The 66,306-nt window shown below is 49.5% G+C and overlaps 1 protein-coding gene and 2 pseudogenes across 1 annotated transcript; 1 reads left to right on the forward strand and 2 right to left on the reverse strand.

The window, feature by feature from the left end:
- Nucleotides 1-16,951: 16,951 nt before the first annotated feature.
- LOC134047446 (olfactory receptor 14C36-like) lies at nt 16,952-17,883 on the forward strand (annotated as a pseudogene).
- A 9,308-nt stretch (nt 17,884-27,191) lies between these two features.
- Nucleotides 27,192-28,127, reverse strand: LOC134047241 (olfactory receptor 14J1-like). The gene has a single exon (XM_062498260.1). It carries the CDS (start codon nt 28,122-28,124, stop codon nt 27,192-27,194), a length of 933 nt encoding a protein of 310 aa, XP_062354244.1. The 5' UTR covers nt 28,125-28,127.
- Nucleotides 28,128-47,672: 19,545 nt separating this feature from the next.
- LOC134047349 (olfactory receptor 14C36-like) lies at nt 47,673-48,604 on the reverse strand (annotated as a pseudogene).
- Between the last annotated feature and the right edge of the window lie 17,702 nt (nt 48,605-66,306).

A 66,306-nucleotide genomic window follows, 5' to 3' on the forward strand; every position in this document is an offset into this window, starting at 1 on the left:
GAAAAGGTGCCTGCAGCCAAAAAACACTGGAACTGAGTTACTGTTCTGTTTGTGGGTAATTTCATAGCTGTTGTTGTTCTTGTTTGTCTTGTTAGATATACTAGTAAAGAACTGTTATTCCTACCCCCATATCTTTGCCTGAGAGGTCTCTTAATTCCAAAATTATAATAATCGGAAGAATCACATTTTCTTTCAGTCCAAGGGGAAGCTTCTGTTTTCCTTGGCAAACACCTGTCCTTCAAACCAAGACAGGGGGGAGCAGCCAAAACACTTTGTGTCTGCTTTGGGGACACAGGGTCCAAGGAACTGTGGTGGCAGAGGGTGACCTGGGCTGGTGGCAGGTGAAGTCCCATTGCATGACATCCCAGAGTGGCACAGGACAAAGTTAAAAGCACCCACAACCCCACTGATGAAGTCTTTCTGATGCTGCACATCCTATAGGAAAAGCTGCTGTTACACAATCCATTGAGATTTATTACTTCCATTTGCAGTACTTTAGGTTCAAGTTTCAAACTGCAATGCTTTTACCCTCGAGACACAGTCATGCACAATTCATTTTTCAATTTCCTCTTTCTTCAACCACAATTTAAAATAACTTAATATTGGAATTGAATCCCAAAATCATTTAAAGAAGGATGTTGAGGTCAGTAAGATGGATCCATGCCATCAAAACTTTTATGAAGCAAATAATTCAGTTGTCTTTTAAAAAATATCAGTTACCACTTAATTGAAAGTTGCAGAAGATTTTTCACTACACTTTGGGCTTTTTTCTCTTCTTTTTTGCTTTTTTTTGTTTCTTTCCTTTTTTTCCTATTTTTTTAAACAGAGAACACATCCTTAGAAAGGAATGTACAGCAAAATGAGATGCATTTCTGATAAACAGTGAAAATGTAGGCTCCTCCTCTGTTTACTTTTGTCTGAATACCCTGATGAAAAAAATGTAGCAGATAGCTGCATAGGGGTAAAGTGGTTGCATTGCACTAAACTGGAGTTTAGCACTGGTGACATCCTGATCCAGTCACAAGTTGCAGAATTCTTTTGCAGATCTGGAGCCATGTGTTTGCAGGCACAGCACCTCCAGTGCTGACACACCAGTGCATGAGAATAACTCTTATTCCTTCAGAGAATTTGGGCTCTGCCCAAGAACGAGGTGCTACAGTCCTTTGCTCCTGGTTCCTGTGTGGAGCAGCTCCTTCCCTCTGGCTGAGCTGCTCAGGCAGAGCCCGGCAGCTCCTGGCCCTGCAGGGCTGAGGCTTTTCCCCCTTGCTGGGCACAGACTGATGGAGCAGCACAACTGAAAATGGGGACACACAGAGGGACCAGGAGCAGCTGCTTTTGTCCACCTGGAGCTCCAAGGCCCAAACTCTGAGCAGACAGGGCTGGAAGAGATTCACAGGCTCCCTGTTTGCTGGGCTGCCCCACTTGTGCCCAGCCCAGCTCTGTGTGGGGCAGAGGGAGAACCAGGGGCAGCTCCCTCCCAGCTCCCAGCCCTGGGATCCCTCTGGCCCCAGGGCTTGGGGCACTGTCAGCACCCTCTCCTCCAGCTACCACTTCTGCTGGCACTGACAGCAACACCCAAACTGTGGCTGATCCCGAGGGAGCAGCAGCAGTGCCTGGATCTGATCCCTGGCTCTGGGGCAAGGCTGGACAAATGACACCCACAGCAGCAGCAGCAGCAGCAGCAGCAGCAGCACATGGACCTGACTTTCACACAGCCTCTGGCACTCTTCCCTCCCATGTGCAGTGGTGTCACAGCAGCCTTAGTGCCAGCAGGGACTGGAGATGGCAGTGCTGGGATCCTGGAGGTTGTGCAAGAAACAGAGGTGGGGACTCCCTCTCCATTTGCAGCTTCCAGATGGAAAAGGCTGCTGTGACCAGGTGGCTCCAAGGGCAGACAAAGGAGGGGCTGGAGCCCTTGATCTGTGCCAGGTCCACAGTCCTGGGCAGCAGCCACCGAGCACAGGGGGAACAGAGGGAACAGCAAGAGGGACAAAACCAGTCAAGGTCAGAGACAGGGAAGAGTCAGACCTGGGAGAAGGAACAGCTGCTTCATTGCACTATCAGAGAAAGCTCTTGACTGGTTCAAAGTGCTGAAAGGCGTGAAGGGCAGACAGGTGACACCAAATATTGCTCCTGTTTTCACAGCCTCCCCTCTCAGTGTCCCAGAAGGAACTGGATGAACTGTATCCTTCTCTCCAAGTCATTTAATTCAGCATGAGCAGCTTAGCACCAGGAGCTAAAGGAGCTGAAGCTTTAGGCCACAAGAGCTGACCAAGAGGGAACTTTTGGATCCTGGGTTTAGGAGGGCCAGCAGCTGGGACATGTCCCAAGGAGGCCAAGCCAGCTTCTCTGGAAGGCCCCGTGCCCTTCCTGGTATGGCTGTGTTGGCAGCCCTGGGGACTCCTTCGGCTTCCCTGAGTCCACAGAGCAGGGCAGTGTTTGCTGATGGTTAGAGCTGTTCCTAAAAATCCTGTTGGGCTGCCTTAGACACTTGGGGCAAGGGATTCCTTCCAACCTGGGCCACTTTGGGTGGGCTGAGTGTGTCCCCAGGGCAGGTGTCAATGTGTGCAAGGGTCCTTTGTTACACAGTGCAGCATGGTCTCTTACAAGGAGTCTCCTGTCCTTGTGGCAGGAGCCCTCAAGACCAGAGTGCAGGACTTGCTGTCCTGCAGCCTTCCTGAGGCTTCTCTGTCGTGGGTGTCTTCAAGGCACAGCTGTATGACTTGTTTCCTCACAGCTTTCCCGAGGCATCTCTCTAGAAGGTGCCCTCGAGGCCAGACTCTGCCATGGCAGGCAGATTTCTCAGCCTGTTCAATGTTTGCAGAAGGAAAACAAAGAAAGGCCCTGGAGTTTCCCCAGCACAACAGCCTGAAGTGCTGGAGCAGTTCCAGCCAATGCAGGATGGTGAGTAGCACAGCTGGACCACAGGATTAATGCTGCTGCCAGATTGGCCCCAACCCATCCCATCCCATCCCATCCCGTCCCGTCCCATCCTGTCCCGTTCCATCCCGTCCCGTCCCACCCACTGTGGACATGGCCAGGGACAGGACAGAAGAGGGGCTGGGCAGACACCCCGCAGCAGTCATGCTCCATCCCCTGGGGCATCCCAGGCATGTCCCTGCCTGGGGAGGACAGGGCTCGGCTGCATTCTCTGGTCTCTCCTGCAGCCCCTCAGCTCTGGCTTCACTCACTCTTTCCCAGATGAAGCCATGGACAGGACACAAGAGCAGGATCCCACCCATGGCCACTTCCGCAGAACACTGAAGGTACCTGCAGCCATCCCCACCTGGGCTGGGCCTGATGTCACTGCTCAGCCCAGCACAGTGCTTGGAGCATTGCAAGGAACTTGCCTCTCTTCCCTATGCTTTGTTCTCCTACAGAGGTTCCAAAACTTCCTACACATTTGACGTAGAAAGACCAGAACCACAGCAACAGAGGGCACAGCTGAGCCTGATTCCAGGCTGACTGAGCTCCAGGCATAGCCAGATGACAGCCCAGATTCACCTGAGTGTTCAGAGGACTCTGACACTGCAAGGAATGATGACTGGGCAAAGGCTGACATAGCAGTGACTGAGGACGTGGCTGTCACAAACAATGACACCGGAGAGACTCAGGGCATCACAAATACTGACACCACTCCCACTCTGAGCCAGGAACTCGTGGGGAACTATTTCAAGGACCACTGTGTTTCTTCCCAGCCAAACGTAAGCAGACTGGGGACAGAGTTTGAGGCCTCACAGGATTGTGTGTGCACTCACACCACGGTCACTAGGCCCCCTCAGTCTCTGAGGCCAGCACAGTGTGGTGGGGAGGGAAGCACTTTTTGGGGGAAGCTGGGGAGTGCCTCCCATGGACAGTGCTCCAAGTCTTCCCCACCCCCTCCAGGTGCCAGCCATGGTGAAAAGCATTCACCAGAGTCTCGTGTCCCATGCCACTGTGGGTGTCAGGCTGCGCACTGACATTTGGAGGCTGGCTGGAGAACACCCTGATGACATGGTGCTGACCCTCCTGCGCTGTGCCCCAGCGTGTGACAGGTATGGGGCCCACGTACCTTGAGAGCTCAGGGCTTACCATCCTTTAGGGCCCATGGCCCTGTACAGCCTGTCCAATGGGGTCTGCCAGACAGGCACAGAGCTCCAGGACCCTCAGGCCCCTCTGTTTCCTGAGCCTGCTGCCATGCTCCCTCCCTCCCCCTCAGGGCATTGGGGCTCTGTCACCTGGGCCCCACAGCTGTACAGGGCATGGTCCTGTGACTGAGACCCCCTGACACAGAGCTGTGATCCCACAGAGCTGCTGCAAGGATGTGGAGAGCCATAGGCTCGTCAGGACCAACAGTGGAGAAGGTGCTGCCCACACTGCTCTGTGTGATGGAGGATTGGCCTCCACACAGTATGTGCACCTCTGATGGAGACAACAAAGACGTGTTTGCCCTGGCTGTGAGTTTCTGGAACTGGCCTCTTCTGGCTCCATGGTCACCTCTCCAGCAGTTATCCATCCTCTCCATGCCTCAGGCACTGGGCTGAAACCTGGGCTAGAGACAGGCTCAGGGGCACCGGGCCCACTGCTCCCACTGCATCTCCCCTCGGGCCCTGCCCCATGGACACCTTGACCCATGGACACCTCAACACTGAGCGCTGTCTCCGGCTGCTTCTTTTGCAGGCAACTCTGGTGATCTGGCTAATTGTGCCTCAGTGCCAGAAGGCAATGATCCTTTATTCCTCCCACCTGTTTGTGGCTCTGCTCTTCCACGTGGTCATCACCACACAGCAGATGCCAGAGGAAGTTGATAACTTCTGGACAGCGTGCCGGGAGGAACACCGCCTTCCCAGCCATCCCAACAGGTCCCAGTCCTCCTGTCCTTCCCATGCCCTTGTGGCCAGTGCCAATGCTTCCAGTGTGATCTGGACTTTGCTCTGCACACAGGTTTGAAGTGCAGGCCATGAAGGCTCTGCTCTTCTGTCTGCACTATAACCCTGAGGTTATGGCCATGGAGCGCAAGCATGGCTGGAACACGCTGCTCTGTGCTGACACCCAGCACTATGCCGTGGGTCTGCTGGCCAGGTGAGACCCCCATTTCCCCTCTGCCCCCGACATTTGTGCTCTGTGCCTGGGGTGCCCCACACAGTCTCTGTGCTCATGGGCCAGAGGTCCTTGTCACCAAGGGACCACCAAGCAGAATGGAAAATGCTGGGAGAGGAGGTGCCTAAAAGGGACAGCCTCCCAAAATGCCCACATCACCTCCAGGGATGCTGGGCGAAGACTGGATCTCTGTGAGTCAGTCCTGAGAGAGGTTTGCCTGCCCACTTCAGTGTCTTGTTGCCTTTTCCCTCTGCCAGGGGGATGCGCCGTGCCTCCCTCTCATTATGTTCTGGGATTGCACGCTGCCTGCTTGGAAGGCTTAGCAGGGAAGAGCCACGCTGGGATCTGCCTTTCCTGGCATTCATTGTGGAGGTGAGCCTGATGGCCAGCGCTGCCTCACTGAGCTGCCTCCCAGCTCTCTGTCCTTGTCACCACAGCTGCCTGGGACGGTGCCTGTGCCCTGTGCTTCTGTCTGTGCCCAGACCTGTGTGGTTCCGGGCTCCTGCTGGCCAGGACCTCTGTCACTGGAGTGTGCCTTTCAGGTCCTGGACTGCTGGGATTTGGCTAAATGTGCTGACAGCACCCTTGAGATCATGTCAAGGTATGTGCAGAGCAAATGCAGGGAGAAGCATCGCCTGGTGCTCAGAGGCCTTGTGGTGCTCAGCAAGGATCCCTCGATGGTGAGAAGGGGACAGCGGCTGAAGCTGCACTGGGGAAAGCAGCCCCTTGGGCTGGCTGGGCTTCGGGAGCTGAGGCAGATGCTCCCAGCTCTCCTGCCTCACCTCCCCGAGTTCTTCAGGACAGGCCTTTGGCCTCTGGGCCCTGCGGCAGCAGGGTGGGGTTGCAGTGCCAGGGCGGTGTTGGTGGTGCTGTCGTTCATGGCTTCACTGCATGGCCTCATATTCCATACAGGCCAGAAAAATGTGTAGCCTGTCTCGAAGCCTTTTGGAGCTGCTGGGTGATGCAGATGGAGAGGTGGTTGGCATGAACCTCCACGTGTTCACAAATGTGCTCCAAGACAAAGACATCCTGACATCCAGCACCACCGGTCTGAAGATGGCCCAGGCACTCCTGGCCCTCTTTGACAACGTAAGGCTCTGTGTCCTCAGCCATGGGCACTGGCTGCTGCCCAGAAACTTGGTGGCCTGTGGATTATTTGGGCCATTGTTGGGGGGGCTGGAGTAGTTGGCACTGAGGTATTTTCCTTTCCTCCAGGACAACAGCCACGTGCAGCTGCTCTTCCTTGACCTCCTCTGCAAGGTGAAGGGACTGGTAGTAGACGAGGGAAAAAAGCCCCTTAAGTCAACTGTGTGCCAGAGCCTACTCCCACTTTTATTCCACTGCCATGATGAAAATTAGCGTGTGGCACAGGTGAGGACTCGTGGACTGCTGGTTCATCCCTGGGAGGGGACTCAGCTGCCTCCTGCCCTGGCACCTCCCGGGCTGCAGCCTCCTCCAGGTCTTGACACAGGGACGTGGGTCCTGTGCCCTGAACTGCACTGCCATCTCCACATCTCTGCTGCTCTCCAGGCTTCTCGGGAAATGCTGCATTGTGCAACCAATTTCTTGAAGAGGAGGAGTCTTGAGCAGCTGCTGAAGAAGGAGCAGCTGTGGAAGTTGGCCGAGTGCCAGGTAAGGACAGCCTGGAAGCCCCAGGCTCAGGCTGGAGAAGCCCCCTGAGCGCGGTGGTCACTGTGTGGGGCTGGCAGCTGTGGCCGTGCCCAGTGCTGCACCCAGGGACGGCACAGGCTCTTCTTCAGGCTCCCGTGGCCCCGAGTCGGGTGCTGATGGAGCCCCGGCCCAGCCGGGCTGCAGGGCAGCACCAGAGCTCCCCAGGCAGCACCCAGCCCTCTGCCCCTGCAGAGCCCAGCGCCTCAGGGCTGGGCAGGCAGGGGAGGCCCTGCCAAAGGGGCAGAGCCCGCCCCAACCCTTCCCTCCCTGCCTCTGCTCTCCCCAGCTGGCAGAGGACAGGAGCCGAGCAGCCGAGCATCTGCGCCAGGCCCTGCCGTACCTGCAGAGCCCCCAGGAGCCCCTGCGAGAGGCGGCCATCAGGTTCATCGGTGAGCCCGGGGTCCCTCCCCACCCACCACGGCTCAGCCCCAGCCCCAGCTGCTGCCCTGGCAGCGCCATCCAGGCCCGGCGCCATGGAGCCCCGGCTGCCCTCGGGGCTGCTGCCGCCCTCTCCCAGCCGTGCCCTTCCTTGGGTGTCAGGAGGTGGCGAGGGCCCAGGCTGAGCCCTGCCGGGCCTGGAGGGCGAGTGGCCACAGGGCTGGCAGCGCCGCTGGCAGGGAGCTGTGCCACTGGGACAGTGACAGGCTCTGTGTTCCCAGGGCTCACCGGGCGGAGCTTGAGGGGGCAGAAGGAAGAGCCCCAGGTGCTCAGGGAGTGAGTGAGGGCAGCGGGCTGTCAGCGGGGCTGGTGGGGGGAGCTGCAATCCCTGGGCAGGGAGCTGCAATCCCTGCCCGGCTGTGGAGGTTTTCACTCCCTGTGTGGATGAATGGTGGTGTGGATGGAGCACACAGAGATTTCAGGGATGCCTGCAGGTGGATTTGTGGCCAGCACCTTGCAGCTGATCCCCTTGGCCCCTCCTCTGTATTGGCCATGGGAAACGCTAGGTGGGATGGCCCTGTCAGGAAGGTCTCCTTAGATTTCCACTGATCTGAGCTCTGACTGTGGGTCTGTTAATCTCTCTTCCAGTCTTTCAAGCTCTCAGGAGAGATGACAGCCCTTCCCAGACAAACATAACTCAAGACCTATTCAGTGGAAGAGCTGCAGAACCATGCTCATCTGCTGGCTCAGAAGTACCAGCATCCCTTTAAGCTCTCCAGATGCCACGGAAGATGAGGCTACCTTGAGACCAGAAGAGACCAGCTGGAGCTCCAGGCACAGCTGAGCCTGTTGAAGTTCATGTGGCTTCAGCCCTCTCCCTGCTTGTAGATAGCTCTCTCCCTCCAGCCTTCAGACACTGGCCATCCTTCCCTCCACTATTCCTCCCTTTTGACTGTTCCCTCCCTCCATCCCTCACACTGTGCCCATCCCTTTTTTCTCTTCCACCTCATTCCTCCCTTTTGACTGCTCCCTCCCTCCAGCCCTCAGACTGTGCCCATCCTTTTTCCCCCTCCAGCTCATCCCTTTGCTTTGCCTTCCATCAATAAAGTTTGGCTTCTTCACTTTGCCTGTATCTCTGTGGAGCTCAAGCAGTGCAAATCCAAGCCCTGGGACACACAGGCCCTTCCTTCCATTTTCTTCCATGCCATGTTTTGTGCAGAGATGCAGAGGAACAAGGGCAGATCAGGCTGGAAAGGTCTCAGTGGTTCAGGTCCAGTTCCACAACACTGTGGAGTAAAGGCCTTGCTGAGCATCCTGGAGCCCCTGGGTTTTAGAAGAGCCACTCCACCTGAATATGCTCTGAACCCAACTGGGAGGGATTCCATGGCAAGCATCCACAGAGGGCAAAGGAGCTTGGAATGCTGGAAGTTTTCAACAACAGCTTCCTGAAAGCACAGCAGTGCTCCATCCCTGCCCAGGTAAGGAAGAGGGCAGAACAAGAGACCATCAGGGCTTCACAGGGAGCCTGGGTGTGCCAAAGGGCAAATGAAGCAGCAGCGCAGTGCCTGAGACTCAGATGCATGACCGTGCCAGTGTCCAGAGTGTTGTCAGGCAGCGCTGGGTCCTGGGTGCGGTTCTGGTCCCCACAACGGAGAAATAGCAGCCCCTGCCCCAGACCCAGTCAGAAAGCCAAGAAAGTGAGAGCAGAAGGAGGGCACCCTTCCAGTCTCTCTTGGGCATGGCTGCAAAAGAGCCCCTGCTTCTTCTTCCTCCACCTGTGATTGGGGTGTGCTGATGGCAGAGCCAGCCAGACTGTGCTCTGTGTGCCAAAGCCTGTTGAGAGTGGGCAGGAAAAGTGCTGTGTGCACAGAGCAGAATCCTGTAAAGTGCTGGTAAGAGCATCCTGCGGGAGCAGGGCTCTAGTCTCTGGCCCGGAACAGCCTGGTCTTACTGCCATGACCACAGGCAGGAGATGAGGCATGTGAAGAGGCAGTGGGCAGCTTGTATTTGTAGAGGGCTGGGACTGCAGATCTGAACCTCCACCTGGAAACACACTTGGGGGAACACGAGCTAGAGCCAGAGTGCCTGTCCTGCAGCCCTGAGGGCTCTTGGCCAGCACAGGGCATGTACCACCTGCCAGGGACAGCTCTCAGCCTGCCTGGCAGCTCCCCATGGACTGTGGGGAGGAGTTGGAGGTGGAAGGAGCCACCCCCATCAGGGCAGATTCCTCCTGCTCTGGACATGGTACTACATGGCCAGGGCTGCTCTCAGCTCTGTCCTCAAGGCAAGGCAAAGGGGCTGTCAGGTGTGTCTGTGTCCCTGAGACTCCTGCACTGTCCCACAGGGCATCAGCAGATGTTCCTCAGATCTCCCTCACAAAGTGCCTCCTCCTTACCCTGCTCTGCCTACAGACAGCAGCAGCAGCACCTTGGCTTGCAGCATCTCAGTTTGTCTGAGCTGCCCTTCAGGCCCTGCTGCCAGGTAGATGGCCCTGGGCAGTGCCCTGTGCTGGGAAGGGTCTGCAGGGCAGAGCTGAGCCCCCAGGGCTGGGCTGGGCTCTGGGAGCACTGGCAGGGACAAGCCTTGGATAGAGAGAAACAGCTCCCAGTAGGCACAACTCCAGGGAGCAGAGAGCCAGACTAAAGCTGGATATCACTCCATGTCCAGATGTACAGGGAAAAAGAGGATGGTTTAGAGAAAATAATTTTTTAACTGGAGTCTTCAAAAAGTCCACTTAATTTCTCAGGCATGTTTATGTTCAGCCTCCCTGAAATAGAGGGAGTTGTAAGCAGGAAATGGTACCGGTGGGAACCATCACGTCTGACTGCACAGGAGCACTGGGAAACCTGTATTCCCTCTGGGCTCCACAGTGTTCAGCCTGAGAGTTATGCTGTAGATGACGACGTAACTCAGCGGCAAAAACCTAAACTAAAAATAAAAAATGTTTAGTAAGGTGTCCTAGTTTGAAAGACAGGTGTTTGCCAAGGAAAGCAGAAGCTTCCCTTTGAACTGAAAAAAAATGTGATTCTTCCGATTATTATAATTTTGGAATTAAGAGACCTCTCAGGCAAAGATACGGGGGTAAGAATAACAGTTCTTTACTAGTATATCTAACAAGACAAACAAGAACAACAACAGCTATGAAATTAGCCACAAACAGAACAGTAACTCAGTCCCAGTCCCTCTCTGGCTGCAGGCACCTCCTCCCTGAGCTGCAGTTCCCGGTGCTGGGGGCAGGCAGGTCCCGCAGAGCTGCAGGAGGGCTGGGGGTGGTGGCAGCGCTGTACCAGGGGGAGAGAGAGATGGAGAGAGAGCCCTCCGCTCACGGTGTGGGTCCTGGTGCTCAGCAGAGTGCTGGATGGTGGTAGATCACAGCGAGAAGACAGCAGTGCAGGGTCCGATAGCAGTGAGGATGGTTTCCTGACGCTGGGATGGCAGGGATGGGGCTGAGGCGGCGATCGTCCTTCTCGGCTGAACTCCACGGGGGATAATGGGGCAAGCCGGAGCCTTCCGCTTCCTCTTCTGGATGTTTGAATCTCGCGGGGTTCCCTCTTCCCTCTCTCTCTCCACCAACCCCCCCCCCCACCCCTTGTCACCAGGGCCCAGTCAACAGGTATCTTAGCATGACAATGGGGAAAATTCCACAGAGGGAAAAGGCAAAGAACCAACCCCCAACATTATCCACCCCGAATTTTCCCCTACCATCATGCTACATCAAATTAAAATCTTCAAATTACAGACATCCATACAGTTACAGATACAGGCGCAGTATCATAGGTAGTTCACCCTAAAACAAGGTCTCCTTGGGGTATGCATCGGGTCTTTCCATCCCTTTGTATCATCTACCAGGTACAACCTGGCCCTTGAGCAAAAACCACCCCACAAATTGGATTGTCTTTGCTGGAGGCAGGGTTCACCCAAACAGTTTTTCCTAGCATACCTCTCATATGCACCACTGGAACCTTGTCCCCATCTGGTGTTGTCAAGGGCTCAGACTGGGCAGGGCCTGCTCGATTAGTGGAACCTCGGGTGATCACTAACCATGTGGCTTTTGGTAGATTCATCTCCCAGTTCTTGAAAGTCCCCTCACCCAGTGCCTTCAAGGTGGTTTTAAGCAGCCCATTGCACCGTTCCACTTTCCCAGCCGCTGGTGAGTGATAAGGAATGTGGTACACCCACTCGATGCCGTGTTCTCTGGCCCAGGTGTTTATGAGGCTGTTCTTGAAATAAGTCCCATTGTCTGACTCAATTCTCTCATGGGTACCATGTCTCCAAAGGACTTGTTTTTCCAGGCCCAGGATGGTGTTGCGGGCAGTGGCATGAGGCACAGGGTAGGTCTCCAACCATCCAGTGGTGGCTTCCACCATGGTTAGCACATAGTGCTTGCCTTGGAGTGTCTGAGGCATTGTGATGTAGTCAATCTGCCAGGCCTCCCCATACTTATATTTGGACCACCGCCCCCCATACCAGAGGGGCTTCACTTCCTTGGCTTGCTTGATGGCAGCACACGTCTCACAGTCATGGATAACCTGGGAAATGCTGTCCATGGTGAGATCCACCCCTCAGTCTCGTGCCCACTTATAGGTAGCATCTCTGCCTTTGATGACCTGAAGCATCGTGGGCCCATCGAGCCAGGAACAATTCTCTCTTGTGTTGCCAGTCTAAGTCTATCTGTGACACCTCTATCCTTGTAGCCTGAACTACTTGATCATTGTGTCGGTGCTCCTCATTAGCCCAACTCTTGGGGACATGGGCATCTACATGACGGACCTTTACGGGTAGCTTCTCTACCCGACTGGCAATGTCTTTCCACTCATCAGCAGCCCAGAGTGGTTTTCCCCTACGTTGCCAGTTAGCTTTTTTCCATCTTTCCAGCCAGCCCCACAGAGCATTGGCTACCATCCATGAATCAGTGTAAAGGTAAAGCTTTGGCCACTTCTCTCTTTCAGCAATGTCCAGGGCCATCTGAACGGCTTTGAGTTCAGCAAGTTGACTTGATCCACCTTCTCCTTGAGTAGCTTGTGCAACCTGTCATGTGGGGCTCCATACGGCTGCTTTCCACTTCTGGTTCATCCCCACGATGCGACAGGAACCATCGTGAAAAGAGCATAGCGAGTTTCATCTGCTGGCAGTTGGTTGTATGGCGGGGCATTATCAGCCCGGGTCACTTGTTCTTGCTCCTCTTCATCAGCAAGACCAAAATTTTCACCTTCTGGCCAGTTTGTAATTATTTCCAAAATCCCAGGGCGATTAGGGCTTCCGATACGGGCACGCTGTGTGATGAGGGCGATCCACTTGCTCCATGTGGCATCGGTGGCATGGTGGGTAGAGGGGACCTCCTCTTTAAACATCCACCCCAGCACTGGTAGTCGGGGTGCCAGGAGGAGCTGTGCTTCTGTGCCAATCACCTCTGAGACAGCTTGAACTCCTTCATAGGCAGCCAAGATCTCCTTCTCTGTTGGGGTGTAGTCGGCTTCAGACCCTCTGTAACTTCGGCTCCAGAATCTCAGAGGTCGGCCTCGGGTCTCACCAGGTACCTTCTGCCAAAGGCTCCAGGACAAGCCCTTGTTCCCGGCTGAAGAGTAGAGCAAATTCTTCACCTCTGGTCCCGTCCTGTCTGGGCCGAGGGCTACAGCATGAGCGATCTCCTGCTTGATCTGGGCAAAGGCTTGCTGCTGCTCAGGGCCCCAGTGGAATTCGTTCTTCTTCCAGGTGACCAGGTAGAGAGGGCTCACGATCTGGCTGTACTCAGGAATATGCATTCTCCAAAAGCCTATGGCACCTAGGAAAGCTTGTGTTTCCTTCTTGTTGGTTGGTGGAGACATCGCGGTGATCTTATTGAAGACCTCAGTGGGGATTTGGCGCCGCCCGTCTTGCCACTTTACTCCCAGGAACTGGATCTCTCGGGCAGGACCTTTGACTTTGCTCCTCTTGATGGCGTAACCGGCTCCCAGCAGAATCTGGATGATCTTCTCTCCTTCCTCAAATACTTCCATTGCCGTGTTCCCCCACACAATGATGTCATCGATGTATTGCAGATGTTCTGGAGCTTCACCCTTTTCCAGTGCAGCCTGGATCAGTCCATGGCAGACGGTGGGGCTGTATTTCCACCCCTGGGACAGTAGGTTCCAGGTGTACTGCACGCCCCTCCAGGTGAAAGCAAACTGAGGCCTCCACTCGGCTGCCAGAGGAATGGAGAAAAATGCATTGGCAATGTCAATGGTGGCGTACCACTTTGCTGCCTTGGACTCCAGCTTGTACTGGAGTTCCAGCATGTCCGGCACTGCAGTGCTCAGCAGTGGATTCACTTCATTCAATGCACAATAGTCCACAATCAATCTCCATTCTCCATCAGACTTGCGCACAGGCCAGATGGGGCTGTTGAAGGGTGAGTGGGTTTTGCTGACCACCCCTTGGCCCTCCAGCTCACAGATCATCTTGTGGATGGGGATCACAGCATCTCGATTTGTCCTGTACTGCTGGTGGTGCACTGTCGAGGTGGCAATTGGCACCTGCTGCTCCTTCACCTTCAGGAGTCCCACTGCAGGTGGGTTCTCTGACAGTCCAAGCAAGGTGTTCAATTGCTTAATGTTTTCTGTCTCTACAGCAGCTATTCCAAAAGCCCACCTGAGTCCCTTTGGGTCTTTGTAATAGCCATTCCTGAGGAAGTCTATGCCTAGAATACACGGTGCCTGTGGGCCAGTCACAATTGGATGCTTCTGCCACTCCTTCCCAGTCAGGCTCACCTCAGCCTCCAGCAAAGTCAATTCCTGTGAACCCCCCGTCACCCCAGCAATACAAACAGGTTCTTCCCCCACATGTTCTGATGGTATTAGGGTGCACTGTGAACCATTGTCGACTAATGCCCTATGTTTTTGTGGCTCTGATGTGCCAGGCCATCGGATCCACACCGTCCAAAAAACCCGGTTTTCCCGTGCCTCTCCCTGGCTAGAGGCAGGGCCCCTCTAGCACTGGTTATTATTTCCTTCCTGGGCATACATATTGGAGGTTCCCTCAAGGGGATCTGACAAATCATCCTCCCTTTTGTAACAATCTTGGTTATGGGAAGTTGAGGCTCCCTTCACTTTAGTGGAGCTCCTTTGGTTAGTGTTTCCCTCCTTGAGTTGACGCACTCGTGCTGCCAGGGCAGAAGTGGGTTTCCCATCCCACCTCCTCATGTCTTCGCCATGGTCATGCAGAAAGAACCACAGGTCAGCATGTGCGGTTTACGCTCTCCCCCTAGCTGGGGGACATTGGGCTCTAATTCTGGCATCTGTGACTCGCACTGGTGCTGCATTGACCTTCCTCATCTCCTCCCTCACCCCTCTTATCTCATCCTTAAACTCCTCTCTGAGTTCCCTAATCACTGCAGAGACTTGAGCCTGCATTGGGCCATTCATTATACTCTCAAAATTTCTGAGCTTATTGGCAACAGAACCCACTGTCTTGTGGTTGTTGTCAGCATTAAATGGGTGCAATGAATGTGGTGTATTGAGATGGCCCCAGGTGTGCCAGATTCCACAACATCTGCCCTGTGCACCTGACCTTGTCGGGGTCATTGTCATGTTGTCCACCCCTCCCAAAGAGTACTTCCAGTACTGCCACTTCTCTCAGCTGTTGGATCCCCTCCTCAGCGGTCTTCCAGCGCATTCTATGGTGCTCCTGCATTCTCTCTCTATGGACAAACCTCTCTCTTACACTCATTAAAAGCCGCTCCCAGAGGGAAAGGGGGCCTGGTTCCCTTATGAATACATGATCCACACCTGAGTCCTGGGTCAGGGGTCCCAAATTCCTTGCCTCAGTACCATCCAGCTGCACACCTGTACCCATAAGGTCCCAGACCCGCAGTAACCACGTTGTAAAAGCCTCACGGCCCCTTCGTACAACATCTTTACGCAGATTACGGAGACTCTCGTATGACAGGGACTCCGTGACGATCTCAACCTCTGGCTCCCCAGCTGGTTGTGAGGGCCCTGCTTTCTGATCCTTATTATCTAGGTGCTTTGTTTTCACCCTAGAGTTTCTAGTTTCCACGGGGGCAACTGCTGCTGGCTGTGATTGCCCTTGCAGTTGAGCTGGAACCTGGCGAGATGTAACATTTGTGGGTTCCACTGCTGCACCATCAGGTTCTCCCTCTTTAAGGCAGAGGGAGAGTTTCTCAAGAGCTGGGGAAAGGTACTCCTTCAGCATTTGGCCCATCTCCTTCACTAGAAACCCAACCCACTCTGGATGGTTCCTTTCTGAGGTGAGCTCTAGGGCAGAGTCAGGCTCAGGGGCAACATCCTTAACCTCTGGGGCAGAATCCTTAGTCACTGGGGGAGAATCCTTAGTCTCTGGGCAGGGGCAGAGTCAGGCTCTGGGGCAGAATCCTTAGTCTCTGGGGCAGAGCCAGGTTCTGGGGCAGGGTCAGGCTCTGGGGCAGAATCCCTATTCCTTGGGGGAAGTATCAGGGTTGTCATCCAAGTCAATCTCCCCTCATCTCGGAATATTAAATAGAACAGGTTTACAAGGCCTATTAGCAATGTCAGCCACTGTATGACATCATTACTGCTTAGAAGAGATTTGAATCCCTCAAAAGCTGGTGGAGCAGACCCAAAAAACTGTGTAAGGGGTTGGGACAAAATTTTTCCTGGTGTCATATCCTCACAGTATGTACCATTATTAAAGTAACCCCAAAAACATACAGTTAGAGTGTGATAGCCCTGAATCCATGTGCCCACCTTCCAGAGGAAGTTAAAAATCCATGAATTTCTCACGTTATCAGCCCACAACAGGATCTGGATAATAGTTACAGCAGCCTGAGTTATAGGACCCATGTTCAAGTAAGGGATTGCAAATGGGAGAGATAAAGCTGTGGCCACATGGAGCCCAAACCACGGTAAGCTGGACAACATGATGCCACCTAACACAGAACTGAGGTAACTCAAGAGCTGTTATTCCTTTTCCTCCCTTTTCTCTCAATGCCCTCGGGCCCCACGTTGGGTGGCCAAAATCTGTCCTGGTTTGAAAGACAGGTGTTTGCTAAGGAAAGCAGAAGCTTCCCTTTGGACTGAAAAAAAATGAGATTCTTCCGATTATTATAATTTTGGAATTAAGAGACCTCTCAGGCAAAGAGATGGGGGTAAGAATAACAGTTCTTTACTAGTATATCTAACAAGACAAACAAGAACAACAACAGCTATGAAATTAGCCACAAACAGAACAGTAACTCAGTCCCAGTGTTTTTTGGCTGCAGGCACCTTTTCCCTGAGCTGCAGTTCCCGGTGCTGGGGGCGGGCGGGTCCCGCAGAGCCGCAGGAGGGCTGGGGGTGATGGCAGTGCTGTCCCAGGGGGAGAGAGAGATGGAGAGAGAGAGAGCCATCCGCTCACGGCGTCAGTCCTGGCACCCAGCAGAGTGCTGGATAGTGGTAGTTCACAGCAAGAATGCAGCAGTGCAGGGTCCGATAGCAGTGAGGATGGTTTCCCGACTCTGGGATGGCGGGGATGGGGCTGAGGCGGCGATCGTCCTTCTTGTCCGAACTCCGCGGGGGAAATGGCCCAGCCTTCTGCTTCCTCTTCTGGATGTTTGAATCCCCAGGGGTTTCCCTCTTCTCTCTCCTCCCTCTTGTCACCAGGGCCCAGTCAACAGGTATCTTAGCATGAAAATGGGGAAAATTCCACAGAGGGAAAAGGGAGACAACCAACCCCCAACATGAGGTTTCCCTATAGGAAGACAAGTGGTTTTGAGTGGATTCCAAATACGTTCCCATAGGATTGAATAAAAGATATTGGTCCAAGCTTGTCAATAACTTCTTTGAACAGACCCAATGCCCAGAGGGAAGAAATGTCCAACAGCAGCTCCATCAGCCACTTCCTCCTGCTGGCATTGGCAGGGACACAGCAGCTGCAGCTCCTGCACTTCTGCCTCTTCCTGGGCATCTCCCTGGCTGCCCTCCTGGCCAACAGCCTCATCATCAGCACCGTAGCCTGCAGCCACCACCTGCACACCCCCATGTTCTTCTTCCTGCTCAACCTGGCCCTCACTGACCTGGGCTCCATCTGCACCACTGTCCCCAAAGCCATGCACAATTCCCTCTGGGACACCACCAACATCTCCTACTCAGCATGTGCTGCTCAGGTTCTTTCATTTACATTCTTCCTTGGAACAGAGTATTCCCGCCTGCCCATCATGTGCTACGACCGCTATGTGTCCATCTGCAAACTCCTGCCCTAAGGGACCCTCCTGGGCAGCAGAGCTTGTGCCCACATGACAGCAGCTGCGTGGGCCAGTGGCTTTCTCAATGCTCTGCTGCACACACCAATACATTTTCCCTGCCCCTGTGCCATGGCAATGCCCTGGGCCAGTTCTTCTGTGAGGTGCCCCAGATGGTCAAGCTCACCTGCTCACACTCCTACCTCAGGCAACTTGGGCTTCTAGCTGTGAGTGTCGGGTTAGCTTCTGGGTGCTTTCTCTTCATTGTTTTCTCCTATGTGCAGATCTTCAGGACTATGCTGAGGATCCCCTCTGAGCAGGGAAGGCACAATGCCTTTTCCACCTGCCTCCCTCACCTGGCTGTGGTCTCCCTGTTCCTCAGCACTTAGACATTTGCATACCTGAAGCCCCCTTCAATCTCATTCCCATCCCTGGATCTGGCACTGTCAGTTCTGTACTCGTTGCTGCCTCCAGCCCTAAACCCCCTCTCCTACAGCCTGAGGAATCAGGAGTTCAAGGATGGTCTCAGACAAATCAACATTAATGTTTTTCAGAAGCAATAAACTCTTATTCACCTTTATAGTTCTTACAATGTTACTCATTAATGCCCACAATGTGTCCTGTTGGGTTTTTTTCTGCTGGCAGAGGTAATGTATTTTTGAGTATTTGTTAACAGGAAAACCTTTTACTGTACCACTTTTAACTCAGTATTTGCCTTTCTAATGAGAATTTCAGACTATATAAAGGAAAAGCTGTACTACATATGCAGTTACACAAAATAAACAACTCCATATTGCCATGTTTGCCGTGGCATCTTTCCTTCCTGACTTCTCTGGAGTTGCAGGATCAGTGCCTCAAGGCAGAGCTGGGGAGAAAAGGGAACCCCAGTGCTCTTCACTGCCAGGAAGCCCCAAGATTTCTGCTCCACAACCTCCCCGTTATGTAGCACGCACAGGGGGCACAGGGTGCAGGAGAGATGGCCGAGGGCTGGGCAGGGCTGGCAGGGCCAGAGGCACCCAGGCCTTTGTCCCCTGGGCTCGGGCACGGCCTCTGCAGGCCCCACAGAAGGAACTTTCCTTGCAGGGGCCGCACTTTGCTTCTGCCTCGGCCCTCCCTGAGGAGGCTGGCAGGGCTTGCAGGCTGATGCCATTTGTCCTTGCTGCCCCTGCCATCCCACTGCCCCAGCAACAGCCCCGAGCCACCCGTGAGGGACAGGCCCTGCTGTCCCAGGCCTGGGCTCAGCCTTGGCCTTTCTGCTTCCTCCAGCCAGCCCAGGCCTTGCTCAGCATTGCAGTTCCCTGCTCACAGCCTTTGGCTCCTGCAATCCTGCCCTCAAGGATCTGCTCTCCCCAGGCCCTGGGGAGCCTTGGGCACTCCCTGCCCTCACTCATGGGGGGCACTGATGCTCCAAGGCACTTGGAGTTTTGCTGCTGACTCCTTGAGCAGCTTCTTCAACCTTTTCTCAGTGCCGCAGGATCCTGGCCTCAGCCCCAATCCACCCTGGAGGTCACTAAAATACAGAAAGGCCTTGGGAGCTCTTTGTCTTCCTTCCATTGTCTTCAAGTCTCCAGGGCTTGTGCAGCTGCTTGCAGTCAGTTTGGAGTTCTGTTAAAGAGGGAGATTTCAAAGTGCACCTCATGATTTTTTTTTGTTTTAATCCAGGGCATACTATTTTTATTTAGCAGTTCATGAAGAGGTGACTGAAGCATTCCCCAGGTGAAGTTGATGTTGAATGTCACCTTAGAAGGTCTGGGCACAGAGAAGAATGATCCCTTTCAGGGCTGACCCTCTTTGGACAACCTGCTCCTCACCCCCAGCCTCACCATGTCTGACATCACCCACCTGGGAATGACATCCTGAAACATAAAAAAACCTCACTATACATTTATTATTATAAATATAGTAAATACTTATATTTTTTCTCTATAAAACTAAATGGTATTAATTTTAATAAATTGAAAATAATTAAATTTACTAAAAAAATTTCTTTACATATTTATAAAAAGAAGTAATATTTTTATTACCTATTTTTTTCAATTTCTATTAAAAATCTATACATTTTTAGCAACCAGAAAAATTTTTGGTCATTGGCTCTAAGTAACACAATTCCCTTAATTATTGGCTCTTGATTTCTCCCTCTTTATGCTAATTAGTCTTTTTTTCAGTCCTTTTGCAATCCTTTTTATCATTTTCTCAGTCAGGGCAAAAAGAGGCCACTTTGGGGTCCATGGAGATATTTCTAGGGCACATTTGGGGCAGATTTGAGTTTGGGAAGTGAATTTAGAAAGAACTTGAGGGTCTGGAGGACACTTCAGGGAGCCGGGTGGGCACTGGGCAGGGCACTAAGGGATTCTGACGGACACCTCGGCGTCTGGGGGAGCTCTTGGGGGTCCAAGGGGAAAACTTGGTGGTCAGGGAGGGGAATCTGGAGCCCTTCGAGGTCCGGGAGTGCACCTGGGGGGCTCGAACGGGGCTCTCTGGGGAGCGGGGGATGATGGGAGTTGTAGGCGCGGGTATAATAATGTTGAAAAAAGAGCCGCGGAGCATCACGGGGGTTGAAGGCGTAGCCGCAATGTCTCCCTGTGGGGCGCGGTGCATGACGGGAGATGAAGTCCCGGCTGGAATAGCGCTCTACGGGAACTGCGGAGCATGATGGGAGCTGTAGTCCCCGATGTGGCTCGGACAGGGCATTTGGGGTCCGGGAAGGCACCCTGAGGACACTTTTGAATCCGAGCTGTGAGTTGAGGTCTTCAGGGGAACGTGTACTGTTCGGGAGCATTTGGGGGGAGCTTGGGGAGCTCTACCCGAGCCCTTTAGTGCGCGGGGCACGGCCGGAATTTTCAGCGTGAAGCTGTGTTATGTGGTGCTGTGGGGCCGCGGGAGATGACAGGGGATGAATTCTCAGAAGTGATTGTAACAGGAATCTGTGGGAGCATTCAGGGAATCCGGAGCCGCTTCTGGGGGCTTCTGAGGGGATGGTGAAGGGGGTACTGTGGGATCCTGGAGAGTGTGGGGGGGACGCTTATGGGACATGGTGGGGGGGTAGATACCAGAGTTCTGTGAAGCGCGGGGCATGACGGGCGTTGTAGTCCCAGCTCTAATGGGGCTCTATCGGGCCGCGGGGCATGATGGGAGTTATAGGCAAAAAGCAAAGATGGCGCCATCACCAGGCACCGTCCCCAGTCCCCGATCCCCGGCGCTGATTGGCTGCGGACAGGGATGGGCGGAGGCGCGAGCAGCCCATTGAACCCCTCCGGTCCCTCCCAGTACAGCCCAGTTCATCCCTAGCACAGTTCAATACAACCCCAGCGCCCCTCCAGACCCTCCCAATACTCCTGAGTTCATTCCTACTCTATTCCAGTTCTCCCCAGTGTCATCCATAGTACGCCTCAGTGTCCCCTGTCATCCCCACACTCTTCAGAGTGTCTCCAGTTTGTCCCAGTATATCCCAGTATCACTCAAAGTATTCAAAATTTCCTCCACTATTGCCCAGTCCCAGTATGTCCCAGTATGTCCCAGTGTGTCTCTGTGTACCCCCACAGTCCATCCCAGTCCACCCAGATTTCCCCTCAGCATTCCCCATGTTCTCAGGTTGTGCTCAGACAAACTGAGATGCTGCAAGCCAAGGTGCTGCTGCTGCTGTCTGTAGGCAGAGCAGGGTGAGGAGGAGGCACTTTGTGAGGGAGATCTGAGGAACATCTGCTGATGCCCAGTGGGACAGTGCAGGAGTCTCAGGGACACAGACACACCTGACAGCCCTTTTGCCTTGCCTTGAAGAGAGAGCTGAGAGCAGCCCTGGCCATGCAGCACCATCTCCAGAGCAGGAGGAATCTGCCCTGATGGGGGTGGCTCCTTCCACCTCCAACTTCTCCCCACAGTCCATGGGGAGCTGCCAGGCAGGCTGAGAGCTGTCCCTGGCAGGTGGCACATGCCCTGTGCTGGCCAAGAGCCCTCAGGTCTGCAGGAGCTGCTCTGCAGGACAGCCCTGGGCAGCCCCTGCAGCCATCCCTGGCAGCAGGAGCCAACCTGCCCTTTCCCTTTGACAGTGCTCAGGGCAGCCCGGCACTTCAGCACATCATCATCATCATCCTCCTCCTCCTCTGCCTCACAGAAACTGGGGGGTCCTCAAGACATATACCGCAGGCTGTGGGCTGTGCTGGCTCCAGGAGATCCCTCCAGGAGCACAGGGGACATTGCCCAGCACCCACAGACTCACCATGTCCAGGGCTGTGAAGATGTTTCCCCAAGTGAAGTCTCAGCTCAATGTCTTCCCAATCCTGATTGCCTTTATCCTGTCTGTGCCTGGCTCCTGTCCCCTCAGTGCCTGCAGGCAGTGCCCTCAGCCCTGCTGGGCTGGGAGAGGAGCTGCTCCTCAGCAGAAATGTGGAAGAGGGAACTTTAACCAACACCATTCCTCCCTCTGATCCCACTGCCTCTCACAGAGGTGCCTGTAATATGTGTGTCTGTTGTCTAGTCTGGTGTGTGATCGGAGCGGGGGATCTGCATCCTCTGAGTCTGCATCCTCATTCTCATCCTCATCCTCATCCTCATCCCTTTCCTGTCTTATGTGGAGAGGCTTGAGCAAATCATCAGCCAGATCTTGTTCCTGGGCCACAGTCCAGTAAACCTTATCCAATTTTGTACATCTTTGCCCTGTACTGCAGGCTGAACAACACTGCTTGAGCTTTCCTCTCTTAGTGTTATTCTCCTTCTCTAGGGCCAATACCAGAGGGTCAGATGGAGCCCCGAGCCCACAGTCCCTCTGCCATTTGGGGTGATTTTGAAGGGAGAAAACATATCAGCACATGACACCTCTGTTCACTTCCCTTCCCTCCTAAGAAATAGCATGAGCTGTAATAGCATGTTATAATCCAAAGTTCCACTGGGCGACCACTTTTCTCCCTCATCCAGTTTATACAAAGGCCACCAGTCCTTGGAGAATCTAATAAGGTTTCTCTTGTTTTCTCTGCCCCCATGTCCAGCAACGTCTTTCCAATGCACAATAATACAATCTAGTGGACTCCCTTTAGAAATCTCTTTACTTTGTCCAGTTCCCATTTTCTCCTCTTTCTTGGCCTCTCCGGTTCCCACCCAAATCTCTCTTCAGAATTTCTCACAGTCATTTCTCAAGCTTCCTCGCACACCCATCCCCAAGTTGCAAGTATGAATTGTGATTTTCCACACACCACCTTCAGAATCTTAGATTCAAAATTAGCTTGATTAGGATGATTTGATTTATACTGAGGGCATAGAACTTGCCATTTCTCAGAGGAACAATACCAACATTTTTTCTAAGTCCTACAATGTAACAGTAACCACACAGTGTGCCAAGGTCTAGAAACCCAAAAGCCACTTAACACCTGCCAAAACAATTCCACTTCTTCTCTCTTGAATGTCCAGATCCTAATGTGCAGGGTGTTCCCAATCCAAAGATACCACTTTTCCTGCTCAAGTCCTATACATTCCTTCCAGATAAACCTGATCGCTTCCCCTTTCTATCCAATAATTCACCAGATTTATGAACTCCCAAGGATCCAGTCCAAAGCACTGAGGGAGAGAGATTCCTTCTGTTCATCTAGGTCTAGCCATGGTTAAAACAGACACCAGCCACTCCACGTCCAAGCACAACACTCCTCCATCCACACTTGCACTCACTCCACACTGACCCCGGTCTCTTCCCTTTCCTTTGGCCACCTCAGTCACCTGAGGTTGAAAACGCGGATAGAGCTGCACGCTCGCTCTGTACCAGAGGTACATCTCACCCACTCATTCACTCACTGACACACTCAACAACTCAACGTGTCCAGACTGAGCAGTCACACACAACAGCAGCAAAAACAAGGGTCCACTCTTCTCACCCCAGAGTCACTAGCGGGCTGCTCTATCAGCTCAGTGAGACCCCTCTGTCAGCCGCGCTATCAGCCAGTGATAAACTCCTCTCCCTCTATCTCTGGCCCCTTGGCATGCTGCTTGCAAGCCCACCAGGACTGCGCTGTGCTTCAGACATTTCTGCACAACTTTACCAGCAGTCCACTTATTGATATTTAATACATGCCATTTCATCTGCAATGCCAGCAGGTCGCTGTCTGTCCCTACAGTGAGCAAACTGATGTTGAGAGTCCCTCCAGAGAAGATCCTGGGGTGCACCAGAGAATCTGCTCCTTGGCTGCTCCCACAGCCAGACAGAGATCTCCTGGCTGGCTCACCAAGATGAAGCGTGGAGAAACTCTCTATAAACCACAAAAATTAGTTATAAGAGTAGGTATGTATTTATTCAGTGCTGAGGTGCATGGCAGTTGGCTCTTCCAAAAACATGCACACATTCAGTGACCTGTGCCTCTCTTATTATTCTCTACAAACTAGGACTACACAATACACCTAATACGTATTCATTTTCTTACCCCATTATCTCTGCTTCATGTTAAAATTAGCTCCGTGCCTCTTTGTGACTGCACTGCTGCTTGCTGGTGGCTCTGGTGGTCGTCTGAGGGTCTTTGGGATGAAGTAAATAGTCTCCCTCTCAGCTGAACTTTTCTCCTTCACTCTCTGTGCATGATCTTTTTAGTCCTTCACTCATCTTCCAAATTTTGATACCAGTTTTCCTGGTTCAGGGGTCTGAAGAATCCCCATCATCCTGTGGTGCCTTTGTCCTTCAATCCTGTTTGCAAATTTTAACTCTATCTCATTTTGTAACCTTGCTGTTGTCCTGTTCTTTTAAGCACAGTAAATATTTAAGAATTCCATATATTTTTGTCAGTCCCCTTTTAGACAAAGCATTTATTGATGTTTGATACTTGATTCTTAATTTCTCTGTCTCACTATGGCATAATAGAGGGGATTGTGTGACATCACAGGGTGGTGATGTGACATCATAGAGCCAGCTGTGATGTCACAGGGTGACATGAGTCACCACAGGGTAAGCTGTGACATTACCAAGCAGGCTATGACATCACAGGGAAGTCTCTGACACTGTAGAGGGTGGCAGAGTTACATCACAGAATGGGCCATGATATCAGGGAGTGGGCTGGGACATCAAAGTGCAGCTGTGTGACATCACAAAGCAGGCTGTCACACCAGCTGTGACTCTCAGAGTGGCCTGTGACCTCACCGAGCAGTCTATGACATCACAGCTGGGCTGTGGGACATCCCAGCAGGGCTGTATGAGGTCACTGAGCTGGTCATACTGCTACAGTCCCCACTCAAATTATCCCCCCAGGGAAGTCTCCCCTGCTGCTTGTGCAGAGCAGGGTCCCCTGTCCCCCTGGAATCCCCCCTGTCCACCTGGATCCACAACCTCCCCCAAGGATGTTCCACAAATCAACCCCCAGAGCCTGACCCAGGGACAAGGGGCCAGGGCTGTGTGACCAGGACATCAAGGATGTGGATTATCCAGGTCACTGTGGCCTGGTTTGGGTTCCCCAGGGCAGGAAAGATGTCTGGCAGCTGGAGCAGGGTGAGGAAAGGGCCTCCAAGGTGGGGCTGGAGCCCTTTGGCTGTGAGCAGAGGCTGAGGGAGCTGGGCTTGTCTAGCCCAGAGCAGGGAAGGCTGAGGGGCTCCTCATCCCAGCCTGGCAGTGCCAGCCAGGAGCTGATGAAGAACACAGAGCCAGGATCATCACCAGGGGGCATGGGGGGAGACAAAAGACAATGGGTGGAAGAGAAATGAAGGGATGTAAAACCAGAACAGGAGGAGATAAAATTAGTCAGGCTGGTTTCAGCATTTCCTCAACACCAAAAGAAGCTTGACCCCCTTCTCCATAGACCAACCTTGCACACAGGGCATTATTCAAGCTGTTTTGCCCTCACTCCAGGATGAGCATTCTGATAGAACAATCTAATTGTGTTTAAACCTATTAGAAAACCACATTGTCCAAAATTAATTTTAGTATGGAAATTACCTGTGGACGGTGGACTCATCACATACTGCTGGGATGTTGCACATGGCTCAGGGAAGAGTATGATTGTTATTAAATTGTATCATGTTCAACTATGGTCTGCTGGTCATGAAGAGAAACCTTCCTGTGCCTTTGAGTCTCAGCAGTTCCTGACCCCCAAAGGACATAAACCTGATCAGTTGTGGTGCCTACTGCAGTGCTGACACTTGCACCTCCCTCCATAGCCACAGCAGAGCTCCCTTGTCCCACAGAGTCCCTGGCAATGCAGGGATGAAGGAAACAGGACAGGCTGTGGGGATCAGGGGCAGGGCACAGCCAGGGATTTGGGGTGGTTGTGAGCCCAGGGCAGGAGCCGGCCCTTGGCCTTGGTGAACCTCATCCAATTGTCCTGGGCCCATGGCTCCAGCCTGGCCAGATCCCTCTGCAGAGCTTGCTGTCCTGCAGCACAGCCACACTCCCAGCCAGCTTGGGCTCACCTGGACACTGACGGAGGGTGCCCTCCATGGCCTCGTCCAGATCAGCAAGAAAGAGATTGAACTACCCTGGTCCCAGTCCTGAGCCCTGGGGACACCCCTGCATGTGGCTCCATTGCCCAGCACTCCTTGGGCTGCACTTCTGTTTTCCGTGGAGCTGGGCCTGCCTTTGGTTCTGTTTGCTGACAATCAGTGAACATCCCTCTGTGTCTGGGGCAGCTCCTTCTCCAAGGAAAGCAGGTGGGAGTTGGTGCCAAGGAGCTGCAAGCTGCAGGCTCAGCCTGGAGTGGAGGAAGCTCAGATTTGCACAAGGCTGCTCTGAGTGCCAGGGGTTGGATGAGAGAAATGGTGGGGTGGAGGTAGGGACAGGATGTGATTGTCACCCACAAAGGGGCTTGATTTTTATATCTGTTCAGTTGGCATTAGTAGATGCCGGAGGCAATATCAATTGGGCATTGCTGATATCAATCTATAAACAGGAAAAAAGGTAAACAGGGCTCAACAGAGAAATATTTTGTCCTTGTACTGTTAACATGGTACATTAAATTTCAATAGACTTCTGAAATAGCTCAAATTAACCACAGAAATCTACAATACATAAATTATTCTCAGAGGATTGGCTTGTTAATGTGTTCTAAATGTTCATGAGTCCTGGGGCACTGAATTTCTGAACTGATGAGATGAAGGCTGAACAAGCCTCTGGAGCTGTAAAATTCAGCAGCAGCCTCCAAGTTGCTGAGGATGTCAGCAGCCCCCACTGAGGCCATCCCTGCCCAGAGACCAAGGGGGAATAGGCAGACAAGGAGAGCATCCCTGGGACTGGGGAAGCAGAACTCAGAGGCACCAGCGGGTCCAGGTGGAAATGGAGTGTGGAATGTGGCTGTGAAAGCCCTGCCTGGGCTGTGCCCAGCAGGACAGACAAGCCCTGACCCCATCCCCCTGGAATGGGGACCAGTGGCCTCACAGGATACCCGTGGCTGTCCTGAGCAGGGATGTGGGGTGGGAATGGTGAGGGCAGGAGAGCAGCAGGGGCCCTCAAAAGCTCTCTGGGGTTGGGGAGGAGGCCACAAGCTCTGGAGTTGGAAGGAACTAGTGTCTTCTCATGGGCCTCAGTGGGAGGGACAGCAGCCACAGCCAGGGGACACAAATCTCATTGCTGCTGCCAGGGGTGGTCCCAGACCCCCAAGTGCCTTTCACAGGCACTGCCCCTGCAGAGACCAAGAACGGCTCAGGAAGCATCATGAATACACAGTCAGGGAAGTCACTTATTTTTAGTTAAATGCCAATGGAAACAAGCCTTCTGAAAGCCTTTTTATTTCAAAAGAAAGGGAGATGTTAACGCGTAAATGCTAAGAGTAATAATACAGGATTTTACAAATAACATTGCAACAGTAGAAAAATAATCAGAAAACAGACCAACAAAAAATTGGGAAAATTTTTTTTTAGAAAGGCTGAGGTTGTAAAGAGTTATATTTTGAATGCTCAGCAGTAAAATAGAAATAGTTTATTTTTTCTGAAATGATAGAATCATCAGTTTCCACAGGCCATCCTTGAGCTCCTGGTTCCTCAGGCTGTAGATGAAGGGGTTCAGGGCTGGTGGCACCACCAAGTAGAGAACTGAGAGGGAGAGATCCAGGGTTGGGGAGGTGATTGATGGCGGTTTCAGGTAGGTAAATGTGGCAGTGCTGACAAACAAGGAGACCACAGCCAGGTGAGGGAGGCAGGTGGAAAAGGCTTTGTGCCGTCCCTGCTCAGAGGGGATCCTCAGCACAGCCCTGAAGATCTGCACATAGGAGAAAACAATGAACACAAAACAACCAAAAAAAGGAAAAGCACTAAAAGCAATGAACCCAAGTCCCCTCAAATATGTGTCTGAGCAGGAGAGCTTGAGGATGTGTGGGATTTCACAGAAGAACTGGTCCAGGACATTGCCATGGCACAGGGGCAGGGAAAATGTATTGGCTGTGTGCAGCAGAGCATTGAGAAAGCCACTGGCCCACGCAGCTGCTGCCATGTGGGCACAAGCTCTGCTGCCCAGGAGGGTCCCGTAGTGCAGGGGTTTGCAGATGGACACATAGCGGTCGTAGCACATGATGGTCAGTACATAGTACTCTGCTGAGATGAAAACTAGTAAGAAAAAGAGCTGTGCAGCACATCCTGCATAGGAGATGTTGGTGGTGTCCCAGAGGGAATTATGCATGGCTTTGGGGACAGTGGTGCAGATGGAGCCCAGGTCAGTGAGGGCCAGGTTGAGCAGGAAGAAGAACATGGGGGTGTGCAGGTGGTGGCCGCAGGCTACGGCGCTGATGATGAGGCCGTTGGCCAGGAGGGCAGCCAGGGAGATGCCCAGGAAGAGGCAGAAGTGCAGGAGCTGCAGCTGCCGTGTCCCTGCCAATGCCAGCAGGAGGAAGTGGCTGATGGAGCTGCTGTTGGACATTTGCTGTTGGACAGGGGTTCTGTTATGGAGAAATGGACAGTGAAGAGTTAGAGAACATACCTGTAACCAAAACCAAAGCCATTTCCCATACATCCTCTCCTCTAACACACACAGACACCCTTTAGGTTTTTAAAATTCTAGAGCAGATTTTTAAGCTTCCCCCATATCTCTCCTTGTATTTATGGATATCAGAAATCTCAACATTTGCTCTGCCCTCAGGGAGAGCAGAGCATGTTCTGTGAGGCAAAGTGATGAGTGGAGGGAGAAGGAAGATGGTCCAGCATTCTAACCAGTTCAGAGTTTCCCTGGGCTTTAATCTTGTTCAGGTAAAGCATGATCACCCTCCCATTTTTCCCTTAAAAACCACCAGCTACTCCTAAGAACAGATGAATCCACCACAGTCCAGCACCGCAATTGTAACCAAGGACTCCTGTTGCTCATTTGACCAACCCAACAGCATGTGCAGTGTCAGAACACCTCTGCTTTTCCCTGTGGGTCTTTTAGGAAATGCACTGATGATCTAGGACAGGTTTGCATCCTGGAGGGAAGCTCAAAGCTTGGGAGGAAATCTCAGGGAGACTTCCAAGTGTCCTAGTGATGGGATTGGAGTAAGGGAGATCCAGCTCCTTCCCTGGCTGCACTGACAGCATTGTCCACAGCCGGGCACTGGGGACAGCGTCACCCTGAGTCAGCTGTGCCCCCTCCCAGAGCCCCCAGTGCCGGGCAGCTGCTCCCAGCCCTGTGCTCTGCAGAGGGGACTGGGCCCGGGGCTGCAGAGCTGCCCCACGGCTCTGCTGCAGCTCTGCCTGCAAAGGAGGGGCTTCACACCTTGGACCCCCAGCCCTGAGGGCAGAGGCTGGGCTGGGGGACAGGAAGGAGGGGACTTGTTCAGAGGTAGGGGCTGCACTGGGTGAGGGGGGTTCCTCTGGAGATCTCTAAACTCTCCCTGACACAACATTTCTGGTTTTTCTTTTCTCTCATTCCCTGAACTTCTCTCTGCTTACTGGAAATTTTCCTCCTGGAGGTGTTTCCCTGTGCCTGATCTCTCCCTGTCAAACACTGACAGCCCCCCAGTATCTGTGCATTCTTCTTGGCCCTACAGAACCCTGCCTGTTTGCAGGGCACTGGCTGGGGGCAGGTTCTGCTTGCAGGTAGGGGAAAGGACAGGTCAGACTGAGCCTGATGGGTCCAGCAAAGGGGATGCTGGTGCTGTCCAAGGGCAGAGGAGTGGCTGAAAGCACTTCAGCAAACTGAAGACTTGCAGCCCACCCAATGCTACAATTCATGTCTCTCAGATACAAAATTAATAATTTTGTAATATTTTATCTTTTCCATTTCACAGGAGAAGGAATTTGGAAACAATCACAGGAAATTCCTCATCTTTATAAAAATCTTTATCTTGAAAATATTCTGGAAGTTAGCTGAAGTTCTCAGCTTCTCCTCCTCTACGCCAGAGATACTCTGAGTTGTACTTACAGATCTGTTGTCAGAGGGATGTTCCAGCTTTAGGAGATCACTCCAGGAGCTGCAGCTGCATTGTCCTGCAGCCAGAGGCTTCCTGTGTCCAGGGCTGGGAGTGATTCTGCCCCAGTCACTTCTGAGCATCTTCCCAGCCCTGACTGATTGAAGCTCTCTGTGCCTCTGTGCTGTGCCCAGGGTGGCTGCAAGTAGTGCCTTCAGCCCTGCTGGGCTGAGAAGAGCTCCTCCTCAACAGAAATGTCTTTTTGAAGCTTTTCATGGTTTCCATGGGGTCCTTCTGTGCCAGGAGCCCAGCTCAGCTCAGCAACACAGACACAGCACAAGGACTTTAATGACCCTCTCTGGGATTTGGTGTTGTTTACATCAGATATTACACCCTGAAAGAGTGTTCAAAAAACTTCTCAAAAACTCCATGAGAGATTGAAACACTGAAGTTTTTTAAAGATTTAATGGGTCCCACTGAGGGCCACAACTGAGAAAGTGTCCCCATGTTCCAGTTAGAGCAGAACACTGGTGGCACAGATGACAGGTGAGGACAAACAAGGGAAAGGTGTCTCTGACGCTGAGAAAACCTGGACGTGTTTCAGGAATACAAAGGGCCAAGCCCCATGAAACAAAGGGGCCATTCAGATAGTGCCACTCCTCATGGAACCGAGGGGTCACTTGTGCATGCTGGGTGTTCATGGAACCAAAGGTCCATTGTGACACTGTGGAGCGTCATGGAACAACAGAGACTGTTGTGACTCTTTGGGACCCACTGGATCCAAGGGGCCATTGTGGCACTGCAGGGCCCTGTTCAACCAAGGGGCCATTTTAGCACAGCATGGCCTCATGGAATCAAGGGGACCACTGTGACACTGTGGGGCTCCATGAGATATAGGTTCCATTCTGACACTGTGGAACCAAGGAGAGCATTCCTACACTACAGGGCATCATGGAACCAAGGAGGCCATTTTGAAGCAGTGGGGATTCATGGAACCATGGAGACCATGGTGACACTTTGATGCCTCATCTAACCTAAGGACCATTGTGGCACTGCAGGGCCTCATGGAGCCAAGGGCACAATGGTGACACTGTGGGGCTCCAAGGGACCAAAGGGGCATTCTGACATTGCAGAGCCAAGGATCAGCTGTGACACAGCAGGGCCTCATGAAATCATGGAGGCCATTTGAAAAGTTTGAGGCCTTGTGAAACCAAAGAGACACTGTGGCACTTCAGGGCCTTGTGAAACCAAGGGGACCCTAGTGACACTGTGGGGTCTCATGGAACCAATGATCTGTTGTGACATTGCAGGACGTTATGGAATTATGGAGACTACTGTGACACTACAGGCCTCATTGAACAAAGGCGCCATTGTGACAATTTGTGGCCCCACGGAACCAAGGAGTCCATTGTGACACTATGGGGCCTTGTCTGGCCAAGGAGCAATTGTGTCACTGTGTGGTACCACTGAACCAAGGAGACCATTGTGACTCTGCAGCCTCCATGGATGTAAGGATTCATGTGACAGTGAAGGACCCCATGGAACCAAATCTTGAATGTGATATTGGGGGGCTTCATGGAATACTGGAGACCACACTATGACACTTCAAGGCCTCGTTGAATTAAGGGCCTTGTAGAAGCAAGGAGACCACTGTGACACTGCAAGTCCTCATGGAAGCAAGGGACAGTGGTTACACTGTGGGGCCCCATAGAAGCAAGGGGCCAGTGTGACATAGCTGGGACTTGTGGAGCCACAAGGCCATTGTGATCCTGAGGAGCCCAGTGGAACCAAGGGACCCTTGGGACAATGCAGGACCATATGGAATCATGAAGACCATTGTGACACTCTGTGGCCTTATGGAACCAAGGGGCCATTGTGTCATTGTGCAGTCCCATGGAACCAAGGAAACCATTTTGACACTGCAAGAAGTGTCATCAAGGAAGAAAGGGGCCATTGTGACTCTACAAGGCCCCATGGAAACACAGGAACAATGTGACACTGCAGGGTCCCATGGATCCAAGGGAACAGGTAACAGGTCTGCTTGCCTTGGCCTGACTGGTCCAACTGCCCTTGGCTTGTCAAGGGTCTCTTCTCATGTGCCCCTGAAACACTGGACTCTGGGCATTCCTTCAAATGGAAAAGGACTATCCTTCTCATCCAGGTTTCCATGGCCAAAATGGGATTCCGCCCAAAATTTCCCACAATATTTAAGGATTGCTCTTAGACAAAGGCTGCCATTACAAACAAGTCTGGCTGCTCTTGGCTTCCTGAGAGCCAGCTCTCACCTGCCTTCAAACACTGTGGCCGTGGGTTGTCCTTCCTATGGAAAAGAACCATCCCTCCTGCCCAGGCATCCATGACCAAAATTGGTACTTCTCCAAAATTCCCTATCTGCAAGGTTTTCTCCCAGGTGGAAAAACCTACCAGGACAGACAGAACTGGCTGGGCTTGGCGTCTGGTGGTCACCTCTAATTTGTCCTGAAATACTGGGGCCCTGTGCTTTCCTTCCTATGGGAAAGAACTGACCCTCTCATCCAGGAGCTCATGGCTGAAATTGGGATTCTGTCCCCAAAATTCTATATATCCAAGGGTTGCTCCCAGATGAAAGCTTGACAAGACAGATGGGTCTGGTTGGCCTTGCCCTCCAGTGGCTACTGCTCATCTGAACCTGAAGCTCTGGGGCTCCACATTTGCCTTCCTGTGGAAAAGAACCATTCTTCTCTCCATGGGCCCATGGCCAAAATTAGGATTCCACATTCCAAATTCCATATATCTAAGGATGGCTCCCAGACAAACTTGTCATGACAGAAAATTCAGGCTTTCCTTGGCCTCTGGTGGCTGTCATTCATCAGCCCCTGAAACACTGGGGCTCTGTGGTTTCCTTCCTGTGGAGACCATTGTGACACTGTGGGGACCCCGTGACACCAAGTTCATCATTGTGGCACTGCTGGGCTGCATGGTCCCAAGGGGCTGGTGTGAAGCAGCAGGGCTTTGTGGAACCAAGAGGCCATTGTTGCATTACAGGGCCTTATGGAGCCAACGGGCCATTGTGATCCTGAGGAAACAAGAACATTGTGACACTGTGGAACCTCATGGGACCAAGGGGACATGGAACAGATATGGCTAGCTTTGCCACCTGGGGGCAATCAGGCAAGTCTGGCTGATCCTGGCTGCCCCTCATCAGCCCCTGGAGCACTGGGGCCTTTCCTTCCTATGCAAAAGAAACATCCATCTTTCCAGCTGCCCCTGGCTGAAATTGCTACTTTTCCCAGAAACTTCCCTATAAACTAGGATTCTCCCAGCCAAAATCAGCCAGGTGAGACAGATCTGCCTGGCCTTGTGTCCTAGTTTGAAAGACATGTGTTTGCTAAGGAAAGCAGAAGCCTCCCTTTGAAATGAAAAAAGTGATCCTTCCTTCCTACAGATTATTATGACTTTGAAATTAAGGGAGCTCTCAGGCAAATATATGGGGGTAGGAATAACAGTTCTTTACTAGTATATCTAACAAGACAAACAAGAAGAACCACAGCTATGAAATTACCCACAAACAGAACAGTAACTCAGTCCCAGTCCTTTCTGGCTGCAGACACCTTTTCCCTGAGCTGCAGTTCCTGGTGCTGGGGGTGGGCAGGTCCCACAGAGCTGCAGGAGGGCTGGAGGTGATGACAGCGCTGTCCCAGGGGGAGAGAGAGATGGAGAGAGCCCTCCGCTCATGGTGTCGGTCCTGATGCTCAGCAGAGTGCTGGATGATGGCAGGTTACAGTGAGAAGGCAGCAGTGCAGGGTCCGACAGCAGTGAGGATGACTCCCAGCGTTGGGATGGTGGGGCAGAGGGGCAGAGGCGGCAGTCGTCCTTCTCGGCCAAACTCCATCAGTGAAATGGGCCGAGCCAGAGCCTTCCGCTTCCTCTTCTGGATGTTTGAATCTTGCGGGGTTTCCCTCTTCTCTCCCCTCTCCCTTGCCACCAGGGCCTAGTCAACAGGTATCTTAGCTTGACAATGGGTAAAATTCCTCAGAGGGAAAAGGGAAAGAACCAACCCCCAACAAAGGGCAACCTCCTTGGTGGCACCTTGGGCTTGGCAAACACCTGAGGAGTGTGTCTGATTTCAGTGAAGAAAGTTTGTAGTTTTAGATTACTTCCAAAAGAAACAGGAAAACCCTTGTTTCCCTGAGTGCACTTCACCAGTTCTCCAAGCAAAGCAGGTGCCAGGTGAGTGAGGACAGACAGGATGAGGTTCAAGAAATGTGGAGCAAGGTTGTCCACACTGGGTCAGACCTCAAGGCGCAGCTCCTCTGAGCTGGCCAGACCTGCTGAGGAGAGACCCTGGATCAGTATCAGTCACTGAGTGCTGCAATCACCTCTTCTCTAAAGAGAACAGTAATAAAATACACTGTCTAAAATATTACTAAATATCTCCTAGAAGCTCTTAGAAGCTCTTTGATGTATTTCCCAATGTCTATAATAGGAAACCTTCTGATGAACTGCACCAGACCAGAGGGAAATAAAGGCAGAGCCATGGTTTGTCAGGACTTCATTGATCACAATGAGCCCTGTGGTGCATCTGGTGCTGAGCCCTTGAACCTCAGGGCCTGAGAGGAAATTGCACAAACCGTTCCAGGAGTCAAAGTCAGGACAAAAACCTAAAGTGTCTCAAAGCATTAATGGGTCTCACTGAGGTACATCCCCAACAAAGATTCATCTTGGACTCCTCGGAGGAGAGAATTGGAGGCCTTGATTGCACAAAAACCTCTCAGAGACTTAGAGAGGAAAAAACAAAGGAAAGTACCTCAAAAAACTGAAGTACCTTGAAGCATTAACGAGCCCCACTGAGTGTTGTTAGTGAGAAAGGCTCTCAAGAGACTAATTAAAGCAGATAATGGGAGGCCATGATTGCACAAAGCTCTCAGAGACTCCAAGGCAAAAGCAAAACCCAAAGTCCTCTGAAACACTTGCAGTCCCTGGGAGCATGAAGGAGCCCCCAGGGCCATTCCTGACCAAGGCTCCCCAGGGACTGGTCCCAGCAGATCCCTGAAGCCACTGGGATGTGGGGGGATGCCGAGGGCAGGACAAGGGGTGACAGTGCTCAGCCTTGCTGGGGCTGTGCCAGGAGGCCCCAGTGGCCCAGGACAAGGTGTCTGCTCACAGCCCTTGGTGGCACAGACCCTACTGTGCCCCAGGACACCAAGACTTGGCTTCTCTTTGTCACCACCTGTCATCACTGCCTCCAATTTCCTGCCCTGACTGGAACCTGGGCACACTTTCTCAGTTGTGTCCCTCAGTGGGACCCATAAAAAGTAAAAAAACTCTTGACTTTGATTCTGACTTGGTGTTCTTGGAGTACCTAACAAACCATGTATCTGCCTTGATTTCCCTCTGGTCTGGTGCAGTTCATGAGGAAGGTTTCAACACCAGTTATGGAGAAATATGTCAAAGAACTTCTAAGAAATGCACATTCCTATTTTAAGTGATGTCATTTTTTAATGTTCTCTATAGAGCAGAGGTGATTGCAGAATTCAGTGACTGATACTGATGCAGGGTCACTCCTCAGGAGGTCTGGCAAAGAGGGGTTTTCCGGTTTTTTTTAAGTATTCTGAAGCTCCTTATTTTCCCCACTGCAAACAAACACACTCCTCAGGTGTGTGCCAGACCAAGGTGCCACCAAAACCACTCCAGAGCTGCCCTGGGCCAGCTGTGAGGGTGGATCATCATCCCAACCTGCACTGTGCACTGCCAGGGGCTGTGGCCATGGACACTGCACTGACCCCACTGCTGGGTTTTGGTGCCACGGCAACTGTGAGAAATACTGGGGAGGACTGGGACATCCTGGGGAACACTGGGAGTGATTACTGGGATTGACAGTGGGAAGGACTGGGTCAACCTGAGAACATGGGGAATGCTGAGGGGAAATCTGGGTGGACTGGGATGGACTGTGGGGGTACACAGAGACACACTGGGACATACTGGGACATACTGGGACTGGGCAATAGTGGAGGAAATTTTGAATACTTTGAGTGATACTGGGATATACTGGGACAAACTGGAGACACTCTGAAGAGTGTGGGGATGACAGGGGACACTGAGGCGTACTATGGATGACACTGGGGAGAACTGGAATAGAGTAGGAATGAACTCAGGAGTATTGGGAGGGTCTGGAGGGGCGCTGGGGTTGTATTGAACTGTGCTAGGGATGAACTGGGCTGTACTGGGAGGGACTGGAGGGGTTCAATGGGCTACTCGCGCCTCCACCCATCCCTGTCTGCAGCCAATCAGCGCCAGGGATCGGGGACTGGGGGCAGTGCCTGGTGATGGCGCCATCTTTGCTTTTTGCCTATAACTCCCATCATGCCCCGCGGCCCGATAGAGCCCCATTAGAGCTGGGACTACAAAACCCATCATGCCCCGCGCTTCACAGAACTCTGGTATCTACCCCCCCCCCACCATGTCCCATAAGCGTCCCCCCCAGGATCCCACAGTACCCCCTTCACCATCCCCTCAGAAGCCCCCAGAAGCGGCTCCGGATTCCCTGAATGCTCCCACAGATTCCCGTTACAATCACTTCTGAGAATTCATCCCCTGTCATCTCCCGCGGCCCCACAGCACTTCATAATGTAATAAAAACAATATAATAATTGTTCATTAAAATAAAAGGACTACCAGGAGTTAAATAAAATAACAGAAAATAGAACCGGATTTGAGAGAGCATAAGTCAGGCACCCGTAGCCCACAAGAATGTCTTGATACGATTAGTTTTAGCTGAGCTAGTTAACCATACCTAAGTATCCATTGTGCAATGTGTAAAAAGGATCTACTGATTAGGCAGAGGTTCATAGGTCAAGATACAGCTGCAAGGAAGAGGAGTCTTCTTCATTCCACCGGAGGGCAAAGTACGACCACCTATTAACAGGCAGCGCAAGCGCAGACACGATTGTAAAGGGACACATGTATCAGAAACAAGGGGTATAAAACCCAAAGGACTGAGAGAGGAAAGTGCGCGCTGTTGGTGGAGTGCAAACTCCCGGACACCCAGCGCTGCTTTTGCTTGTTACCGCTTGCTTAATAAATTCCACTTGTTGATGTACAATTGGCTCTGAGTCAGTGTGTGTGAAAAACATTTATAACAAATTTGGTGCCATGACTTGGATAAGGGCAACCCGGTGGGAGACCTCCACCAGGGAGGCGCCCCGCTTTTAGCGGCCTTGGTGCTGCGTCCACCCTCCTGGACCCTTACCAACGAACCCTAAATTGGTAACAAGCAAAGGAAAACCGGTAACCCCATAATCTTTGTGCACGAAGCCCCGGGCGAAGACACAGGAAGCGTAAATATATTTGGGAATCCGCTCGGTTGGGGTTGGGTATCCCAGGACACAGCAAATGAGACGCCCAGTGTGGGCGAAGTGAGTGCGGACCTCTGAGTAGTGTGGTTCCCAAATCCTGCGAGGGACTGGGCCACAAAAAGAAGGAAATTGTGTGTTTGTTGGTGTTCTGGAAGATGGGACAGGGGAAAAGCAAGCCCTCTGATCCCATGGGTAAGGGGACCCCAGTAAAGCTTCCCCAGATACCCCCTGACAGTCCGTTAGGGATGATGATTAAATATTGGAATTATTATCCTTCTAGGAAAGGGAAGGATAAGGTCAAAATGATACATTATTGTATGGAGGTGTGGGGAGGGAAACAGATCCATGGAGATAATCTGTTTTAGCCGGTATTCGGAAGTTCCGAAGACAGGATTTGCCAGGCGTTAAATATTTATGTAAACTCTAAAGAACCTTTTAGCCTGGAAGAAAGCGAATATGCTGCCCTTTGGATAGTGGGAGAAACTAGGACTAGATTGTTTGCCCTAAACACCTGGGGATGGAAAAAGAAATCTAAACGATCTGAGGATGTCCTGACTGCTTCCCCCCCGCCATACATACCTCCTCTTCTCACAGTTCCCCCACCTCTCCAGGCACAAGTCCTAGAGTCAGATCATGAAGAAGAATCCGGGGAACAAGAATTGGGGAACCATGAGTTAGGATCCGAAAATAACCAACGGATCACTCACAGCCAGTCTAGGAGGGATAATAGAAGGTCCAACCCTGTATCCATTAAGAGAAGTGGGCCTGGGGATGATCCCTAATCCAAATGCTGGACAACAGGGTCAGCCTGCCCAAATACCAGGCATAGGCTATGTAGAAGTGCTCCTTAATTCTGGAGATGTTAGAGAATTCAAGAAGGAGATGGGACATTTGTTAGAAGATCCCCTTGGAATGGCGGAAAGGTTTGATCAATTTTTGGGTCCCAATATATATACATGGGATGAAATGCAGTCTATCATAGGAATTTTGTTCTCCTCTGAGGAAAGGAGAATCATCAAAACAGCGATAATGAGGGTGTGGGACAGGGACCACCAGGCAGGCCCCCAAGCTGATGTGAAGTGGCCATTGCAACGCCCCAACTGGGATAAGCAAAATCCACAGCACTGAGCCCATACGGCAGACTTAAGAACTATCCTAGCCCAAGGAATCCAGGAATCTGTCCCTCGGGGACAAAATGTAAATAAAGCCTTCTGTGAAAGCCAAAAGAAGGATGAGGACCCTACTGAATGGATAGAGAGGCTCCGGAGGTCATTTCAACTATATTCCGGGGTGAACCACAATACTCCAGAAGGTCAAGTGTTATTAAAAACCCAATTTGTAGCAAAATCTTGGCCTGACATCAGGAAAAAGTTAGAGAAAATTGAGGATTGGCATGATCGTGGTTTAGACAAATTGTTACAGGAAGAGCAGAAGGTGTAAGTCCAGAGAGAGGAAGGACACAAGAAGCAGGCTAAAGTAATGATGGCAGTAGTACGTGAGGGACAACGGGTAACAACTAGTCGATTCTCCTCGAAGGGGAGCCCTCCTAGAACCAGAAATGTGCCTAGAGAAAAGGAGGGTACCCAAGGGACTTGTTATTATTGTGAAAAGAGAGGGCATTTTCGGAGAGATTGTCGGAAAAAGGATTGCAAATGAGAAAGAATTCAAGGAAGATTAGGGGGGTCAGGGGCTCTATTTGCTGGGGACCCTAGAAAGATCAGAGCCCCTGGTAAAACTGAAAGTAGGTCCCCAACAACAGGAAATTGAGTTTTTAATTGACACTGGAGTGGAAAGGTCCACAGTACAAAGCCTCCCTTTAGGATGTAAAATATCAAAAGAAAGAATCCAAGTTGTGGGGGCGAAGGGAGAACCTTTTAGTGTACCTGTGACTAAAGATGTAGTTTTTGAAAGCAGTTCAAAATTAGGTTTAGGAACCCTCCTGTTGGTACCTGAAGCAGATTACAATCTTTTGGGAAGAGATCTTATGGTAGAATTAGGAATTGAAATTAGTATAGAAGATAAACGATTAGCCGTAAAACTATGTCCATTGCGAGTAGAGGATGAACAGAGAATAAACCCAGAAGTTTAGTATACCCCCGACACTGTGGGTCGATTGGAAATAGAACCGTTTGAAGTGACACTGAAAAACCCTGAATTTCCAGTAAAGATTAAGCAATATCCAATTTCAGATGAAGGGAGAAAGGGAATAAAACCCGAAATTGAAAGACTTTTAAAACAAGGATTGTTGGAACCCTGCATGTCCCCTTTTAATACACCCATCCTCCCTGTTAAGAAACCTGATGGGAAATACCGGTTAGTACATGATTTACAGTAAATTAATAAAAGAACCGTGGAACGATTTCCCGTAGTAGCAAACCCTTACACCCTGTTGAGTCAATTGGGACCCAATTAATCAATGGTATAATGTAATAGATTTAAAAGATGCTTTTTGGGCGTGCGCCTTGAAAGAGAATTGTAGGGATTATTTTGCATTTGAGTGGGAAGACCCAGATACTCATAGAAAACAGCAGCTTCGTTGGTCGGTTCTTCCCCAAGGATTTACCAAGTCCCCCAGTTTGTTCGGCCAAGCACTTGAACAATTATAAAGTGATTATAAATTAGGAGAAGGGGCTGTGTTGATTCAATATGTGGATGACTTGTTGATTGCTGGCAAGGAGGAATGGGTGATAAGGCAAGAGAGCATAAAGCTGTTGAACTTCCTTAGTTTAATAGGACTGAAGGTATCAAAATCTAAACTCCAATTTGTAGAAGAAGAAGTAAAATACCTGGGATACAGGCTGAAGCAAGGAATGAAAATATAGATCCAGAAAGGATGAAAGGGATCTTATCTATGCCAAGGCCACAAACAAAACAAGAGGTGAGGCAATTACTGGGATTATTTGGATATTGTAGACAATGGATTGAGGGATTTAGTGGGAAAGTAAAATTTTTATATGAAAAATTAACCAAGATTGGTTTACTTAAGTGGAATCAGTTAGATGAAGACAAATTACAAACCCTCAAGACAGAGTTGGTAAATGCACCTGTATTAAGCCTCCCAGATTTAAAGAGGCCTTTTTATCTTTTTGTAAACGCAACGGAAGGAACAGCATATGGGGTGTTAGCCCAGAATTGGCCTGGTAGCAAAAAGCCTGTGGCCTACCTATCTAAATTATTAGATCCGGTATCAAGGGGTTGGCCAACGTGTTTGCAGTCGATAGTGGCTGCTGCTCTATTAGTAGAAGAAGCCATAAAAATCACTTTCATGGGAGAGTTGCATGTTTTGTCCCCTCACAACATAAGGGGAGTCCTCCAACAGAAAGCAGACAAATGGATAACTGATGCTCAGCTTTTAAAATATGAAGGGATCCTTATATCTTCTCCTAAATTGAGCTTAAAAACTACCTCTCTCCAAAATCCCGCCCAATTTTTATATGGGGAACCGAGTGAAAACTTGGAGCATGATTGTTTAAGGGTAATAGAAGAACAAACGAAAATCAGACCAGACCTAGAAGAGGAAGAATTAGAATATGGGGGAAAACTGTTTGTGGATGGGTCTTCCCGAGTAGCTGAAGGAAGGAGAAAATCTGGTTACGCAGTAATTAATGGGAAGACCCTAGAGGTAATAGAATCAGGACCGCTAAATTCTGGGTGGTTGGCGCAGGCTTGTGAATTGTATGCTGTATGGCGAGCATTGAAATTATTGAAAGGAAAAGCAGGAACAATCTTTACGGACTCAAAATGTGCTTATGGAGTGGTGCATACCTTTGGAAAAATTTGGGAAGAGAGAGGTTTAATTAATTCCCAGCGAAAATGATTAATTCATGAAGATTTAGTAAGGAAGGTTTTACAGGCTCTAAGGTGGCCCACTGAAATAGCTGTGGTCCATTGAAAAGGGCACCAGACTGGAGTAAACAATCAAGTGAGGGGAAATAACCTAGCAGATCACGAAGCAAAGGCCGCAGCCCTCAGGGTATTAAAGGAAAAGGCTGCAGGAGCTAAGAGAAATTGCCCCTTTTGTGAAAAAGATTTAGACAAATTACCTTGTATGCTTTGCTGGGAGGATTCCAAAATAGATGGGGTAGAATGTGTCTGTTTGAATCCCACTAAGATGCATTGTTATTACCATGGGCCAATTCAAATACTCATATTCACTGAGAGGGAACAACAAAAATTGGATGAAATGGGGGTAGTGAAGAAGGGAAATAAACGAGAATTGCCAGACGGTCACGAGGTTCTTCCAAAACCGGTAGCCCGAAGAATTTTAGAAGCCATTCACTCAAAAACTCACTGGGGTACACAAACATTGATAGATCAATTTGCTATTAAATATGTCTGTATTGGAATGTATAACTTAGCCAAACAGGTCACACAACGATGTTTAACCTGTCAAAGGGTGAATAAGAAGCAGTGGAGACAACGGGAAGCTGGGGGAAGGGATTTAGCGTACAGACCTTTTTCACACATTCAAATTGACTTTATTGATTTGCCTAAGGTAGGGAGATACAAACATTTGTTAGTGATAATTGATCATTTAACCCATTTTGTAGAAGCTTTTCCTACCTCTAGAGCAACTACACAAGCAGTGGTGAAAATTTTGCTAGAAGATATCATCCCTCGATATGGGTTAACAGAGGTAATAGATTTGGACAGGGGGCCACATTTTACATCTAAAATTGCTAAGGAGATTGTTTCAGCCCTGGGGACAAAATGGAAGTATCACACTCCTTGGCACCCACAGAGTTCAGGGAAAGTAGAAAGAATAAATGGAGAAATAAAGAAACAACTAACCAAGCTGATGTATGAAACACAATTATCTTAGGTAAAATGCTTACCTTTAGCTTTGCTAAATATACGCACTCAACCCCGGACTGATGTAGGGATTTCCCCCTTTGAAATGCTTTACGGAACGCCGTATAATATGGATGCCCCAGCAGATCATCCCGAGATAAGTAATCAACAAATTAATCATTACATAATACAGCTGACACAAGCTCGTGATAAACTTAGAAAAGCTGGATTATTGGTACAAAGACCTCCTCTTGATTTAGCGATTCACAATATAAAAGTGGGTGATAAGGTTTTGGTTAAAACATGGAAAGAAAATACGTTAACTCCAACTTGGGAAGGTCCCTATGTTGTGTTACTCACTACAGAAACTGCCATCAGAACCGCAGAAAAAGGCTGGACTCATGCAAACAGGATAAAAGGACCTATACACCCCTCCTCCGAGGAACCGGGGAAAGTAACCAGTGCTCCAGGAGATCTTAGAGTCACCCTAAAATGGACTTAAATGAACACTGTGAAGGTAGTTCAGGTACAATGAGACAGCGAAATTAAGTATAACTACTTGATATCTGGAGATTTTAAGATATATTGCTCGAACAAGGATTGTGGTTGTTATCCATTTGTATGTTTTGTTTGTAAAATTTGCCAAGAACGGTGGTGGGTCCATTGTTGGAAAGGAAGTCCACCTAGCGGTGTTTGCAAGAATTGCTATCAACTAGAAAGGGAGCTTACTGAAAGGATTTTACGTGAAGGGGAAAAGAGTGGAATATTGCCCCAAGGATCTCGAATTTGGTGGAAGGTATTCACAAGGGGGGCAAGGCCAGAAAATTATTGCTTCCATCCTAATGAACCAGTTCTGTTTATAGATAAAATCATTAAGGGAAATTGTAGAAAAGCAGTACCTGGGGTCTGGTGTTCTTCACTGCAAGTGAAGGATAAGAACTGGGAATCCTATAAAAAGAGGCAACAAAAACGACATGGCCCTCCTGAAGAATATCCTTGCTGCCGAGAAGATGGTTCCCCTCGCGGCTCGAAGCAACCGAGTCGGCGAGCGAGGCAGAGGGATAAGAAAAGGTGGAGGAGAGAACCCACAGATTGGAACAATTCAGAAATGTTCCAAGAACTGCCTCAAGGATTTCATATCCCAGAAATCACTCATGGACCCAGATGACAGGAGCAAAAATAAAAATTTCACATTAGGACACAAAGGAAATGGGAATAAAAATCCACCAGGACCACACCCTTCTTGGCAGGTTATGGGAATTCTAGCTGTAATATATATACCAATCAGCCAAGTACATGCTTATGTGAACAAGCATCAACCTTTCAAATGGTCTGTGATACAAATAGAAGACTCAATAGTTATAAACTCAACAATTACGACTGCAGCTCCAAGCTTCCAAACACATTTGAGCTCAATTATTCGAGCAGGGACTGATAACACATACAAAAGACAAGTACAATCTAAGGCCTTTTATATGTGCCCAAGCTCAAATCCAGGATGGGGTTATTGCAATTGGCCTGGACATTACTCTTGTGCATACTGGGGTTGCAAAACTATTGCCTCTGATTGGGAACCGGGGGCAGGCCAAGACAAATACTTTAGAGTCGGGTGGGGACCACCTGGATGTCAAACACCCAAACATGGATATGATGGCACAGTGCAAGGGGAAAATCGAAATACCTCTTGGATGATTTACCTTAACATAACAAATCCACAGGATTCAGGGTGGAATATTGGGAAAATCTGGGGAATTCAGTTTTGGGAACCTGGCACAGACCAAGGAGGATTAATACTAATAAAGAAAGAAATAGCCCCAAATGACCCGGTGGGTGTAGGTCCTAACCCAGTGGTAAAGGAGTCCCCAAAATTGAAGCCTGACATTGAATCAATAGATAATACCACTACCAAATCAGAGAATAACACTTTTTCCACTGACCTCCCCACTAATACCCCACTTCCTAATAGCCCTTTGTGGAATTTGCTTTCTGCAACTTTTAGGGTGCTCAATGTAACCCAGCCTAACCTAACTGAGCATTGTTGGCTATGCTTTAGCATTAAACCACCATTTTACGAAGCTATTGGGGTAATTCAAAAAGCTAAAAGAATACATGGAAGTAACCCAAATCAATGTAACCAGAAAGAACCTAGCAGGCTGGGGATTACTCTGGCCTCTGTAACAGGAAAAGGCCGATGTGTAGGAAACGTACCAACTGAGATGCAACACCTTTCTGGGGTAATAACTAGTGCCAAGAAAAGAGAAGCCCCTGCCAAATGGTTAATACCTACAGAAAATGCAAAATGGATCTGCAACGTAGGAGGGCTAACACCATGTATCTCTCTGGACACCTTTAATGAAACATCAGACTATTGTGTACAAGTTGTGGTGGTCCCCAAAATTATATACCACCCAGAGGAATATGTATATCAAGCCCAAAACACCCCACAACATCATTTGCAAAAAAGAGAGCCCTTTACAGCCCCTACTGTGGCCACACTTATGTTGGTGGGCACTGCGGGAGCTGGTACAGGAATAGCTTCCCTAATGAGACAAAAAACAGAGTTTAATACATTAAGGATAGCAGTAGATGAAGATTTAGCTAGAATAGAAGAATCAATCACAGCCTTAGAAAAATCTGTTTGATCTTTATCTGAGGTAGTATTACAAAACCGAAGGGGACTAGATTTAATCTTTCTTCAGCAAGGAGGATTGTGTGCGGTACTTAAAGAAGAATGTTGCATTTATGCAGATCATACCGGGCTTGTTAGAGATACAAGGGCTAAATTGAGAGAAGGGCTAGAGCAAAGAAGACGAGAAAGAGAAGCTCAACAGTCCTGGTATGAAACTTGGTTCAACAGTTCTCCCTGGCTTACTACTCTGTTATCTACAATTGCAGGTCCTTTGTTATTTCTGGTGTTCGGATTAACTTTCGGACCCTGTATCTTTAATGGGCTCATAGAAATTGTCAAAGGGCGATTAGAGGCTGCTCACTTGATGTTAATTACAGCTAAATACAAACACAACTCAAATGATCAGGAGGTGGGAGAAGAACTTGCACTGAGCTACAGGAATTAAAAAGATTTAATGAACAAATTATAAAAGAAGAAAAAGAGGGATTGTAATAAAAAAAAACATAAGAATTGTTCATTAAAATAAAAGGACTACCAGGAGTTAAATAAAATAACAGAAAATAGAACCGGATTTGAGAGAGCATAAGTCAGGCACCCGTAGCCCACAAGAATGTCTTGATACAATTAGTTTTAGCTGAGCTAGTTAACCATACCTAAGTATCCATTGTGCAATGTGTAAAAAGGATCTACTGATTAGGCAGAGGTTCATAGGTCAAGATACAGCTGCAAGGAAGAGGAGTCTTCTTCATTCCACCGGAGGGCAAAGTACGACCCCTATCAACAGGCAGCGCAAGCGCAGACACGATTGTAAAGGGACACATGTATCAGAAACAAGGGGTATAAAACCCAAAGGACTGAGAGAGGAAAGTGCGCGCCGTTGGTGGAGTGCAAACTCCCGGACACCCAGCGCTGCTTTTGCTTGTTACCGCTTGCTTAATAAATTCCACTGGTTGATGTACAATTGGCTCTGAGTCAGTGTGTGTAACGAACGTTTATAACAATAACACAGCTTCACGCAGAAAATTCCTGCCGTGCCCCGCGCACTAAAGGGCTCAGGTAGAGCTCCCGAAGCTCCCCCCAAATGCTCCCGAACCGTACACGTTCCGCCCTGAAGACCTCAAGTCACAGCTCGGACTCCACGTTCCGCCCTGAAGACCTCAAGTCACAGCTCGGACTCCAAAGTGTCCTCAGGGTGCCTTCCCAGTCCCCAAATGCCCCGTCCGAGCCACATCGGGGACTACAGCTCCCATCATGCTCCGCAGTTCCCGTAGAGCGCTATTCCAGCCGGGACTTCATCTCCCGTCATGCACCGCGCCCCACAGGGAGACATTGCGGCTACGCCTTCAACCCCCGTGATGCTCCGCGGCTCTTTTTTCAACATTATTATACCCGCGCCTACAACTCCCATCATCCCCCGCTCCCCAGAGAGCCCCGTTCGAGCCCCCCAGGTGCACTCCCGGACCTCGAAGGGCTCCAGATTCCCCTCCCTGACCACCAAGTTTTCCCCTTGGACCCCCAAGAGCTCCCCCAGACGCCGAGGTGTCCGTCAGAATCCCTTAGTGCCCTGCCCAGTGCCCACCCGGCTCCCTGAAGTGTCCTCCAGACCCTCAAGTTCTTTCTAAATTCACTTCCCAAACTCAAATCTGCCCCAAATGTGCCCCAGAAATGTCTCCATGGACCCCAAAGTGGCCTCTTTTTGCCCTGACTGAGAAAATGATAAAAAGGATTGCAAAAGGACTGAAAAAAAGACTAATTAGCATAAAGAGGGAGAAATCAAGAGCCAATAATTAAGGGAATTGTGTTACTTAGAGCCAATGACCAAAAATTTTTCTGGTTGCTAAAAATGTATAGATTTTTAATAGAAATTGAAAAAAAAAGGTAATAAAAATATTACTTCTTTTTATAAATATGTAAAGAAATTTTTTTAGTAAATTTAATTATTTTCAATTTATTAAAATTAATACCATTTAGTTTTATAGAGAAAAATATAAGTATTTACTTTATTTATAATAATAAATGTATAGGGATTTTTTTATGTTTCAGGATGTCATTCCCAGGTGGGTGATGTCAGACATGGTGAGGCTGGGGGTGAGGAGCAGGTTGTCCAAAGAGGGTCAGCCCTGAAAGGGATCATTCTTCTCTGTGCCCAGACCTTCTAAGGTGACATTCAACATCAACTTCTCCTGGGGAATGCTTCAGTCACCTCTTCATGAACTGCTAAATAAAAATAGTATGCCCTGGATTAAAACAAAAAAAAATCATGAGGTGCACTTTGAAATCTCCCTCTTTAACAGAACTCCAAACTGACTGCAAGCAGCTGCACAAGCCCTGGAGACTTGAAGACAATGGAAGGAAGACAAAGAGCTCCCAAGGCCTTTCTGTATTTTAGTGATCTCCAGGGTGGATTGGGGCTGAGGCCAGGATCCTGCGGCACTGAGAAAAGGTTGAAGAAGCTGCTCAAGGAGTCAGCAGCAAAACTCCAAGTGCCTTGGAGCATCAGTGCCCCCCATGAGTGAGGGCAGGGAGTGCCCAAGGCTCCCCAGGGCCTGGGGAGAGCAGATCCTTGAGGGCAGGATTGCAGGAGCCAAAGGCTGTGAGCAGGGAACTGCAATGCTGAGCAAGGCCTGGGCTGGCTGGAGGAAGCAGAAAGGCCAAGGCTGAGCCCAGGCCTGGGACAGCAGGGCCTGTCCCTCACGGGTGGCTCGGGGCTGTTGCTGGGGCAGTGGGATGGCAGGGGCAGCAAGGACAAATGGCATCAGCCTGCAAGCCCTGCCAGCCTCCTCAGGGAGGGCCGAGGCAGAAGCAAAGTGCGGCCCCTGCAAGGAAAGTTCCTTCTGTGGGGCCTGCAGAGGCCGTGCCCGAGCCCAGGGGACAAAGGCCTGGGTGCCTCTGGCCCTGCCAGCCCTGCCCAGCCCTCGGCCATCTCTCCTGCACCCTGTGCCCCCTGTGCGTGCTACATAACGGGGAGGTTGTGGAGCAGAAATCTTGGGGCTTCCTGGCATTGAAGAGCACTGGGGTTCCCTTTTCTCCCCAGCTCTGCCTTGAGGCACTGATCCTGCAACTCCAGAGAAGTCAGGAAGGAAAGATGTCACGGCAAACATGGCAATATGGAGTTGTTTATTTTGTGTAACTGCATATGTAGTACAGCTTTTCCTTTATATAGTCTGAAATTCTCATTAGAAAGGCAAATACTGAGTTAAAAGTGGTACAGTAAAAGGTTTTCCTGTTAACAAATACTCAAAAATATATTACCTATACCAGCAGAAAGAAAACAGGATACAGTGTGGGCGTTAATGAGTAACACTGTAAGAGCTATAAAGGAGAATGAGCGTTTATTGATTCTGAAAAGCATTCATTATGATTTTCCTCAGGCCATCCTTGAGCTCCTGGTTCCTCAGGCTGTAGATGATGGGGTTTAGGGCTGGAGGCACCACTGAGTATAGAACTGAAAGGGCCAGATCCAGGGATGGGGACGAGATGGAGGGGGGCTTCAGGTAGGCAAATGTCCCGCTGCTGATAAACAGGGAGACCACGGCCAGGTGAGGGAGGCAGGTGGAAAAGGCTTTGTGCCATCCCTGCTCAGAGGGGATCCTCAGCACAGCCCTGAAGATCTGCACATAGGAGAAAACAATGAAGAGAAAGCACCCAGAAGCTAACCCGACACTCACAGCTAGAAGCCCAAGTTGCCTGAGGTAGGAGTGTGAGCAGGAGAGTTTGAGGATCTGGGGCACCTCACAGAAGAACTGGCCAAGGGCATTGCCCTGGCACAGGGGCAGGGAAAATGTATTGGTGTGTGCAGCAGAGCATTGAGAAAGCCACTGGCCCACGCAGCTGCTGCCATGTGGGCACAAGCTCTGCTGCCCAGGAGGGTCCCGTAGTGCAGGGGTTTGCAGATGGACACATAGCGGTCGTGGCACATGATGGTCAAGAGGGAAAACTCTGCTGAGATGAAAACTAGTAAGAAAAAGAGCTGTGCAGCACATCCTGCATAGGAGATGTTGGTGGTGTCCCAGAGGGAATTATGCATGGCTTTGGGGACAGTGGTGCAGATGGAGCCCAGGTCAGTGAGGGCCAGGTTGAGCAGGAAGAAGAACATGGGGGTGTGCAGGTGGTGGCCGCAGGCTACGGCGCTGATGATGAGGCCGTTGGCCAGGAGGGCAGCCAGGGAGATGCCCAGGAAGAGGCAGAAGTGCAGGAGCTGCAGCTGCCGCGTGTCTGCCAATGCCAGCAGGAGGAAGTGACTGATGGAGCTGCTGTTGGACATTTGGCTCATCTTGGCATGAAAGTCTTTAACAGGAGAAAAAGTAAGAGAGAAATTAGGTGGGACTTCTATAGAGCAAAATCAAAGCCATTTCCTACAGACATTCCCACTCTCACACACAAAACTCTTTCTTTTCCAGGAAACACTCCATCAGCCCCTGGCTGGGAGGTGTGCCTGGTGGAGACCACAGCTGCAGTGATGGCAAGGATGTCATCCCATGACCTTATGACAATTCAGATCTACTCTGCACAGGTGGGAGTGGACAGGGACCAGTCCTGGTGTTCAACATTTTCCATGGAAATAATTTCCAATGAAGAGAAGCCCCTGAACATCTTCACTCGTTCTGTGTAGGAATGGGAATGGTAAAACCTGACAAAATTTTCTACAGTATTTTAACAGCTACTCTTCATTTCCCTTGCTGACTTCTTTTAGATGTCAGAAACCCACAGCATTTCTGCTGTTGGCACAGAGAACAGAGCACATTCAGTGGGGCAAAGAGATGAAAGGAGAGGGAACCGGACCTGGGGCTGCAGAGCTGCCCCATGGCTCTGCTGCAGCTCTGCCTGCACAGGAGGGGCTTCATGCCTTGGACCCCCAGCCCTGAGGGCAGAGGCTGGGCTGGGGGACAGGAGGGAGGGGGCTTGTTCAGAGGGAGGGGCTGCACTGCAGGGGATCCTATGGAGATCTCTGAACTCTCCCTGACACATTTCTGGTTTTTCTTTTCTATCAGTGCCTGATCTTATCTCTTCTTCCTGGAGGTTTTCCTCCCGGAGTTTTTTCCCTGTGCCTGATCTCTCCCTGCCAGCACTCACAGACCCCAAATCTCTGTGCACTCTCCTTGGCCCTACAGAACTGGGGCAGGTTCTCTTTGCAGGTGGGGGAAAGGACAGGTCAGACTGAGCCTGACGGGTCCAGCAAAGAGGTTACTGGTGCTGTCCATGGGCAGAGTGCTTGAAAGCACATTAGGAAACTCCTGTGAACATATTGATCACTCAAAAAAAAAGCAGTTTGCATGCCTCAGGTACTTGTCAAAATTCATAATACCTTTAATATTTATCCCCTTCCTCCCTGCCATTCTCCTATACTAGGAAACTGAATGCAAAGTCTTAGAAAATTTCTTCATTTATATCAAAATCCTTGACTTGGAAATATTCTGTGACATATCAGAAACCCTCAGCATGTAACAGCTTCATGAGCATTTCACTTCCCCTGCACAAGAAATACTCAAAGTTGAACTCACAGTCTGTAGGCATTGGGATGTTCCAGCTTTAGGAGATCACTTCAGGAGCTGCAGCTGCATTGTCCTGCAGCCAGAGGCTTCCTGTGTCCAGGGCTGGGAGTGATTCTGCCCCAGTCACTTCTGAGCATCTTCCCAGCCCTGACTGATTGAAGCTCTCTGTGCCTCTGTGCTGTGCCCAGGGTGGCTGCAAGTAGTGCCTTCAGCCCTGCTGGGCTGAGAAGAGCTGCTCATCAAGAGAAATGTGATTTTAAAGCTCTTCCTGGTTGCCAGGATTGTCCTCTGTGCCAGGAGCCCAGTCCAGCTCAGCCGCACAGACACAGCACAAGGACTTAAATGACGCTCTTTGGGATTTGGTGCTGGTGGCTCAGCTTTGCCTGTTGGAAAATGTCAGGGTGGCGTGCTTTCTCAGCTGGGGCAGCAAGGGAGTCTGCCTTATAATTCCTTTCTGCGATTTCACCAGGCAGATCGGTGTATGACCTTACATGCATCACATAGAACGGGTGTTCTCTATGCAAAACTAAATAGATTAGTCTGGAGAGCAACCTGAAGAGCTGCTCATTCTCGATGTCCTTGAGAACTGCCTGCTCTGCTCTGCATACCACCCCAGCTACATAGGCTGAGTCGGTTACCAAGTTAATTGGCTTTGAGAATTTCTCAAAAGCTCTCACAACTGCGTCCAGCTCAGCTATCTGGGGTGACCCTTCCACAAATTCAACATCAGCTTCCCAATTTTGAGTTTGTGGATTTCTCCAAGTCATCACCGACTTGTGGGATGTTCAGATGCATCAGTGAACACCATGAGAGCTTTGAGAGGCCTACGGCTCCTCTTCTCACAAGGAATGAGGTGGAATTCCTCATTAAACAGCTTGTGAGGTGGGGCGTGGACTGATATTTGTCCACTGTAGCTATCCAGAGACAGTTGCAGGTTGGCATTGCTCTGAAGCAGGTGCTCAATTATTTCTTTTGTCAGTTTCTCGGGAGAGTTCTTTCCCTCCTTTGAAAGCTTGACTGGGAGGTGAATACATGCAAAGTCACAACCAGCTAGCTCACAAAGTCTTACTCTTGCCTTACAAATCAGCTGAGCTATCACCTCCTGTGGCTTGGTGATAGTCTTGGATCTTTAATGGGACAGGAATACCCATACTATGATTAAGAATGAATCTTTCTGCCCTTTGATCCACTGGAATATCAAACTGTGCAGGTGTGGCAGCTTTCTCAGGACAATAAATTTAAAGGGCAGCTCAGGGTGATACCAGTGATCTTGCCTCTTGGCCAAAACCTTTTCTACCTTTTTTTATTACTGTTTTTGCCTCTGAGGTCAGTTCCCTGGGAGAAACCAGCTCTCTCTCCCCCTTCAATAAATTGAGGAGGGGGCCTATGTCCTCACTGGTGAGGCCTAGACAGGGCCTGACCCAGTTCAAAGACCCACACAAGGAATGGAGATCCACTAGGGTTTTGGGATTGTTATTATTTACCAATCTCTGTGGCACAATGGTCCACGCAGTTATTTCCAAGTACCTCCAAGGTGGCATCCTTTGGACCTTGTCCTCCTGCAATTGAAATCCAGCAGAGGTTAAAACTTTAGCCACTAGGTCAAGTGTGTCTTGGAATATAGAGTCATTGGGGGCACACACAAGTACATCATCCATGTAGTCTAGGATAATGGCCTCCCCCTTTTTGGCACGCACTGGGGAAAGCAGGGAGGCTACATACCACTGGCAGATAGAGGGATTGCACTTCATTCCCTGGGGAAGGACTTTCCAGTGGTACCTCTTCATTGGGGCTTCTTGACTGGGACTGAGAAAGCAAACCGTGGGGTGTCCTCTGGGTGGAGGGGAATTTGGAAGAAACAGTCCTTGATGTCCAGGACAGCCAATTGCCAATTTTGGGGAAGCATTGTTGGAGAAGGCATCCCAGGTTGGAGTGACCCCATGTCCTCAATTACTTTGTTTATCTCCCAGAGATCATGGAGAAGACGCCACCTGTCTTTCCCCAGTTTCTTTATCACAAAGACTGGAGAATTCCAAGGGCTAGTTATTTCTTCTATGTGGCCCTTTGCCAATTGCTCCTCTACGAGCTCTTCAAGTGCTTTGAGCTTTTCTTTGCTAAGCGGCCACTGGTTTACCCAAATTGGAGTGTCATTTAACCATGTTAACTTTTGGGCAGTGTGCTCTACAGTGGCCGCCATTAAAAATCCTGGGGAGTTTTAGGGATAACTAATTTGACCCCCCACTTGGACATGGTGTCTCTCCCCCATAGGGGGCACTTGTAGTCTGTAACAAATGGATGGACACTGGCCAATTTTCCATCTGGTCCCTCAATCTGCACAATGCTTTTTGAGACTTTTGCCAATTTCATCCCTCCTATACCCTGGATTTTGCCCACCATGGGTTGCAGGTCCCAATGTGACGGCCACATCCTTTCGGGTATGATTGTCACATCTGCCCCTGTGTCAAGCACCCCTTCCACATGGAGATGGTCAGATGCACGGGTCAGATTGCATGCCTTAGAGGGTTTGTCCTCACCCACCACTTCTGCCCAGCAGACTTCAGGTGATTTTCCATCTACTGGGATCTCCTCTGGAATGGGAATTGCCTGGGCGGGGATTTGCCCCTCAACTAGATAGAATGGTGTTTGGGGACATCTTGCCAGGAGAATGAGGCTAGTTATGTCTCCCCTGATGGTCATGGGAGCCACCTCAATCTCAAGGGGTGTGTGTGTTGTGTCCCCAATAACAAAATACTCACTGTCCAGTTCCCTGTGGTTTAACGTCACATCCTGTAAGTTGTCTGGCAGGTCCACTGCAATGACTGTCCAGTCAGTAGACCTGAAATGAAAAGGTTTGGTAGTCTTTAGCCTAAAGTGACCTCATGGCTGCCCAACCTTGTTAAACAAACATTTATCCTGCCTCCCAACACCCTGTTGCCCTTCCTTCCCCTTTTTGGTAAAGAGAGAGGCTTCTGCCAGTGTGGAGCCTGCTGCATTTATATCTTTGCCCGCAGTTCTGTCAGTTGCGGGTACGCGCTTTAAATTTAGTTTTTTTGTTTGTTGAGTTTGTTTTGTTGCTGGCTTTGTGGACAGTCTCTGGCAAACTGTCCTGGGTTTCTGCAGTGGAAGCAGATAATGTGCTGAAGCTGCTCTGGTGTCATGGGCTGCTTCTTCACTCCTGACATTACAGCTGCTGCAGTCTTTGGGTTTGCCAGTCCCAGCTTCCTTTCTGGTCCACTGAACAGCTCTGCTTTCTTGGTGCAAGCCTCTATCATCTGTGCTAGAGTTGGTGGGGGACTTAGAGGCAGGCCCAAGATCACTCTGCGATAGGCTTCATTAGCATTTCTCTGGGCCATCTCCTTAATGAGTTCTGCCTGTGCTATTGGATCTTCCACTTGTCTTTGCATCTGTTCTCAAAAGCGATCAATAAACTGTAAAAAGGGGTCAGAGGCAAACTGTTTAATATTGGTATAACTACCCATGGTTTCTGGAGTAGGCAGCTGGTTAAAAACCTTTTCTGCTGCTTCACAGATTTTATCTAAAGCAAATTTGGTTAACACTCTAGCTTGATCATCAGGGTTAGTCCATTCCCCTTCTCCACAGAGATGTCCTATGCAAATTGTGTTCCCGTCTGCATCTATTGCTCCGTGGGGGCTTTGTTTCAGTTCTCGTAATGGGTTCTTCAGAGACCTCTTCCAAGTGTTTTCCCACAGATCAAACTCTGAGGGGCTCGGGAGACACTTGAAAAGGTCTCGAAGGTCAGCTGGAACTAAGTCATTGGATGTCAGGGTAGCTTTAAACATCCCTTTAAAAATTTCACTCTTAAGGACAAATTCCTTCTGTATTCTGCAGAGATCACTAAAAGTTTGGTATGAAGAATTTTGGACTTTTCTAATGTCATTTCTCCTTCCTGTATATGTAACAGGAGCAACTGATGGTATGGTTTCTAGTTCCTGGTTTGGGCCCCTGGGTTCCTGATTCCCTGGGTTTCCCCCCATCCCCCCACCCCCCTGGTGGCTGGGAGATGGGACATGTCTCCCACAGGGTCTGTGAGGGGAGATGGCACCACTCCCCTCCCTTCTTCCACGGCAGCTCAGAGAGCAGGCTCCCTCCTCCCCACCCCTGCCTCCGTAGGAGGAACCTGAGGGCAAGCATAGGAAACCTGAGTAGTGGAGGGGTGAAGCCACTGGGGTGGGAGGGGGGACCTTGGGAACTGGGATTGCAACACGTGGGGACGGGGTTGCAGGGTGACATCATGGAGGGCGGGCTCTTGGAAGAGAAAGGGGGCGGGTCTGAGGGATGGAAAGGGTTATTGGAAGAGAAAGGGTTAGGGGAGGGTATGAGCAGATAAAAGGGATTGTGGGAAGAAGGAAGGTAACCTGGTGGACAGAGCACAGGGCTGCTGCCATTGTGGAACCCCCCCCCCCTTCCCCAGCGACCCCCCAGGGGATCAGCCACATGGCCGGCACCATTTTGGACCTCTAACACGCGGTCGCTGCCAGCAGGGGTGGGGCCAGGGTATTGGGGAAGACATGGGGGTCACAGGAAACCGCAGCTATGCTGGGCTTTCTGCACATTGTGCGGAGACCTGTGAGTCCCCTCCATTTCGGGGGCAGAGGGAGAGAGAGAATTAGGGGAAAATGAGGCAGTTGACTTTGCTTAATCTTCAGCTTCTTCTTGAATTAATTTTTTCTGAGTTAGTAAAAACATCAGGAGGAACCAAGGTACAGTCTCATCTCCATTTTCCATTTTTGCTGATAATACTCTTCCAATTTTGTCCCAATAAAATAGAAACTCAAGATTTTGCAGGTTAAACTCAGGAAAGCGATATGCCCACTTTTTTAAAAGCTTAGTACACAAATTTACTTACCTAGCTCAGCAATGAGAAGACACTACTACAGACAGCTATATTCCTCCCCCACCCCAAACCCCAGGTTGGAAGGGGCCGCGCGGCAGCCGGTTGTGCGCTGCTCAGAGCCGTTCTCACAACCTGTGCGCCGCCACCCCTGCGCACGCTGCTCCTTCAAGCCAGGCTGGTCGAAGCTGCTCGTGGCTGCGACCTGGCACCGCTTGCCACCCGAGTTGCATTCACACTGCCGGCGCTGAACGCCGCAACCACGCACAGCTTATGTCACTTTATGACACCGCTGTATGAGGCTCAGTGGAGCCCACACACGCTGGCTGATCCTGCTCTGCTGTAAGTTCACCTGGTCCCATGCCACAAGAGGCTTGCTTACATTTTCTTTGGCGCTGTGAACGTTTGCTGAATTAGTCTTTTGTCCCGAACTGACTCATCCTGGGCTTAGAACGAGCTACTGATTCGATCCTTTTCAGCAGAACTTGTGCAGAAAGCAGTTTTCATGCTGGAAAGGTAGCTGAGTAATCTAAAAGGCTTAATCAATCCTTAGCTAGGACTCCAGCCAGTGCATGAGGCTCTCAAAGTTCTGTTAAAAGCCCCACGTTGAAGCAACAGCTGTGCCATTATTCCTAGTCTCTCCTGGCTCTAATAAGGCTAGCCCAGTCCAGAAGAGAGTAGGGACCGCATGTGGACAAAAGCAAAAACCCAGAAAAGGCTCTCACTCAGTGGCTCATGTCCAGCACACTTTTATTCTGGGTAGAGAGAGAGAGAGAGATAGGAAATAGTGGGCTTTTTTGAACCCAGGGAGAGGGAAGAAACATGTCACAGCCAATGTGACGGTTCTGAAGGGGAGAGATCAAGAAGAGGGATAAACCACGCTACAAACCAAGAGGGAGAAACAACAGACCATCTTCAGTGCTATATAAAACCGTGAATGTGCATTACAACAATGTCCCAACACTCTGATAGTTTTTTGAATGGTCTGACACTGCCCTGTTGAATGTACTTGTGCATTCTGTCTGTAATCACACAAACCTTTTTAAGTGTCAGGAAAAGCCCCTTACAAAGATTCCGGTGCTGTTGTATATATCTGTGTTTTCAGAAAGTCAGGAGAAAAACATCAAATTCCTTGTGGTGTCGGCAGGCTGACAAAGGTAAATGTTAGCAGAAAGGTTTTAATGGTCTCTTTAAATAAATAGTGTTTATTCATCAATACTCTTTGTTATGAGCTGGAATCAAGATATGGTCTGCAGATTGATGTAGCAGGTTAAGAACATAAAATTTGTCAGCACATAAGGAAACAAGGTCAGGAGATAGAAATAGTGTTTTATAAAGCAGTATTTAGGACAATTACATTTTAACATAATTAAGTAATGCACCACTGGAAGTAAAGCAAACCCTGCATTGTTTGTAAATGCCGTTAAGCCTTTTAATCACAACATCACTTTTTCAACAAAAAAAAAAACTTGTTCAACAATAAAAATGACAGACAATAGATAAAAATAAAACTACTAATGATAGAGTACTGGTTAGAAAGGCTGACTTTAGGAAGTTCAAAATAATACGCATTATTATTTGTATTATATATGTTTTGCTGAATTAAGTATTAAGTTTTAAATATAAATCGAACTCTGCTACTTAGTATAACACAACATGTTAACTGTATTAATACCTGTTACTGCTGGAAATTGCTTTAAGAGACTGTCCTTGTTTACAATACAACATACATATTCTATTACCATCTGAGAAGGGTGATCATCCTTATCTCTGTGGGAAATGTCTTCTGTTGATGGGCCATAACTGATAAGGGTGATCATCCTTATCTCTGTGGGAAGTATCTTCTGTTAATGGGCCATTGAGTCCTACTGTATAACTGATAAGATTACATCATCCCATTGGGAGATGCTCCAGACAGGTGGACGAGCCAAGCCTTTCCTACCTAGATAAAAACTGAGGTTTAGAACGCCAAAGGCAGCCTTTTTCCACTGGATTCCAGAGGAAGAACCAGGCTTTTATCCACATCATGGCTGGACCCTTTGGAGGAAAACTGCACCAGCACCCTGACTGACAGGGTGTACTGGTTTGAAAAGCAAAACCAGTGAGACTTCAAGTCAGTAATACAATTTTTAATAGGGAAGAGGAAAAAAAAAGAAGGAAAAAAAACCCAAAATACATGCAATAATAAAAATAAAACCACTGACAGAGTCAGAATACAACCTGATACCCTGTCAGTCAGGGTGCTGGTGCAGTTTTCCTCCAAAGGGTCCAGTGATGATGTGGATAAGAACCTGGTTCTTCCTCTGGAATCCAGTGGAGAAAGGCTGCTTTTGGCGTTCTAAACCTCAGTTTTTATCTAGGTAGGAAAGGCTTGGCTCATCCTCCTGGCTGGAGCATCTTCCAATGGGATGAAGTAATCTTATCAGTTCTACAGTAGGACTCAATGGCCCATTAACAGAAGATACTTCCCACAGAGATAAGGATGATCACCCTTATCAGTGATGGCCCATCAACAGAAGACATTTCCCACAGAGATAAGGATGATCACACTTCTCAGATGGTAATAGAATATGTATGTTGTATTGTAAACCAGGACATAATCCACCCCTTATTCTATTACCATCTACATTATACCCAAACCAATACCCTATATATTTACATATAATACAGAATGAAACCCTACACACAGTTCTCTCTTAAAATAAGGTTTCCTTGCGGTACACAGCGGGTTTCTCCATCTTTCTGCATTACCCACCAAGTGTAACCAGGTCCTTGAGCAAAAACAATCCCACTGATTGGTTTGCCTTTGCCTGTGGTGGGATTGATCCAAACAGTCTTTCCTAAAATACCTTTCATGTGTACCACAGGGATTTTGTCTCCATCCACTGTGTGCAGGGGTTCAGATTGGGCAGGACCGGCTCGATTGATGGACCCTCTGGTGTTGACCATCCAGGTGGCTTTTGCCAAGTTCATTTCCCAATTTCTGAAGGTTCCCCCACCGAGTGCCTTCAGGGTAGTTTTAAGGAGTCCATTGCACCGTTCAACTTTCCCGGCAGCTGGTGCGTGGTAAGGGATATGATATATCCATTCAATACCATGTTCTCTGGCCCAGGTGTTGATAAGGCTGTTCTTGAAATGGGTTCCATTGTCTGACTCAATTCTTTCGGGGGTACCATGCCTCCAAAGGACTTGTTTTTCTAGGCCCAAGATGGTGTTGCGGGCAGTAGCATGAGGCACAGGGTAGGTTTCCAACCATCCTGTGGTTGCTTCCACCATGGTCAGTACGTAGCGCTTGCCTTGGCGGGTTTGGGGAAGGGTGATGTAGTCAATTTGCCAGGCTTCCCCATACCTGTACTTTGACCATCGTCCACCGTACCACAGAGGCTTCACCCGCTTGGCCTGTTTGATTGTGGCACAGGTCTCACAGTTCTGGATGACCTGTGAGATGCTGTCCATAGTAAGGTCCACCCCTCGGTCACGGGCCCATCGGTATGTTGCATCTCTCCCCTGATGACCAGAGGCATCATGGGCCCAACGAGCTAGGAATAATTCTCCCTTGTGCTGCCAGTCTAGATCCACTTGTGATATTTTTACCTTGGCAGCTCGGTCCACCTGCTCGTTGTTGTGATGCTCTTCATTAGCTCGACTCTTAGGTACATGCGCATCCACATGTCGAACCTTCACGGTTAGCTTCTTTACTCGGGTGGCAATGTCCTGCCAAATCTCAGCAGCCCAGATGGGTTTCCCTCTGCGCTGCCAGTTGGCCTTTTTCCAGCGATCCAACCATCCCCACAGAGCATTAGCTACCATCCATGAGTCAGTGTAGAGATAGAGCTTTGACCACTTCTCCCGTTCGGCAATATCTAAAGCCAGCTGGATGGCTTTTAACTCTGCAACCTGACTCGATCCACCTTGTCCCTCGGTAGCTTGTGCAACTTGTCGTGTGGGGCTCCATACTGCAGCTTTCCATTTTCGGTTAGTGCCTACAACTCGGCAGGAACCATCAGTGAAGAGGGCATATCGTCTTTCAGTCTCCGGTAGCTCATTGTATGGTGGGGCTTCCTCGGCACGTGCCACTTGCTCCTCCTCTTCAGAAGATAACCCAAAAGTCTCACCTTCCGGCCAGTTTGTAATTATTTCCAGAATCCCAGGGCGATTCGGATTTCCAATACGGGCGCGCTGAGTGAGGAGGGCAATCCATTTGCTCCATGTAGTGTCAGTGGCATGATGTGTGGAAGGAACCTTTCCCTTGAACATCCAGCCCAGTACCGGTAGTCGAGGTGCTAGAAGCAGCTGTGTTTCAGTGCCAATTACTTCAGAGGCTGCTTGAACTCCTTCATAGGCAGCCAAAATTTCTTTCTCTGTGGGAGTGTAGTTGTTTTCAGACCCTTTGTAGCTTCTGCTCCAGAATCCCAGTGGTCGACCCCGAGTCTCACCAGGTACCTTCTGCCAAAGGCTCCAGGATAGACCATGATTTCCAGCTGCAGAGTAGAGCACGTTCTTTACCTCTGGTCCTGTCCTGACTGGACCAAGGGCTACCGCATGAGCGATCTCTTGCTTGATCTGGGTGAAGGCTTGCTGTTGTTCAGGGCCCCAGTGGAAATCATTCTTCTTGCGGGTAACCAGGTAGAGAGGGCTCACAATCTGGCTGTACTCAGGGATGTGCATTCTCCAAAAGCCTATGGCACCTAGGAAAGCTTGTGTTTCCTTCTTGTTGGTTGGTGGAGACATAGCGGTGATCTTGTTAATTACCTCTGTTGGGATCTGACGACGTCCATCTTGCCATTTGACTCCTAGAAACTGAATTTCCTGAGCTGGTCCCTTTACCTTACTTTGCTTAATGGCAAAACCAGCCTTCAGCAGAATCTGAATAATCTTCTCTCCTTTCTCGAAGACTTCCCCTGCTGTGCTCCCCCATACAATGATGTCATCGATATACTGTAGATGTTCAGGAGCCTCATCCTTTTCCAGTGCAGCCTGGATCAGTCCATGGCAGATGGTGGGACTGTGTTTCCACCCCTGGGGCAGTCGGTTCCAGGTGTACTGCACCCCCCTCCAGGTGAAAGCAAACTGAGGCCTGCACTCTGCTGCCAGAGGAATGGAGAAAAATGCATTGGCAATGTCAATGGTGGCGTACCACTTTGCTGCCTTGGACTCCAGCTCGTACTGGAGTTCCAGCATATCTGGCACGGCAGCGCTCAGCGGTGGAGTCACTTCATTCAATGCACGATAGTCCACAGTCAATCTCCATTCTCCATCAGACTTGCGCACAGGCCAGATGGGGCTGTTGAAGGGTGAGTGGGTTTTGCTGACCACCCCTTGGCTTTCCAGTTTACGAATCATCTCATGGATGGGAGTCACAGAGTCTCTGTCGGTACGGTATTGCCGACGGTGTACTGTTGTTGTGGCGATTGGTACCTGTTGCTCTTCAACTCTCAATAGTCCCACAGCAGAGGGGTCATCTGAGAGACCAGGTAAGGTATTCAGTTTTCTGATGTCTTCTGTCTCTACAGAAGCTATCCCAAAAGCCCAGCGATATCCCTTTGGGTCTTTGAAATACCCATTTCGAAGATAGTCTATGCCGAGGATGCATGGGGCCTCTGGGCCAGTCACGATGGGGTGTTTCTGCCACCCTTTCCCAGTTAAACTCACTTCGGCCTCTACTACAGTCAGCTGCTGGGATCCTCCTGTTACCCCAGAAATAGAGATTGACTCTTCTCCTACATACCTTGATGGCATCAGGGTACATTGGGCGCCGGTGTCAACCAAAGCCTTATGTTTTTGTGGGTCAGATGTGCCAGGCCATCGGATCCACACAGTCCAGTAGATCCGATTGTCCCTCTCCTCTACCTGGCTAGAGGCAGGGCTCCTCTATTCCTGGTCTTGGTACACGTTGCTCTCTTCCTGTAGATAGGTTCTTGAGGTCCCTTCAAGAGGATCAGTCATATCATCGTTCTGATACTGTTTGGAGTTCTGTGCACGAGAGACTGGAGCAGCGTTGACTCTAGGTGAGCTTCTTATGTTCGGTGTCCCTCTTTTCAGTTCACGTACCCGGGCTGCTAAGGAGGAGGTGGGTTTTCTATCCCACTTCCTCATGTCTTCTCCATGCTCCTGAAGGAAAAACCAGAGGTTACCTCGTGGAGTGTGTCCTTTCTCCCTGGCTGGGAAACGCCGGCTCCTAATGGCAGAGACTCTTGTTGGTTCTGATGAGATCTGGTAGTTTTCTGCCTTAAGTTCTTTTTTAAGCTTCTGATGGCCCTCTTCAATCAAGCTCCGGACTTGCTCAACCAGCCTTGTTTCCACAGTTGAGATATGGGTACGAAATGGGGCAGTGACAGTGTCCTCATAAATTCTTAGTTTATTGGCCAAGACGCCTACCATGTCCTCACCTTCCCTCCATTGCAGTGTTGCCAGGTAACGGGAGTATATCTCTGGTCCAAGCCGTGCGAATCTCAACCACATCTGTGAGGTGCACCGGACACAGTCTGGGCTCTTAGGAAATCTCTCATCTTCTGAGAAAATGATCTCCAGCACAGCCAATTCCCTCAGGCATCGGATACCTTGTTCCATTGTGCTCCATTTTCCTTGGTGCACCTGGAGATCTTCTTTACAAAGGTATCTGTCCTTCACACTTGTCAACAGTCGCCGCCAGAGGCTGAGGGTTTCTTGGGTTTTCCCGATCCCCTGGTCAATGACCACATCCCGGGACAGAGATCCCAGTTGCCTGGCCTCACTTCCATCCAGAACTGTGTCATTGGCTGCAGCGTCCCAGATGCGGAGCAGCCAGGTCAGGATGGACTCATTTGCCTGGCGGGTGAATTCCCTCCGCAGGTCACGCAGCTCACCCAGGGATAGAGAGCGAGTGATGATTTCTGGCTCTGTCTCTTCTGCTGGGTGCGAAGGTCCTGCCACGTCCTCATCAGTGACTATGCGAACTGATTTGCTCTTTGATTTCTTCTTCTGAACGGGGGCAACTGCTACTGGTCTGGGCTGTTCTGGTTCGGTGACAGTTTGTGTGGAGATGCTGGTGGCACTTTTGGTTCCTTCTTCCTGGATAAAAGTCTGTGTAGAGACGGATGCTGTTGCTTTTCTTTTGGCTCTTTTCTCCTTTGTGACAGTCTGTGCAGACATGGACGCAGTAGATTTGTTTCTTTTTTCCTCTTCCTCAAGAATACGCTGCACTATACCATGTAGTGTTTTGTTTCTAAGCATGTTGCAGGCTGTGAAGGCTGTGCAGAGAAGACAAAGCAGAACTAACAACAATATTATGCTGTCCTTGGCATCCAGAGAGAACTCAACATTTCCAAAAACTGCTGTGCCATGCCTAAAAGATTGGAAAAAAATCATCCTTTTCCCCTCCCCCCAGGGGCTGGGTGCGATTGTTGAGACCCCAGATGTAGCAGCCTAGACTAGGACAAACAAACAAAGTTGAGTATATATTCCGAATGATATTCATTGCCTCAGAGGTTATCATGCAATAGACATAATAGACCAATAAAGCAATTTTTATACCATACCCTGGTCTACACAGGAGCATTACAACCGGCAGATAGTTCCCCATGTGCGGAAAAATATAGAGAGTAAGATATAAAACCCACGTAAGCATGTTGAGAATCATGGTGAATAGGTGGCTGGCAAAATTCAAAATTGTAATGCTGACTTTTTTCTCAGTACCTTCTTGCCCCACGTTGGGCGCCAATAAATGTACTGGTTTGAAAAGCAAAACCAGTGAGACTTCAAGTCAGTAATACAATTTTTAATAGGGAAGAGGAAAAAAAAAGAAGGAAAAAAAACCCAAAATACATGCAATAATAAAAATAAAACCACTGACAGAGTCAGAATACAACCTGATACCCTGTCAGTCAGGGTGCTGGTGCAGTTTTCCTCCAAAGGGTCCAGTGATGATGTGGATAAGAACCTGGTTCTTCCTCTGGAATCCAGTGGAGAAAGGCTGCTTTTGGCGTTCTAAACCTCAGTTTTTATCTAGGTAGGAAAGGCTTGGCTCATCCTCCTGGCTGGAGCATCTTCCAATGGGATGAAGTAATCTTATCAGTTCTACAGTAGGACTCAATGGCCCATTAACAGAAGATACTTCCCACAGAGATAAGGATGATCACCCTTATCAGTGATGGCCCATCAACAGAAGACATTTCCCACAGAGATAAGGATGATCACACTTCTCAGATGGTAATAGAATATGTATGTTGTATTGTAAACCAGGACACAGGGTATCAGGTTGTATTCTGACTCTGTCAGTGGTTTTATTTTTATTATTGCATGTATTTTGTTTTTTTCCTTTTTTTTCCCTCTTCCCTATTAAAAATTGTATTACTGACTTGAAGTCTCACTGGTTTTGCTGTTCAAACCAGTACAGAGACAACAGACTGGATTCTCTGTGTGGAACTGCACTCCAATATACTCCATGAGAGCCCAGCATAAAATGGATGCTAACAATGGAGGTCGTGCTCCTCCTGGTTTTCCCTGCTGCTGGCATAAATCCAGTCAAATCCCCAGTCCTGTGGTTCAGTCCCCACAGGTTCACCATAAATCTGAAGTAGGCAAACAACACTTTCCTTCCCACTGATGAATTAATTCTGTACCAAGTGGAGGCAAGAATTTGAGGTGGAAAAAGGAAAGCTGTAATCTCCTTTTGTGCATCCATCTGTTTTTACAGCACATCAGTCTGCAACTCCCAGGACAGGAGCCACACTCACCAGTGTCATGCAGCAGCCCCTGGTTATTCACACAAAAGCAGCACAGCACTTCAAAGATGTGCAAACCTGCAAAATGCATGTTTAGTATATAACAAGGCAAAATCCCTCCCAGAAATACACACTGACTTTTGATTATATGCAAAAAGAAAATGTTCCTCTTAAGGGCTGCATAAACAAAGCCTGAACTCAAATATAAAATGTTAATTAAAATTGAATGTATCCTGTGTGATGCCTTTCTTTGCTCTGCATCTCTGGTTTAAATATGGGGCTGGTTATCTCACTGACTAATTGGGCTCTCCCATTATATATATTTTCAGCATTCCTGCCATGTTTTTTCTTATATTTGTTGAGGGTTAGTTCTCTCCCTTTTTCCCTCTGTGGAATTTTCCCCATTGTCATGCTAAGATACCTGTTGACTGGGCCCTGGTGACAAGGGGGAGGGGACGGGAGGGAAGAAGCCCCGCGAGATTCAAACAGCCAGAAGAGGAAGCAGAAGGCTGGGTCTCGGCCCATTTCCCCCGCGGAGTTCGGACGAGAAGGACGATCGCCGCCTGTGTCCCATCCCAGCGTCGGGAAACCACCATCGGACCCTGCCCTGCTGTCTTCTCGCTGTGAACTACCACCATCCAGCACTCTGCTGATCACCGGGACCGACACCGTGAGCGGAGAGCTCTCTCTCCATCTCTCTCTCCCCCTGGGACAGCGCTGCCATCACCCCCAGCCCTCCTGCGGCTCTGCGGGACCCGCCCGCCCCCAGCACCGGGAACTGCAGCTCAGGGAAAAGGTGCCTGCAGCCAAAAAACACTGGGACTGAGTCACTGTTCTGTTTGTGGGTAATTTCATAGCTCTTGTTGTTCTTTGTCTTGTTAGATATACTAGTAAAGAACAGTTATTCCTACCCCCAGATCTTTGCCTGAGAGCTCCCTTAATTTCAGAATCATAATAATCTGTAGGAAGGAAGGAAGGATCACATTTTTCAGTCCAAAGGGAAGCTTCTGCTTTCCTTAGCAAACACCTGTCTTTCAAACCAAGACAATATTAAAAATCAAGATAACCACTACCAGCTCCTAAATCATGAGAAAAGACAGAACTCTACAAAGAACAGATTTTCCCCTTCATTCTCACAAAATGCACTCAATTGTTTCACACTGTCAAATTGCACAGATGTAAAGAAGTAATGTTACTGTTGGTAGGAGTACTATTGGCAATCTGTTTAAAATGGATTCAAACACCCAGCAGAATTCATTCTGCTTTCCTTATATGAAATACTGTTTCTCAGCAGGAATGCAGGTCACTGTCCTATAATCTCAGTGCACCAAATGTTTCGGTATGATTTCACTTGATTTCAGTGAAAGAGCTGCAAATATCAACAACTGAAATAATGACAAACATTTCTGTCACTGCAGGACTATCATGCTTGACTACTTTGGATTTCATTTAAACTTGTGATCTATCTTTAAATCTGTTGAAATTTATGAACTAACTTGTCAGGTACAATGACTTTGAGGGGCACTTTAATTCTGCATTATTTTAGTTCAGTGCCAGAAAAAAAGATATTTGTCTCTGAAAGGTAAAAAGGAAAGAATGTCTAGTGCTACATTAGGTTTTCAATCCTAAAGACCTGAAGCCATGGAGCTAATTCATGAACTAATTAAGGTAGAAGTTGGTCTTGCTCCCATATCTTGGAGTGAAAATCGTTGCCATTATTTCTTGTGCTTCTAAGTACTGTACACAAGTTAGAAATGGTAAATTACTGCACTTGCTGAAGTAAATCTGAGTGCCATAGAAACTTTTTTTATTGAAAGCAACAGGACTACTAGATACTCCTAAAGGACTTGTACTGGTTTGAAAAGCAAAACCAGTGAGACTTCAAGTCAGTAATACAATTTTTAATAGGGAAGAGAAAAAGGAAAAACAAAATACATGCAATAATAAAAAATAAAACCACTGACAGAGTCAGAATACAACCAGATACCCTGTCAGTCAGGGTGCTGGTTTTCCTCCAAAGGGTCCAGCCATGATGTGGATAAAAGCCTGGTTCTTCCTCTGGAATCCAGTGGAAAAAGGCTGCCTTTGGCATTCTAAACCTCAGTTTTTATCTAGGTAGGAAAGGCTTGGCTGTCCACCTGTCTGGAGCATCTCCCAATGGGATGATGTAATCTTATCAGTTATACAGTAGGACTCAATGGCCCATTAACAGAAGATACTTCCCACAGAGATAAGGATGATCACCCTTCTCAGATGGTAATAGAATATATATCTTGTGTTGTAAACCAGGACAGGAGTAGATGCCACCTCATATTCTGTAGACTTCCAGAGTTGGCCAGCAAATTGAAACATTTTTGAGATGCTGATTGTCCCTTTGTCTAGTGCTTTACAGCCTGTTTCTTATTTCTAAAAGTGAGAGTTCTGATTCAAAATAAATAGACCACTTATATTGCCATCTTCTCTGATCCTTCTTCAGGTAGAAATAGAATACAGAGAAAATGCCAGTTGTGTATATGTGTTCCACACTTCTCATATTTGCATTTATACACCAGAAATATTAAGATTATCTATTGGAATATTCACTATAATTAAGTTTGAGAATAAGTATTTATTCTGCTCACAAAATTGTGCAGAACAGACTGACATGCTCTGTGTTTTAGAGAATATGAGTGTTCAGAGCCAGAACACTGTACGGGATGCATTCAACATGTTAACTGTTTAATTACTGAAGTTGTAATTCACTGAAAGGAAAACAACAGCAGGAGAGACATCCATCTGATTTTTGCAATATTTTAACTAGAAACAGCTTATGTGCCTACAGAGTAAAGACAGAATACAGCTGCAGAACTTGTCTTCATATTTCAAATGCATCTGACAGTGTTCTGAGCTACAGTTACTGAGGGTTTACTGTGAAAATAAA

This window comes from Cinclus cinclus, chromosome 9, assembly GCF_963662255.1.
Source record: "Cinclus cinclus chromosome 9, bCinCin1.1, whole genome shotgun sequence".
Lineage (NCBI taxonomy): Eukaryota > Metazoa > Chordata > Aves > Passeriformes > Cinclidae > Cinclus > Cinclus cinclus.

Coding starts and splice junctions, on each gene's coding strand:
- LOC134047241 (XM_062498260.1), bottom strand. CDS start 28,124: ATGTCCAACAGCAGCTCCATCAGCCACTTCCTCCTGCTGGCATTGGCA.